The 72,089-nt window shown below is 43.3% G+C and overlaps 1 protein-coding gene and 1 long non-coding RNA gene across 3 annotated transcripts; one reads left to right on the top strand and one right to left on the bottom strand.

Annotated features, from left to right (window-relative positions):
• Nucleotides 1–5,738: 5,738 nt before the first annotated feature.
• Nucleotides 5,739–37,545, bottom strand: PLAC1 (placenta enriched 1). The gene is made up of 2 exons (XM_036840901.1): nt 37,445–37,545; nt 5,739–6,435 (listed from the first exon to the last, which is right to left on the bottom strand). The coding sequence occupies exon 2, from the start codon at nt 6,375–6,377 to the stop codon at nt 5,739–5,741; it is 639 nt and encodes a 212-aa protein (XP_036696796.1). The 5' UTR covers nt 6,378–6,435; nt 37,445–37,545.
• A 13,239-nt stretch (nt 37,546–50,784) lies between these two features.
• Nucleotides 50,785–54,298, top strand: LOC118888962. Of its 2 annotated transcripts, none has more exons than XR_005018388.1 (3): nt 50,785–51,023; nt 52,763–52,923; nt 53,718–54,298. It is a non-coding gene; the product is annotated as an uncharacterized LOC118888962 (long non-coding RNA). The 2 variants fall into 2 exon arrangements; XR_005018389.1 differs by lacking the exon at nt 50,785–51,023 and adding an exon at nt 52,425–52,623.
• The last annotated feature ends 17,791 nt before the right edge of the window (nt 54,299–72,089 follow it).

Raw genomic sequence — 72,089 nt, forward strand, 5'->3', positions numbered from 1 at the left:
AACACTTTTCACCAGTCAGTCAGTCCTGTAATTTGCAGCTGGTAGGACTTCTTTTCCCCAGAGAAGGAAAATCGAGCAGACAGAGGCAAGGGTATGGCAGTGACATAGCATTCATTTTTCCAACCAGTCCGTGTCCTGCCACTGATTGTATTTACACAGATAAATTGAAGAATGTCGCATTTGTGGAGTTTGCCAGTATGATCAGATGGAAGGTCATCACTAGGATGGTCCCCAGTGATCCCACCTCCTGGCGCTCCCACCCTTGTGTAATCCCCTCTCCTCGCGTGGGAGCTCTACCTCCAGACTCGCTTCTCTAACAAATAGAACATGGCAGAAGTGGTGAGATGTCACTTCTGAGTCTGGGATACAAAAAGCCTGTGGCTTCTAACTTGGACTCTGTCCCTCCCCTCCTTCCCTTCCCCCCTCCCCTCTTCCTATCTTCATCGTCATCACCATCTTCCTTACCATGAGGACACTCAGGCAGCCTATGGAGAGGCCCACAGAGAGGAACTGAGGCCTCCTGCTGACAGCCCCTTGAGTGAGCCTAGAAGCGGGGTCTCCAACCCCAGCTGGGTCTTGAGACGACAACTTGATGGCACCTCCTCAGAGACCCCAAGCCAGAGGCACCCGGCAACATCGTGCCCAGGTTCCCGACCCACGGAAACCATCAGAGAATAACTGGTTGTTGTTTTCGGGTAATTTTATTTTATTTTATTTTTTTTGGCCATACCGCGTGACACGCGGGATCTTAGTTCCCTGACCAGGGATCAAACCCCCCGCAGTAGAAGCACAGAGTCTTAACCACTGGACCACCAGGGAAGTCCTGTTTGGGGGCTAATTTGTTGTTCAGCAATAGATAGCTAATACAGAAAGTCTTGTAATTGTATAACCAACGTAAATTTATAAGCTGAAATCTGACCAAATCATTTGTTTTCTTCTGAAAAAGTTGTAGAAAATCGCAAGACTGAAAGCCCTCCCCCTCTGTCTCTGTCTCTCTCCCTCTCTTTCTTTTTTGGGAATAAACAACTATAATTACAATTTAAACAGGATATCATAGAGATCAATCATAGGGATTAATACTAATTAGATTTAAAGAAAAGAGAAAAAGAATTAAAGGATGTTACTGTGTAGGTTAGCCTTCCCTTTATAATAAACACTTGTTCCTTGATAATGTATTTCTTATAAACATAGTGTGTGTGCCTGTGTGTGTGAGAGAGAGAGAGAGAACACGCTGTGTTTAGTTTAATGGTTGACCAGGCTTTCATTATTGGTGGAGAAATGGAGGGATGGGGGTACTTACATGTATCTCCAAAATGGGCTATTGGTGAAAACTAGGGATAAAAGGCTTTTTGCCCTTGACATTTATATATACTTTACACAGTTTTTTTAAACCTGGTTTGCTGTTTTCAGGGTATAGGAATAAAAATTTTAATGTTACTTTGAGTCTCCTTTTATCAGTGAAAAATCACATTACGGCTCTAATTTTTAAATATTTGACAAGCAGTTATCATAACAAATGGTTTCAGACATTTTTGGCTTTCCCAGAGATTGAAAGAAAGGTGAAAATGCTCGTTTCTTTTGAGGGCAATAAAGCATTTCTTATTATCACAAATATAATTGACACTATGTGGTAGATTTTTATAAACCACGTCACTTTAAAAATGGCATGAACATTACCACAATAAAGGGGGAAAATACTCTTTCAGAGTGGCATTCCAAAAGGTAAATAAATTAACCAACTCAAAATATAGTTTTCTCTTAAAGCATTTTTATCTTCCCATCTTTTGAATGGTTCCTATGCTTATGAACTCCCAGGCCCTTTCTCAGTACCAATCAGTCGACTGGCTTGAGCACCTACGGAATACCTTCACCAAGTACTATATAAGAGAAAGGCAACACAGAGGAACAAACAAATAGGAGAGGGTCTCCCATGCTCAGGAAGCACACGATCAAGTGGAGAAGATCCAACATGGAAGTGAAATGGTTGAAGTACACTTTTACTGAGTAATGACACGTCCAAGTCAAGTGCGGATTACTCTGGAATTCTGAAAAAAATTTTTGCCTAACTATACTGAGACGTTTACCCAGGCAAAATATGATTCTCGACCACAATATTGCTTTGCATCTTTGTTCTTGCTGATTCCTTTGCCTAGAATGCCCTTGCCCTTCATCTTCATCTGATGAAATTCTCTCTCTTATTTAAGGTCTAGTTCAAAGGCCCCCAATTCCATGATGCCTAGGCCTACTCCATCTTGACTTATCTGTTGCACTGGAAAATCTAGCCCACCCAGCTCTCCCCCCACTAGAATCCCACGAGTCATACTTCTTCCATCTCTTGATCGCTTCTCTTCTGTCTCCTTTGATGTCTCTTCTTTTTTTCATAAGCGTGCCTTGAAGATTGAATGTTAGGGAATTTTGATTCTCTGGTTCTAATTGCCTGGATTCGTGTCATCTTTCCAAGGCTTTATCTCCCAGTAATTGTCTCTTACACCCCTTCCTTGAGCTCCAGCTCAAGGAAGTTCAATTTCTTAAGCTAATTCCTGGACATATTCACTTGGATGACACTATCAGCTCCAACTCAACATGTCCAACCTGGACTCATCTTCACCCCTATCCTCTACCCTCATTGCAGTTTCCTTACTTAAAGCCAGAACTGACCATGTGTTCTGAGCTTCTAGGGCTCTAAATGGTGACAACTTCTTTGATTCAATCTCTTCTTTTTCACCTATATCCCGTCAGACAGATCAGGACTTAGCTCCAGTCTCGTGCCCTCCATGAAGCCTGTCCTCTCTGCTCTAGGGTCTGGAGTCTTTCACACTCCAAATTTGCTTGCACGACTCAGTTTATCTCTTGACCAGGAATGGGGTTTCTATAGACATTTAACAATTTTATAGGCTAAAATGAATGAAGTCTTGTTGTTCTTCACTTGAAATCATTCTCATTTTCATCTCTTCCTACACTTCTATGCCTTCCCCCATCTGCTCTTCTCATCTCCTCTCACCTAGCTTAGAGCACTAACCCCCTAGGTGTCCTCCCATCAACAGTGCACTTCCACGCCCTGTGCCAGTACTTACGCTCACAGAGGATGCCCTTCTTCCTCTTCTCTGCTTAGCCAGCTCCTCCTCATCTTCTAAGAGTGAGATCACTGCCCCCCTCTACCAGGAAATCTTCCTGGATCTTCCAACCCAAATGGAAGCTTCTCTTCTCTGGGAGGGAGTGTTGAGTGTAGGGGAGGAAAGTGCATTTTGGAGCTAGTCCAACCTGGGTTTGAATCCCAGTGATGTTACGTATTAACTGTCTGGCCTCAATTTCTCTGAGCCTCAGGTTCCTCATCTATAAAACAGAGAAAATAATTTCTATCTTGCAGAGCTGTTGTGAGAATTAAATAAAGTCATGTATGTAATGTGTCTGGCACGTGGTAACAACTATCATTACCATGTAGGTTTTGAGTCTCCTTTAAGGCTGATACGTTGCACAACCCCAGGGTGGTGTCTCCATGAATACTGCCCCTTGCAGTTGTCAAGTGCACAACTTGCACGTGGTAGTCCAGGTCTATTATGTCTAGTATTGATTGTTTGCTAAGTTATTTATATGTGTTTTAGTGTTTAATAATCCATAAGCTTCTGAAGAGAAGATGGGGAAGGGCAGTGCTCGTTCTCTTGTACAGTCTTGTTTACTGCTACTTCTCTAGCCCCATCTCTCACCACTGTCAACTGCCCCCCACCCCAATTGTATTGGATTAAACTACTTGTGGTTTCTCTGATGGCCGCAGCCCCAGTCCTCAGGTCTCTGAACAGACCCATTCTCTGGGCTAGAATAGCCTCTAGCTCCCTAGGCTTGTTTACTTGTCTCTTCCTGATTAGACCATGTTAGTCTTGTTCACCATTGCATGCTCAGCATCTAACATAATGCCTGGAACATAGGATGAGTGCAATAAATGTTTGTTGAATGAATACATTGTTTTCAGGGATTATTACCTAGTTTTCCTCAAGAAGGGGCATGAGATTTTTAAATGAACAGCTGTGCTTCTTCAACTATCATGACTGCAATAGACTGGATGTTTGTGCCCCTCCCCCCAATTTCTATGTTGAAATCCTAACCGCCCAATGTGGTAGTATTAGGAGGTGTGGCCCTTGGGAGGTGATTAGGTCATGAAGGTGGAGCCCTCATGAATGGGATCAGTGCCCTTATAAAAGAGGCCCCAGAGACCTCTTTTGCTTTCTATCCATCATGTGAGGACACATGTAGTCTACAACCTGGAAGAGGGCTCTCACCATAACCTGACCATACTGGCTCCCTGATCTCGAATTTCTAGCTCCCAGAATCATGAGAAATAAATTTCTGTTGTTTATAAGCCACCTAGTCTCTGGTACTTTGTTATAGCAGCCCAAACAGACTAAGACAATGACTAAATTACTAATGTCTACTGTAATCCTTTGTGTATATTATCATGTACATTGTGCTAACATTGTCTGCTTCTTAATAAATGTGTGACCTTGGGCAAGTTTCTTAATCATTCTGTGACTCAGTTTCCTTATTTGTAAAATGGATATAGTAAGAGTATTTCTCTCAGGGCTGTAGTGAGGATTCAATGAGATGCGTCTACTATTTGGAATGGTCTCCCTCAGATCATCCCAGGGCTGGCTCCTTTTTCACATTCAAGATGCAGTTCAAATGGCAAATTCTCAGCAGCTTTCCCTGACCACTCTGACTCCTTCTCCAATTTCTCTCATATCGCTTTGTTTTAAGTTCGTCGTGGCATTCGTCGCTGTCTGATTTTCTCTTTGTGTACTTATTTATTTGTTTACTAGCTGTGTGACCTTGATTTCTCTGAGCCTCAGTTTCTATTCACTGCCATATCCTCAATACCTAGAATATAGTAGCGCCCAGTGAATATTTGTTGAATGAACTGACTTACCTTCCCTTTCCGAGTCTTTGAGAACAGTAATGGATAGCTAGACTTGGGTGAAAATTTTCTGATCACATAAGTCGGGGGAGAAAACTCTTTTCAGAGTGCTATCAGTCTGTGGCTAAGTATAAGATCTAGCCCCTGGCCTCAGGAGCTTACCATCTAGTTGGTGGGATGTGAGTTGAGTGATTCCTAGAACCACTGGTGGATTATAAATCACTAGTGCAAATTCTGCCTTCCGTGGACAAAAAGTGATACAGAAAAGTGATGGATCAAACTAAGAAGTTATGTGGCTAAGTGCTAAGTTGAGTGGTGTAGAGTCTCAGGGATATGGGTAGACAGATGGAGGGATTCAGCTGGGGGACCTTAAAGGAGAGAGAAGTCATCCTAAAGAAGGGACCAGACACTAATGTTTGTAAAGCACTTAGAAGAGTGTCTGGCCCATAGTAAAAGCTATGTGTGTGTTTATGAAATAAAAACGCCCAACTGATATTTTTATGCCATCAGGATTTTATTTTTTCTCTTAATAAAGATACAGGACTTCCCTGGCAGTCCAGTGGTTAAGACTTCGAGCTTCCACTGCAGGGGGCGCGGGTTCGATCCCTGGTCGGGGAACTAAGATCCCACATGCCGGGTGGCATGGCCAAAAATGGGGGGGGGAAAAAAAGATACAAAAATAGAAAAAAACTTTGTTCATGAAATTACCACGGGCTGCTCTTTCTCAAAAGCACGCATAAGAGGGCCACAAGAGCACTTATTTGTCTGATATTAGTAAATATTATATACCAATTTTAGAAAGAGCATCAACTGGAGACCCCAAACCTAGGGATCACATGGACGCAATCTGATCATCCAGGCGAAGAGACCAGTTCTCAGAAGTATTAACAAAGGAAGAAAACTGCACGGGATGGGCCTCCTGAGCCTCTGCTTGGTGATATGGGCCCCGGGTCTGCCCTTCTTCGTTGAAGACACAAGGCGGACAGTCACAGCTGGGCCTTCGGCTGGACTGTGACGAGGTGAACACCTCGTAGCACGTCTCACCATCCCGGGTTGTGATGGCTCCCTCGCTGGCTGCTTTCCTGGCGCAGGGCATCGTGGGCCACGCGGAACGTTGCGGGGCAGTGCAGGACACTGGGATCACGTACTTAGACGACGTATGCTTGGAAGCATAGTGCAGCTCGGTGTTGTAGAGAACCATGTCCTGAGAGACAGCCTTGGCCCTGATGCCACATTCCGTCACACGGTAGGTGAACTGGTAGGCATGGGGCTGAACATGGTTGGCAGGGCAACCCAGTCCCAAGTGCAACTCATGAAAGTGCACATATACGTCATTGTTCAACATGAAGGGGTGTACGGTGACTATGAACCAGTCTATGGAGCACAGAACAGTCATCGGATTTTGTCCGGAACAGGCCGAAAACACAGAGGTGAGGAAGACTAGCCCTCCTATCAACTTGAAAACTTTCATCCCGGTAGCGGATCAGGTAATGACTCTCAGGAAACAGGAAGCTGTCTGGTGAGGAGTTCTAGAGCACAAAGAAACACAAAAGGAAAATCGTCTTATTTCCTATTGAAAGTTCAAACACGATCATTTTCTAAAAACAAAAGACCATTCCTAAAGCATTTAAAAAAAAAAAGAAGCTAAGAGAGTAGAACTTAAATGTTCTCACTAAAAAGAAAAAAGGTAAACACGAGAAGTGAGGGATGTGTTAATTAACTTGATGGGGGAAATTTTTTCACAATGTAAACGTATGTCAAATCAGCACGTTGTATACTTTAAATCCCTTCCAATTTTACTTGTCAATTATACCTCAATAAAACTGAAGAAAAAAAAAGAATAAAAAGCAAAGGAAAAGATCCCTGTGAGAGAGAACTGAATTTTGATGTCATTGTTGGAATTCATGTGTTTCTAGATGACTACAATCGCTTCTTTAAGTGACGTTACCATATTGTTTTGGTATAAAACACAAATCCCTCACATACAGAATGAGAGTCTACGCCGATAGGAGTAGCATTCCTTTGTGTGCAACCCCAGCCAAAAAGAAAACAAAACAGTTTTCATGCCAAACATTAAATAAGGTGACAGGAGATAACAGTTTAATTCAAGCTGACAGCACTTTCCTCCTGAAGGCCCCAGTGTCCTCCCATAGACCATACTAATGAACTCTTCTCTATTGCCTTCTTTTTTTGGTTAGCAACAGATTTAATTAAATGAAAACCTAACAAGAAATTGTGGTTTATTCCCAACATCCAAATATTGAAATTTTGCCAACTGGCTCACTTAAAATGATCAAATGAATGCTTCATAAATGCCAGCGGTAGCATCATAAGCCATTATGACCAACAGCCATTACGACCTTGCAAAATAGCGAAATTGCAGAGTGACAGGCAGAGCAGTATGAGAAGAAAAGAGTCATGCTAAGAACAAGCGTCTAAAACAGTTTCAGAAGAGGTACGCACAAAGGAAGAAGGAACAGGGATATCATCAACTATTGTTCTCAGTTTTCATTTTAAAAGTGAAAATGAAATAAATCAAATAGAAAAGTGCCTAAAAATTCAAAGGAAATGTCTATGCAGGGTTTTACTCTTGTTCCCTGCTGAATTAAGTAATCCTTGCGTAAATGAATTCATTCTTTGACTAATATTTATTGAGCATCTACTATGTGCCCAGCACTGTGCTAAATAAAAAGCATCCCAAGACAGTTCTTTCCTCCCCTCTTCCTCAGTTGCAAAAATGTAGCTCTTTCTCTTCCTTTGATACTGATGAATTTGCTGCATTCTTTCATGGAAACCATGGCGGAGGAACCCACTAGCCAGGTGCAGTGGCCTGGATGAAGTGCTTTGTTTTCACATCAGACCTTGATCTGGTTGGTACCCCTGTCTCTCCCTCTCTCCTTACTGACTCTTCATTCTCTTGGGGATGGTGAGGTGTAAAGAGAAGCCTAAGAGGTCTACCCGGCTCCTTCCTTGCCTCTTTGTTCTGAAATGGCTCTCTTAGGACTGCTTTTTTGTTTTTCACGAAAAAAAAAAAAAAAAAAACAAAAAAATAACAGAAAAACAGCAGCAGCAGCAACAAACCGAAAAACCCAGCCCTCTTACCCCTCCAAAAAACCAAACAAACAAAATATGACGATGACGACAACAACAACAAAAACCGAGTTAATTCGGATGCCAGCTGGTCTTGGATAATGACTCAACAGTTAAATAAACAAGCCACTTGCTCTGGAATGATGCATATTTGCTGAGGTTCCTTCTGGAAGCTGAGATCATCACTCCATCACTGCTGCACTACTGCCTTGGTCTCAGGAAGACCACCCTGCCCTGAGCTTGCTTTAGGAGTGCCTTTCTCTCCCTCTCTCTCCCTCTTTCCTCCTTCCTTCACATGACCTCACAGCCTGGACCTATTTGCCCTGAACAAAAACCCCCCCTTTAGGTAGTTCCTGGAATAGGTCAGGGAAACAATCCTTCCACTCCAATTTTGTTGTTCAAACCCCAGAACTGACACCAAGCTTAAGGGTGTGCTCCTGTGCAGGGAGTTAGCCATCTACTTCCTCTGTATCCCTCGGGCATCTTTCCTATTGTCCCTCTTCCTCCTTCTCATGGTTAATCCAAAGAGAATTATAAAAAGCCCAAATTCTCTGAGAAACATTACAGTTGTCACCCAACGAATCATTTTAGACTACCTCACTCCCACCCCCAAAGCCACTTTTTGAATTACACTGCACTGAATCAGTCTTGAAGGAAGGGCTTTAGTAACATCACTGAGTTTGGGGGTTTATTTAGCACAAATCTCCAAACTCAGACAGTACAGAATCGGTTTCCTCTGATTTTCTTGTAGTCAGGGAGAGATTGCCACAAGATTGGAGCAATAATTGTGTGTGACAACATACCTTTGAGCTCAGATAAAACTGAAAAATGAAGTCAGTGGGACCCATGTTTAAGACTGCATCTCTAAGGTGAGAGGGAGGAGCTGGGAGATCAGGGGAGAGCAGAATGCACTTGCTAATGAGCTTGCTAACTCCTAGCTCAACGCCACTCTTGGGGAGTTGCTCCCTTTTGCTGAGCACAGGTCGTCAGAACTGGGCAGCCTCCCTTCCCTGCTGCCTGGCAATTCCCAGGGAAAGGTAGAGGGTGTGTGTGGGTGTGTGTGTGTGGGTGTGTGTTGAGGGATGGTTATAAGTCATTCACAACACAGTGTAAATTCATCAAATCAGTTGGCTTTGCTAACATCCAGCTGTGATGTGTTGGCAGAATAGGACCTTGGACTTGGATGGGGAGGGAGAGGGTTGGCTCTGAGAAAGAGGGCTGAGGGGCTAGAGATGGGAAGGGGGCGCCAGAAGAGAGGGCTGTGCAGTTTGCGCCAAACTGGAGGTATTTTTAGCCATAGTTGGGGCTGAGCCCAGCATCCCGGGAGCTGAGGGAGTTGAGGACTGGGGAAGAAATAACTGCAGAGAAGGGAGCGCTCACCCTGGGACTACTGTCGGGCTTCCCAGAGGCAGCTGGGCTGTTAGAAAGCAGGTCCCAGGGTTTGCATTACCATAGCCCCATTTTGGTTTGATTGCAAATTATCCTTGCGAAGCTCATAACTTCGATGCCTTTGTATAGCCAAGCAGGGCTCAGCTCTTGGTACCTACAGTCCTGAACTGAGCTATAGGGAAGCCGGCGAAACCAGAGCTGCTAATGACACCTGGATGCAAAACGTTTGCTTTCCTTGCAGCTACAGAGTACAGTAGCTTTCTGTTTTTCTAAATGTGGTTTATGCATATACATTTTCCATTAGTTTTTTAAAAAGTTTTCCTCCTTCCCCTTAAAAAAAAAATTCCCTAATAAGCCTAATTCTTAATACATCCTTTACGTTTAAAAAAAAAAACATGAAATGTTTCATTATGGGAATATGAACTCTATTTCTTAATGTCTTACAAGAAAGAGATTGAATATTGGTCTAAACACAGAGCATTTTTAATCTCAGGAAAAAAAAAAGATACTTTTTAAGAGAGAAGTAAATTAGTTTTGTGATGTTGGTGAGTGAATTGAGACGCGTAACACAAATCTCCTTGAAAGCAGACAGATTGTTGCCTCCTCATCCCCTCTGATGTCGTTAGAGACACATACGAACTCTTTGCGTGGGGAATGGGGAGGGGATTAGCTAAACATTTCCACATCTGGTTTGAGAACAGTTTGGAAAAAGAATTCACTCTATAGACTCCTGGAAGCTTTTGGGGTCGACAGTTATTTATTTTTAAAATTCAGTATACTCATGACAGCATAGCTATCATTTGTATATTGTTTTCCCAGAATCTTGTTGTCAAAACAAAAGGAAACAGAGGGGAAAAGGAAACTCCAAAGCAGTACGCAATTATCTCAGGGAAATATAACTGTCAGGGCATTGATTTGCAGCAAAGTTTGTTCACTCTCTTGCAGCTGATTTGAAGAAAAATGAATCTGAGTTGGAATAAAGATTCCTTTACAAAATAAGAACAGAAGAAAGAATCCTAACACTCTGTGGACCCTTTAGTTTAGAAATTCAAATAGTCACATGTTGACTTTGCCCAGCCAACTATCTCAAGGTTTGGGAGCCTTTTAAAATCGAGGCCCAGTTTTAAAGAATTAGTTGGTTCGCTGCTCTCAAAGAAAGTGAGGATTGTGATTATACTAATGATGTCGAAGGGACATTAAAGTGAGTTAGAAAATTAAATTACTGCTTTTGTAGAATTTACATTCATTCTAAAGAAATCTGGGCCCGGTTTCGTTTTCCAACATAGTGAAACACGGTGTTAAAGTAACCACACGTTATTCATCGTTTGGCGAGGAAGAAGAATTATGAACTGCTAATGCTTAACAAAGTCCATTCTCTCAACTGAGGAAAACACCTTGACTCAACCCTAGGAAAGATTTCATTCAAATTAAACTAAAAAGCAATCATTAAAAGTGTTTTTTTCTGTTTTTTTTTTCCTGCTTTTCAGTAGAAAAATTGTAGGAAGAAACTGTAGAAAAATTGGGAGATATAGAAAAGAAAAAAGAAGAAAACATTCTTCAATCTCAGAACAATCACTATTAAATTTTTGGTTTATATACTTTTAGTTTTGCGGGGGAGGGGAAAAAGTCTATATACATATATATGATCCAAAGTCATTTCAGGAAAAAAAAAAAGGGTAAGGCCTTTTGAAAGCTGTTTTTAATTTTTGACATTGAATTTGAAAGCAATCAAAGCATTATTTTTGTTTGGGCCATCTGGTTTTGTTCTTATAATCTGTTAAGCTATCAAGCATAGTTTAAATGTCATGGTTCATCTCCTGCACAAATAAAGGTTGCGAAATAAATAAGAATCCAAGCTCCTTGTAAGAGAGAGAAGTTTTCGCTGGGTCATTAATTTGGTTACTAAAAGGTGAAGAGTCTGATGTGAAATCAAACCATAATCAGGCTACGCAACAAGGGTAAACCATACCCTGACTGAACATAAGTATTTCCAAATAAATACAGAAAGCTGTACTTTAGTGGAAATGGCAAATATCAGGTCATGGGAACTCCTTCCCTTTCGTGCAGAGAAGCTGAATTAGTTTAATTTTTAAAGTTGAACGAAGGGATGTATTTCATAATTTCCATAAAATGTAAGGAAAATCCCCAATGTGTGCCCCTAATCCAGTTTATGTTTTAATTTAATAATTTATTTGAGTTTGATTTTTCAGAAAACGACACCCTTTGCCACAAAGCCCCAGAGTCCCTCCTCATTTTAAAAGACAAGGTAAGTTTGTGTCTGTGCAGAGCTCGCAAATCTGCAGCAGCGCAGCCGCCTTTTTAACCCATTAGTCGTCTCCAGAGGGCTGCCCAAACCAGAGAAAGGCCCCTTCGCCCGAGATGCTTTCCGGGTGTTACCATCAGAAGGCAGAGGACTGAATCAGACACTCCTTCAAGGGCTTCACCACCTCTTTGACACACCTGTGTCAATAAATGAGGGCTCAAGACGGCTTTCGAAAATGGTCAGGCATATTCTTCTCTCCCTTTCAAAATTGGGATTTGGGGGTACAGGTTTTCTTAAAGTGAGGTGCATGTATACAGCCCCAGCTGAAGGATGGCTTAAGTCCAAATCAAGCCACAGTTGACTTTACAGCCTGTTTGGCTGATTTTTACCTGACTTGACCAATCTGTGGCTCTCCCAAGCCCAAAGCTACCTTGTGTATGCCCCACCCAGAATGTGGCCACTTGGTGCGTGGGTGTACACCCTGAGTGAGGCCATTCACCATATCTTGGCTCCTGAGGGGGAGAAAAGGTTTAGAAAAGGTTCCTTTGATAGGAAGGCTGTTGGTCGTTGTTAGGGAACTTACAATTTGGGAGGCTTGCCTGCATATTGCAATAGGTAAAGAGGCATTGTTCTGAGGCCAGGACATTGTGGGAAGAGCAAATCGTTCTCTCTCTCTCTCTCTCTCTCTCACACACACACACACACACACAGATGGACAGATGGACGAGTAGATAGACACACACACTAAGAAGAAAGGAAAGTCCAAATCTATTTCCTGCTGTTGCCCTGATCCTTACTATTTTTCCCCATCCCTTAATCCTTGGACTGTAAATTCCTCAGGGAGCTGAGTCTTGATCTACCATAGTGTCTGGTACATGGTAAGTACTCAGTAAATATTTATTGAATAAAAGGATGAAGGAACCACTAGAAATTGCCACCTTCCACTGTTCTTGTCCAGTCCCTAAGGGCCTGAGTCTAGTTACTGGCTAAATCTCTCCTCCACTCCTTCCCCAAACTCCCAGTTGAAGGCCTGCGGTAGCAGTGAAAATTTTCTTGGTAGAAAGTGTAGGGCCCCTGTCAAGAGTCCTGCCCACTTACCCACCTGCCTGCCTACTGACCTCACTGATGCCAAGGGCTGTATGTTGGCCCAGCCCAATGGTACCCACTGCCCTTTCAATTAGCTCCTAGCCAGTCACCCCAAATGGAGCCAGCCCTCCTTGCGCTAACTCCCCAACCCTGGTCACTATCCTCCTTCCTTCTATCAAGCAACCAAGCACAACCAGTGTCAGCACACCTGGATTTAGCGGTAGATTCACAGGCTACCCCAACTCTGATGGTCTCAGGTAACTGAACGAAGTCAACCTCTAGACAGCAGACAAGGTGCCACTCTCCTCTGGTCTGGCTTTACATGGGAGGAGAGAAGAAATTCTTAAGCCCACGCAGCCCAAGTCCAGGCAACTGAGAGACACAGCATCATGAGAACCGGAAGTCTCAGGTCCACAAGGTACTGAAGAGTCATGGGTGCCTAGAAGGGGCTTGCTGGAATCACTGGCTTGAGTGAGGCAAATGGATACAGCCCCCTGAAGTCGCCCTGGATTCCCTTAGCTACAAGGAGGAACCAGATCGCGGGCTGGATGTCTGTTCCTCCTCAGAGCACATCTACACGTCCACTACCAGTTCCAAGCACAGAGGCACAGATCAGAAAACGCCAGAGGTTCCTGGGAAATCGGAGGCAAGATGGGTTAAGTCTCCCCCAGTGCAAATTGACCCTTGGCTCACCCTGGGCCAGGCTTGCCCAATCCACTCTGCCAACTCCAGACTGAGAGAGATCCAGGCCAACTTCAGGTTTTGTTTCAGCATCCCCCAGCCTGAGTGCTCCCCAAAGTGCTTCTAAGTTGACCCCATCTCCACGTATGCTATTGTATTTCACTGGCAGATATCACTCTCCATTTCTGCCATCTGTACCTTTTATATAACAAAAGTTTGACTTTGGGTGTGATAGGTCCTTATCTTAGCAATATCAAAATACTTGGGGCAGAGCATTGGCTTGGTACCTTCTCCATGCAATTAGTATTTTGTTAAAATAGATACATAATAGGTTGAACATGAGTTCATCATCTGCCTATTATAATGTATATATGTTTAAAAGTAAGTATATAGCATATAAATAATGTTAAAAATAAATATAAAAGGCTGACCTATTATTATATCTGATAATATATACATATGTGATATATAATACTATTAAAATATATATTAACAACAAAAAGAGGAGGGCCTCTCCTCCCTGGCAATCTATCTTCCCCTTAACAAAGAATAAAGGACTCTTTTCTGAAATTGTATTCAAGGGTCGAGCCTCTAATCCAATATGACTGATGCCCTTACTAAAAGGAGAAATTTGGACACAGAGGGAAGACAATGTGAAGTCACAGGGAGAAGACAACCATGTGACTGGAGTGATGCATTTACAAGCCAAAGAACGCTAAGGATTTTCAGCAAACACCAGAAACTAGAAGAGGCAAAGAAGGATCCTCTCCTAGAGCCGTCAGGGAGAGAGCATGTCTCTGCTGACACTTTGATCTTGGACTTCTAGCTTCCAGAACTGTGAGAGAATACATTTCTGTTATTCTCAGAATAACCACCCAGTTTGTGGTCCTTTGTACAGCAGCCCTAGGAAACTAATAAATATGTTTTTCCAACAACTTGAACAGACACACATGCCTCCTTCCCGAGATAAGAGCTTGAAACGATGAATGTTCTGACTGTCTTGCTACAACATTAAATCCATTTGGGATTAGGAAGATGATGACTAACCAGGAATGGAGACAGGAAGTTAGAAAGAAAGAAGCCTGTCTAAAGGGGTGCTGGTGCTGGTACTGGACGCCTGCAGGAGAATGGAGTTAGGGAGGGAGATTATAACGTAACATTTGGAAGATTTTCCTAACTTTAAAAGTTGTCCAAAAATGAACGGAGAAGTCCGGTGTAGAACTAAGCGTCTTGGGTTCTCTGCAGGCCTTCCGGTAGCGTCTGGGTGGTCACTTGTCAGGATGGCTGGAGAGGGAATTCCTGTCCTATGTGGGAGGCTACATTAGAGAGTCTTGAAGGCTCTGATTATCAGTGAATGCTGTGTGTGTGTTCCCATGCATGTGTTCATAATATATTATCACAATTCATAATGTGGTCATAATTGTGTATCATAATGTGGTCATAATGAGCGCATATATTATGAACACAGGCAGGAGAGAACACACACACACACACACACACACACGCACACACACACCCCATGCAGCTATGTATATAGGTCTTCCTGACATATACGAGACAACACAATACTGCCTCACAGGGACCTGAGCCCTAAGCCAGGTTTTTGTTGTGATTGGCGCTTACTGATATTCATGGCAATGACAAGGGCAAGGTGCCAGGGGAGAAGGGGGGGTGAATCACAATATAGACATAAATACTCAGAATGGGGCTTACCGTCCAGCTGTAAGTGATTGGGGGCTGACACGGCCTTTCCAAGCAGCATGATCTCTGAAAGCCCCGCACTAGGGATCCTCTTTACAAACCTCCTGCACTGAATGCAAAGGCTGGGGCTCTGCTCCTGGGAACTAGCACCACAGCTATAGGGCAAGTGCTCAAAAGTGTAAATATTCTCTATTTAACCTAGAAAGGGCTGGTAGGAACAACTTTTCTTCTCTGTTTATGCTTCTTTGCCACGTTCTAAGCAATTGCAGAATCCCAGGATTTTTGAAAGTTTGTTTCAACATATATGAGTCACGTATGGCAATAAATCTCAAATTTTTTCTTTAATTTGGATATCTATTCTTTGTATAGAGACACCCCTCCCATAGAGTGTGTTCTCTCCTGTTATCTCCCTTGATCCTTTCAGCAATCCTGTAAGGTCCTCAAAGACAGACATCACATGTTAAAGCTGTGGAAATGGGGGCCCAGAAGGGTGGAGAGACTTTGGGCCTCAGGCCTTCCCAGCAGTCTGCCTGGCTTCTCTTCCCCCTTTACACCAGATACAAAATTGTAAGATATTATGGTGAGCAAATCATTGTGGAAAGGAAGGGAAAGCCCTGAAGTGGTTTGACCTATGGACTAGAGGGGGCAGAATTGACTCTCAAACTCAGCCAAGGGAGCTGAGCAAACCAAAAGTACAGAGGGGCTCTGGGAGCAGCTTCCCACAGCTGCAAAAAGCCGAGAGTAGCTCTAAGGTGGCAAATGGCAGTGAGGGGCAGGGACGGAACCTTCCAGAATAGCCCAAGATTTGAAAAAGACAAGAGGAAGGACGGAGTATTCACGGGCTGGAGAGGGCAGACCCAGTTAGACAGCAGCTGAGCGTGTCATTTGTGCTTCTCCTGTCACTTTTTAAAGTTTTCTTTCTACTCCTAAGTTATGGGAACCAAGACAGAAACCGACTCCACCCATTAGACAAGGCTGCCCATCAGAGGCAGCTGCCTGGTGTAGAAACTGAAATTCCTCTTAAGAAGGAAGGAAGGAAACAAACATTTATTGAGACGTTGGGCTAAGCGGCTTTACTTGCAGCATCTCACTGAATCCTCACAGCGACCCTGTGTGGGAGGTACTCGTAGTAATAGCCACGTTTTACAGAAGAAGAAACTGAGTATCAGATAGGTTAGGAAACTCACTGAAGACACAAAGCTAGTAAGCGGCAAAGATAGGATTGGAAGCATCTGCCGTGCTCATGGAGCTTCCATAGTTTTCTTTCTAGTATCTGCCAACGCTAGGAAAGTAACACAGGGAAGGTGTTTAACAAAGAGGACATTAAAAAAAGAGGCACAGATTGTTTATGGGGATCAGAGTCTAGGACGATGGGAAGGTAAGGAAATTAATAGCTTTTTAAGCAGGAAGAATGGAGAAAAAAAGGCAGTAAGTGAGAGACAGAAATTCAGATGCACTCAGAGAAGATAATTCTAGATCACTCATCACTCCTTGTATCTTAGACTTCTTAAGAGCAAGCAGTCATTCCTGATTTCGATGGAATACGTTTATTCCATGAGCTGCAGGCTGACCCAGAGCATAGTGCACCTCAGGACATGCTGTGTACTCAGGCCTTCCCCATCTGTTTTGACAAGGGAAGTGTGTATGGTTTCTGTACAAAGCCACCAAATATGGCAACCTCAAAAGGGACCACATATTCTCAAACTGTTACATTTGTTACAGAAGTGGAGAATCACATGTTCCTAATTCCACCCCAAGGACAGAGATTGTGTCTCTTTCTGATTTCATCATGTCTTTAAAAGGAATGCTGGGCTTCTTTTACCAGGCCTGGATGTTTGTGAAGCTCCACGCAGGGCTTGGATGGGAGGGGGGAGGGAGCAGACATCCGAAAAGGACTTCACATTAGTTCCATGTTCTAAACAACTATTGCTGGGCCGCCCCGGTGCCCTGACAAAGTTGGGTTTTCACAAACATTTCAGTACTCACTTTAAAAGAAGTCCACGTGGTGAGTATAAAGAAATCAGCGGGGCTGGGGTGCCCTTGGTCCCTGGTCAAAGCCACTAGCTCGGGACGCTGGAGAAAGGAACTGAGCTGGTTTCCCCCAATAATACCATCTGGCATGCCCTCAGACCCCTCATGAAGAATCTTATAGTGTTTGAGCCATGCACTGGCTCATAATAAGAGTTGAACAACTGTGGCCCTCACCTGTTAGAAATCAAGACTGGGTTATGAAATCCAGCAGGGCTGACCCATCAGAAGGGCCTGACCATTTTGTGTGGAAGGCGAACCTCTCCTAAACCCGGGGATTAGCGTGTTCACATTGGGACAGTCACTGAAGCAGGTGCTCATTCTCCGGGGGGCTCAGAGTCATTTTTTCTGACTGCCTAGAGGTAGAGGCTGAAATAGAATAAGTCCTCAAAGGGCATGACCTCGTACAGGGGACTGGGAGATAAGGGAGACAATCCTTGTTCTTTGCTTCCTTGGAAAATGGAAAGAGAAACTCTCGGCCCAAAATGGCAGCTGCCCTGGCGTTTGTGCTACAGAACGAGGGGGAAGGAGCTGATTAAAGAAATATGAAGGATTGTCCTTCTCAAGGGATATGGTCATTTGGGACACATCCCTCACTAGGAATGTATGTTTAAATTCTGAGTCTCTAACTAAGCAACACTTTCAAAAGGGCCACCTTATCATTGTTTATAAAATAAACTGATTTTCAGGAAGGAGGATTTTTCCCTTCCTTTGAGAGATCTTGCTGGTGGGAGATTGTCAACCTGGGAGGCAGTTTTTTTTCAAAAAATCAAGTTTTAAGTAGCATTTGTTATTTCTAAATACAAGAATTTATGGTTTTACTTTGTCTTCTTAAGATTCCACAAGCCTATAAAGGTGACTAAAAATTTGGTGCCAGTAATCTTCTGGTTATGACTCCCCCGATATGGACACGTCCTTGGGATTTCTAGGCTAATTGGATATTGGGGATAATAAGTGGTCTTGGGGAGGAGATTACGGAGGAGACAGTGACTTAGCTCATCTTACAGGACAGAAATGGGTGAGGTTTATATGGAGACACTTATATGGACAGAAAAAGGGTGAGAAGAAAGTCTGAGGAAAGACTCTTCAAAATAAGACCATGGAGGGCTTAAGGCAGGATAGTCTAGTGGCTGAGTGGCTTTGATGTGTCAGAGAGACCTGGAATAAAACTGTACTCTGTTTTTACGTGCTGCGTAACCCTGGGCATGTCACTTTCTAAGCATTGCTTTCCTCATTTATAAAATAAGGAAAGTAACAACAACAACAATAATAATACTTCGTAGGGTTGTGAGGATTAAATGAGACCATGAATGTAAAACTGTTTAGTATAGTTCCTGACATGTAAGTGCTCAGTAAATGGTAGCTATTATTAAAATCATTATTCTTTTTTTTTTTTTGGCCGCACCGTGCAGGGATCTTAGTTCCCTGAGCAGGGATCGAACCGGCATCCACAGCAGTGAAAGCCTTGAGTCTTAACCACTGGACTGCCAGGGAATTCCCTAAAATCATGATTCTTGAATACAGCAACTCAAACTGTGCAGAAACTCAATTAAACAGGGCTCATAGCACCTTTTAGAAGCTCCTAATCTATGTTCATACTGATGTCTAAACCACATTCTGAGTTTTTTAAATGCCTGGGCATTGGAGATAGACCTAAGCTTGAACTGGGGCTCTGTCGCTTCCTAGCTGGGTGACTCTGGGCAAGTCACTTCCCCCTCCTGGCCTCAGTTTCCTCATAAAAAAAAAACAGGGCCAGGTATAGTAACTACCTCTTGGGTTGGAGGGTTGAATGAGGTATGAGAAATGGCACATCCAGGGCACGGCACAGAGCAAGTGCCCGATAAATGGGACCTATAGGCTAGGCTTGGGCAGACAGCCTGGCTGCGGGCTCCTTTCCCCTCCCACCTCCCTCCATCCCCACCTCCCTCCACCCCCTTGTGAGTCCCAACTAGACTCCCATCAATCTGCCACTCTCCCCGGGGGGTTGCCGGAAATTCCTGGCGCGGATGTCTCCTACAGGGATGAATTTTGGATATTCCTCCATCCACCCTGTTACCACTGAATTATGGGGAGAGAGAGAAGGAGAGAAGACCCATTGAGAGGGAGAGGAGAAAACAAGCGTCTTCTGTATACTCCTGCCCTGGCTAGCACAGGCTTATGCCTGAAATAGGTGTTCGGTAAATACTGGAGGAATGTATGTACAAATGAATGAAAAAAGAGAGGCGGCGGGCAGGCATCCGGGAAGGCAGAGACAGAAATGAGAGTCGTGGCAAGCTTTTTCTGACGATGCACCCGCAACAGTTCTCTATCACGGGGCCTCCCCAGGCCGGAGACCATGGCCAGCCCCAATCCTCTCCTTCTTGGTGCACACGTTATGTGCAACACCTGTCACGCCCCCTCCAAGACACCCAGACAGAAGCTTGGGGGTGGATCGGGGCTCCCCACTTTGGGTTCAGAGCACCTGAATCTCTCAGCTGTGGGCAGAAAACAGCTTCATTCCAATGCTGGTCTCAGGAAGCTCCTCCAGGGATGTCCAGATAGAATCCCATCCATCATTTTGAGATTCCCTTCTTGTCCTGAGGCTGAGCAGGTGGGGGGCCAGATGACAGATCCCCTAGCCACTTCCGATTCTCATTTCACACATGCAAGCAATATGACTACCAGGTTTTGCCGTGAGCGATGTGCAAATGAGTGAGGACACCTGTACACACAGGTGGATCAACGCGAGCGCGGAACATGAGTGCCGAACCGTGGAAGGCACTGAGGCGGAGGATTATGCTTTTTACAGGCAACGCCTTAAAACCTCCTGTGCCATGGTTTCTCAGTGCCTTTCATAAGCTCAACTTCTGTTCTGACATGTGTTTCAAATAAGGTTTCCCTCCATAAAAATACCACTTAGGGACACACATGCAGGAATGTGCATTTGGCTTTTCCTGGGTGTGAAATATTTTATTTGATGTGCTGATTTTCAAACTACATTGCTGGAAAATTAATATACACTTAATTGCCTGGGTGACAACCTCTCACCACAGAAGCAACAGTGGTTCAGATCCTGAATCCTTGATTCTTGACCTCTTGCTCCCTGTGAGTCCCAACCTCAATGTCACACCCAGTCTCCTATCGCCCACACATTCTGCCAATGACCCATAAAAACAGGCCCAACATCTCAAACAAAACAAAAAACAAAAAACAAAAAAAACCCCGCCACCAACTGGAAAAAGAGTGTGAAGATTCTACCCTACATGATGTGATTGAAAATTAAAAAAATGTTTTAAAGAGAACCATTAAGCCAGGCCTTTCTAACCCATGAAACTTTTGATTGGTTCCACATTCACATCATCTCTGGCTCAGTTTGGTTCTTGGGGCCTGACTCAGCAAGCTTTTGTATTATCTCATTCCAAACATGCTGAGGGTGAGGGGTATCACTAAGTTGCCCTTTTATCGTTAAAAAAAAAAAAAAAGTATTGGTGAAAACCAGAACTGACTTCCAATGTGGGCAATTCCAGAGAATGGGGCAGCATATGAGCCCCAGGAAGTGTGTGGAGGGGACCCCGAGGTGGAGGTAATTTTGGCCTGATGGCAGCTGGCCGGGCAGCTGGGAGAGAGCAGCTGCAGGGGGGGACTGCTTCCACGGAGGGTAGATTTCAAGTTGGACTTCTGTGCAGAACTGTTCAAGTTGACCTGACTCTGGGTCAAATTCTATCCCTTGGTGTATGTTACTGGCTTATGCTTTGACATGAGATGCACGGCAGTGGGGAAGTGAGCCAGGGCCGTAACAAGGACCCTTGCCTACTTCCGGAGTCGCAGCGTTATTGGGGAGATTTCAGGACCCAAAGGTGGCAATTCTTATCTGACCTCTTTCCCCTCAACGCGATGTTTGGATGGAACTTAGTGTTGAGAATGTACCGTCAACAGGGCTCTCATTTAAAGTTTAAAATGTCCTTTCATAACTGTTGGAAAGGAGGTTTGTATACATAGAGAGTATCTAGGATTTGCCCATTTCTGTAAAAAAAAAAAATCCTTCCTGACTGTAAATCCTGCACTCTGTAAATAATTTTTGGGTCCAAGAAGACCAACGACTCACATTTTCATACCCCACTGCCCGCCCTGCTTCTGGAGCCCACAGGAGGCGGGGAGGCATCTGCCAGGGAGGGGATGACAAATGGATGCGAACAGACGTATTTATTTGGTAAACAACTCATTATCTTCTAAATTTTAAAATTCACCGTAAGCAAATATAAGCGCAGGCTCCCTTTGAAAAAATGTACAGCGTTTCCCTTAAAGCGATTCGGTAACTGCAGGAAGGCGAGAGCGACGTTCCACCCAGGTGTGCAGGACGGCAGACCTGAGTTTGGGAACAAAGTCTCAGCTGTTCAACCTGAGGGGCCACGAAGCAAGCTTTGAGTTGGGCTGGAAAGGCAGAGTGGCAGGGCAAGGAGAGAGACACCAGCTGCCAGGCCCCTTCTTTCCAGTAGAATCCAAGGTCATCTGACCACTGGCTCTGTCTCCGTTTCTCTCTCCTCCTCAGCACCCCTAACATTTACTCAGCGCTACCGATATGCCCGGCACCACACTTAGGGCTTTCTGAGCCTTCCCAAGTTTCCTTTCTCTCTCACTTCATTCATGTGCTACTTACGATGGCCTCTGCCTGGCACGCCAGCTTATTTAGGAGACCAGCTAGGTTTCGAGGTGGCAGGCGGGGTGGGGAAGGGGACAGACATTAGCATCAATGTGGTTGTCCTTCCCTTTCCCCTTCTTAACCTCCAGGCTAGAAAAAGAAGCAAGTTTCATGCAGAGTAAATCAACTGCCAACACATTTCTTGGTTTTATGAACTGGTACCGTTTTCCCCTGCTTAAAAAATGGGGCCAAGCCTAGAAAAAAGCCCAATGTATGAGGTTCTGGTACTTGTATCCTCAGAGAACTTTGAATAAGGTTCATATACAAAAAGTATGCTCCTAGGAAAGTGTTGTAAAATGCACTTGAGCAGATTTTCATGGATTATGATTGGATTAGCCATTCCCAGTTTGAGCTGTTTTGCTGAAGACGACTCTCATTGGAAAACTCGGTAATATTTGTATCTTGCCTGTTTTTTTCTATAACTATCTCCCCCGTTCTGTGTGTACTGGAATTAGACCCTCTTTGCAGTGAAGACCGAGGTGATCTCAGGAGCCTGTGGGTGTTTGGTGATTGCCAGTTGCTGGTGGGTAAAGGACCACTCCTGAAACCAAACAAGAGCGGAGTGGACATGGGCCTGGGCCAGGTGTTGGGGGAGGCCATTGTGAGAAAATGGTCTGACTAGAGTATGATGGGCAAGGGGAGAATACTCAGGACGCAGAAAGCTCAGGTTGGAGAAAGGGAGGAGAAACTCGGGATGAATTCAATGAAGACCAGTAGAAAGCAGAAGGGCACCTTGGGAAAAAGTTGACTTACTCGGGGGCCCAGGGAACCAAGATAATTCCAGCCCTGCAGGCGTGGGAACGAGGGAGGGTTGAGCAACCGCTCTGGTGTCAAGTGGCCATGAGGAGCGCAGTATTCATTGTAACTTGGGAATTGCATGTGGAACTCAGCCAGCAGGGACCTTGTTTCCCCTAAGGGGCTGGGGGTTGGGGGGAGCCTGGGTGGCCTGGGGCTGGGTCATGGTATATTGAGAAGAAAAGGCAAGCTTATGTGTTAAAGGCTAAACAGGTTGGACTTGTCCCTGAAATGTACTGACATGGAACATCTGCACCCCCTTCCAATTCCTCCCACTGGAAAAATCTGGCTTCCTTGCTGACTGGTGGGGAGGGGGGTCCCATGTGAGTGACAGGGAATGGAAAACATGGAGAAGCATGGGAAACAGTATTTGGGCTCTAAGGTCAGAGTCTAAAGGAGACTCTTTTCTCAAATCTTTTGTGCTCGCTCAACTGAACTCAGTTATTCCTGTGGGGGAAATAAATAAAGGTAATAGAAACCATAATTTTTGATCCCTGCCTGTCCTTATTTAGCCTGGGCAGGCACTCTAACCTAGCACATGGTTCCATCAACCCCTGGGCTCTACTGGGTGATTTGGAGGGATCCTTGGTGGGTGGAAAGAAACCCCCTAGAGATGGACACATTTTCATACATAGCACACACAGGGCCTGGATTCCATGAAAAGAATGTACAATGGGCCCCCCAAACTCAATGGGTAGGAAGCCAGTGCTTTATTACCATTAGCCCATGGACTTGAACAAGTGCTCTTTATCCCAGAGTATCTCCATATCCATTCAGTCTTATCCAATGTGATAAGTGGGATAAGTAATGTTTTTCCTATTTTCATAATAGAGAAAATAAATATAAATCAAAATTTATTTTCCTCAATATGATTTTCAGTAACTATGTTTAATTCAGTCAGGATCTTGCTACCTTCCCCCTTCCATTCATCCAACAAATATCTACCGAGCACCTTCTCTGGACCAACAGTGTGTTAGATGCTTGGCAATATACGAAAGTGAACTAAGACAGGGTTCCTACCTTCATAGAGTTTACAGTCCCAAGTGGGAGACATGTTAAATAAATAAACTCATGCATCATTATTTAACATTCAATAGTTAATCTCAAAAACGTGTAGCTAAAATTGTGATAAAAATGATACCAAGGTCAGATTCAAGTGCTGTGAGAGTGTATAACACAAGGATCTAACCTAGTCTTGGGGTCTGGCTTAAGGCCTCCCTGAAGAAGGTCCATTTCCACACCAGTTCTCAGACTCTGAACTGGGGCTGCAGATGGGGAGATAGTGAGCACATGTCAACAGAATGGCCAAGACCAAAGCTACAGAACTGCAGCACAGGTCAGCACAAGCCTCTCCCTGCAACTCTTATCAGGTTTATCTTCCTCTCTTCCCTGCTACTCTTTCCCCTACGCTGCCACCAGCCATCACCTTCTCCCCTCATCTGAGTACAGCTCAGGTGGGTCTCTATCTTTCATCTTTGAAAATGAGTCAATAGAGGCCGGAATCCCATAGCATGAAAAGCCCGACATCTGGGATATGTGTGTGTGTGCTCAAGTGTGTGTGTCTTGTAGATGTGGGATAGTAATGATAATATTTAAGAAACATTGCTTTAGAGACTGCCACTCCTCATACACTGCCACAAAATTGAAATCACCTGTGGTGCTTTTTGTCAATTTGTCTTTCGAATCCTAGGGAACTGAACCTAGAATGTTTGCAATTAGGGGTGGTGGGGTAGGGGGACTGGGGAGCGAGGGGTGGAGATCTTGGTGCAAACAATTTTTGCCACTCAGGATAATACCCTTGAGGTCCATCCAAGCTGTTGTCCCTTCCTTTTCATCACACCCACAGTTTGTTTCACTATTCACCTATAGAGGGACGTTTTGGTTGTTTTCGATTTGGGGCTATTGCAAGTAAAGCTGCTATAAACATTCATGTACAAAATACATTCATGTACAAAGTACATTCATGTACTTTGTAGGGGACATTAGTTTTCATTTCTCTGGGATAAATACCCAGGAGTGATTGCTGGGTCCTATGGTAAATGCATGTTTAGTTTTATAAGAAACTGCCAAACTGTTTTCCAGAGTGGCCGCAGCATTTCATATTCCCACCCGCAATGTCTGCGAGTTCTGGTTTTTCCACATTCTCGCCAGCGTTTGGTATTGTCACTATTTTTTATTTCAACTGTTCTAATAGGTGTGTAGTAACATCTCATTGTGGTCTAAGTTTGCATTTCCCTAATGGTTAATGATGGTGAACATCCTTTTGTGTATTTACCATCTGTATTTCCTCCTTGGTGAAATGTACCTTTATGTCCTTTACCCATTTTCTGATTGGATTGTCTGTTTTCTTAACTGTTTTAAAAAAGTTCTTCATATATCCTTGATGTGAGTCGTTTGGCAGATGTGTGGTTTGCAAATATTTTCTCCCACTTTGTAGGTTGTCTTTTCATCCTCTTAACAGCGCCTTGCATAGAGCAAAAGTTTAACATTTTGATCAGGTTCAATTTATCGATTTTTCCTTTTCTGTATTGTGCTTTTGGTGTCAAGCCTAAGAACTTTTTCCCTAGTCCTAGGTCCTGAAGATTTTCTCCTATTTTTAAAATTTTTATAGTTTTAAGTCCATGATCCATTTTTAAAAAAATTTTTTTTAATTTATTATTTATTTATTATGTTTATTTTTGGCTGTGTTGGGTCTTCGTTTCTGTGTGAGGGCTTTCTCCAGTTGCGGCGAGTGGGGGCCACTCTTCATCGCGGTGCACGGGCCTCTCACTATCGCGGCCTCTCTTGTTGCGGAGCACAGGCTCCAGACGCTCAGGCTCAGTAGTTGTGGCTCACGGGCCCAGTTGCTCTGAGGCACGTGGGATCTTCCCAGACCAGGGCTCGAACCCGTGTCCCTTGCATTGGCAGGCAGATTCTCAACCACTGCGCCACCAGGGAAGCCCCATGATCCATTCTGACTTAATTTTTGTATAAGTTATGAGACTTTGGATGAGGTTTGTGATGATTAATTTTATGTGTCAACTTGGCTAGGCCATGGTGCCCAGATATTTGATGAAACACAGCTGAATGTTGCTGTGAAGGTATTTTTTATTTTTAGAGAAGATTAACATTTAATTCAGTAGACTTTAAGGCAGATTACCCTCCATAATATAGGTGGGCCTCATGCAATCAGTTGAAGGCCTTAAGAGAAAGATTAACCTCCTCCAAGGAAGAGGGAGTTTTCTAGAAGACTACCTTCAGATTAGAGTTGCAATATCAACCCTTCCCTGGGTCTCCAGCCTGCTGGCCTGACTTGTAGATTTGGACTTGCCAGCATCCACAATCACGTGAGCCAATTTCTTAAAATAAACATCTCTCTTTCTCTCTGTATATATTTAAAATACAAATGGAATTCAAAGAAGGAAAGGTGGATAGCCTTTTCAATAAATGGTGCTGGAGAAATTGGATATATGTATACATACACACACACACACACACACACACACATATATATACATATATATATACACACACATTCTTTCTATATACACACTGTCTCTCTACACACACACACTCTATTGGTTATGTTTCTTTGAAGAATTCTAATACAAGGTTCTTTTTTTGCCTATGGATGTCCAATTTCTCCGGCACCATTTGTTGAAAAGGCCATCTTTCCTTCATTGAATTGCATTTATACTTTAAAAAAATCAGTTGAGTATATTTATGTGAGTGTATTCTGGAGTCTATTCAGTTCTATTGGTCTATCTGCCTATCCTTCTGCCAATACCACAGTCTTTTTTTTTTCTTTTTTGGCCGCACCGCGTGGCATGCAGAACTTCCCTGACCAGGGATCAAACCCGTGCCCCCTGCACTGGAAGCGCAGAGTCTTAACCACTGGACCACCAGGGAAGTCCTTTTATTTTTTTCTTTCTTTCTTTTTTTTTCTTTTCCCACAGTCTTGATTAGTGTAGATACATAGTAAGGCCAACTGATTCCTCCCACTTTATTATTTTTCAAAACTGTTTTAGCTATTCTAGTTCCTTTGACTTTGTGTATAAAGTTTAGATAAAATTCTACAAAAGTCTTGCTGGGACTTTGATTAGGAACTATCAACCTGTATAACAATTTAAAGAGTATTGACATCCTTACTATGTTGTGTCTTCATAACCAGGAACATGGTATGTCTTTCCATTTATTTAGATCTTCTTTGACTTTTTTTTTAAAAAAAAAATTTTTTTTGGCCATGCTGTGCAGCTTGTGGGATCTTAGTTCCCTGACTAGGGATCAAACCTGGGCCCTTGGCAGTGAAAGCATGGAGTCCTAACCACTGGACTGCCAGGGAATTCCCCTCTTCTTTGATTTCTTTCATTAGCATTTTGTAGTTTTCAGCATACAAGTTTTATGCATATTTTGTTAGATATACATCTAAGTCTTTTTTTTGAGCAATTATAAATGGTATTGTATTTTTGATTTTGGTGCCCATGTATTCATTGTTAGTATATAGAAATACAATAGATTTTTTATGCTTATTCTGTGACCTTGCTGAACTCACTTATTAGTTTTAAGAGTTTAAAAAATAGATTCCTAAAATATGACACAAAGGAACTTATCTACAAAACAGACTCACAGACATAGAGAACAGACTTGTGGTTGCCAAGGGGAAGGAGGGAGGGGGAGGGATGGATTGGGAGTTTGGGATTAGCAGATGCAAACTATTATATAGAGAATGAATAAACAACAAGGTCCTACTGTATAGCACAGGGAACTATATTCAGTATCCTGTGATAAGTGGAAAAGAATATGAAAAATAATGCATATATATGTATAACTGAATCACTTTGCTGTACAGCAGAAATTAACACAGCATTGTAAATCAACTATACTTGAATAAAATGAATTAAAAAAATAAACATAGATTCCTTGGGATTATCTATCTAGATCATCATGCCATCTGCAAATAGAAAAAGTGTCATTTCTTCCTTTCTGATCTATATGTTTTTTCTTTTCTGTCTTTATTCTACTGACTAGAACTTCTAGCACTATGATGAATAAGAATGGTGGAAATGGACATCCTTGCCTTCTACCTGATCTCAGGGTGAAAGCATTCAGTTTTTCACCCTTAAATATAATATTAGTTGTAGAGTTTTTTGGTAGATACCCTTTAGCAAGTTAAGGAAGTTTCCTTCTATTCCTTGCTTGCTGAGAGATTTTGTCATGAATGGATGTTGAATTTTGTCAAATACCTTTTCTGTATCAATTGATATGCTAATGTGATTTTTTTCCTTCAGCCTGTTAATATGGTGGGTTACATTGGTTGGTTTTTAATACTGAACCAGACTTGTATACTTGGAATGAACCCCACTTGGTCATGGTGTATAATTCTTTTATATTGCTGAATTCTACTTGCTAATATTTCATTAAGGACTTTTGCATCTATATTTATGAGGAATATTGGTCTGTAGTTTTCTTGTACTGTCTCTATCTGGCTTTGGTATCAGGGTAATACGAGCTTCATAAAATGAATGGGGAAATGTTCCTGCTACTTCCATTTTCTGGAAGGGATTATGTAGAATTGGTGTTACTTTTTCTTTAAGTATTTGGTAAAATTATCCAGTAAAACCATCTGGAACTAGAGATTTCTTTTTTGGGAGTTTTAAAATTATGGAGTTAATTTCCTTAATGGTTATAGGGCTGTGAACTCCATTTATATTGGGTGAGTTGTGGTAGTTTGTGTTTTTCAAGGAATTGGTCGATTTCATCTAAATTTTTAAATTTATGTGTTTCGAGTAGTTCATGGTATTCCCTTATTATCCTTTTGATATCTGCAGGATCTGTAGTGATATCTCCTGTTTTGTTCCTGATATTGGTAATTTGCTTCCTCCCTTTTTCTTTTGTCTGTCTTGCTAGAGATCTGTCAAGTCTATGGATCTTTACAAAAGAACAGCTTTTGTTTCATTGATTTTCTTTATTGTTTTCCTCTTTTCAATTTCATTGATTTCTGCTCGTTATGATTTCCTTCCTTCTGCTTGCTTTGTGTTTATTCTGCTCTTCTTTTTCTAGGTTCTTTATGTGGGAGCTTAGATGACTGATTCAAGACATTTCCTCTTTTCTAATGTATGTAACTTAGTGTGATAAATTTCCCCCTCAGCATGGCTTTTGCTGTGTCTCACAAATTTTTAAATGTTGTATTTTAATTTTCAATTTAGCTCAATGTATTTTTTAATTTCTCTTGAGAGTTCCTCTTTGATGTATGGATTATTTAGAAGTATGTTGTTTAGTTTCCAAGTGTTTGGAAAATTTCCTGTTATCTTTCTGTTATGGATTTCTAATTTGATTCCATTATGGCTAGAGAACACACTGTGTATGGTTTTAATTCTTCTAACTTTGTTGAGGTTTGTTTTATGGCTCAGAATACGGTCTATCTTGGCATATGTGCCTTGGGTGCTTGAAAAGAATTTGTATTCTGCTGGTGTTGGGCGGAGTCTTCTGTAAATGTTGAATAGATCCTGTTGGTTGATGGTGATGTTGAGTTCTTCTATATCTTTGCTGGGTTCTATCAATTGTTGAAGGAAGGGTATTGAAATCTCCAACTATACTTGTGGATTTGTCTATTTCTCCCTTCAGTTCTATTAGTTTCTGCTTCACATGTTTTGCTTCAAAAACAGCTCAGTTGTTTGGCCCATACACATTTAGGATTGCTATGTCTTTTTGGTGGATTGACCCTTTTATCATTATGTTACTATCATATATCATAATGTCCCTCTCTGCCTCTGGTAATTTTCTTTGCTCTGAAGCTTATCTGATATTAATATAGACACTCATGCTTTCTTTTTATTAATGTTTGCATGATATATCTCTTTACATCCTTTTACTTTCAACCTCCCTATATCACTATATTTGAAGTGAGTGTCTTGTAGAATGCATATAATTGGGTCATATTTTTCTTATCCACTCCACCAATCTTTGTCTTCTAATTGATGTGCTTAGACCACTTACATTTAATGTAATTTTCAATAAATTAGGATCTAAGTCTGCCATTTTATTTTTTGCTTTCTGCTTTTCAGTCCTTAGCTTTCTTTTTCCTGCCTTCCTGTGGGTTACTTGAATATTTTTCAGAAGATCATTTTGATATATTTGTCATGGTTTTGAGTGTATATCTTTGCACAGATTTTAGTGGTTCCTTTAGGTATTATATTTATATATATACATAACTTATCATACTCAGTGATGGTGTTATTTTACCATTTCAGGTGAAGTAGAAACCTTGCCTCCATTTATGTCCATTTACCTTCCTCAGTTTATAATATTATTACAGTATCTTAAATATTTCCTCTACATACATCTAGAACCATATCAGATAGTGTTATAATTTTTGCTTCAGCCATCAAACATAATTTTGAAGAGTTAAGAGGGGAAGGAAAGTCTACTAGATTTATTAATGGTTTTGTTTATTGTGTTCTTTCTTCCTGATGTTCCAAGGTTTCTTCTTTTATTATTTCCTTTCTGTCTGGAGAAATTCTTCTAGCTATTCTTTTAGGATAAGTGTGATGGTGACAAATTCTCTTACTTTTTCTTCATCTGAGAACTTCTTGATTTCCCTTTCATTCCTGATGGATATTTTTGAGGGATACAGGATTCTGGTTTGGCAGTTCTTTTCTTTTAGCGCTTAAAAAATGTGCCAATTCCTTATTCAAAACATTGTTTCCCTGTACGTAATATCTTCTCTCTTCTGTCTGCTTTCAAGATTTTTTTCTTTGTCTTTAGTTTTCAGAAGTTTGACTATGATGGGTCTTAGTGTGAATTTCTTTGGGTCTACCCTGTTTGGGTTCTTTCAGCTCTTTGAATATGTAGGTTTATATCTTTACCCAAATTTGGAAACTTTAAGCCATTATTTTTTCAAATCCTTTTCAGCCCCATTCTCTTTCTTCCCTTTTCCTGAGACTCCAGTGATATGAATGTTATATCTTTTGTTATAGTCCCACAGGTCCCTGAGACTCTTTTCATTTTTTGTATTTCTCTCTGTGTAATTTCTGTTGTTATATCTTCAAGTTCATTAAGCCTTTCATTTGTCCCCTCTACTCTGTTGAGCTCATCCACTGAGATTTTCAGTTCTAAAATTTCCATTTAGTTCTTAGTTGTATATTCTTATTTGTTTGCTGAGCTGTTATATTTCTTTGCTGAGACTTTCTATTCTTTTCCTTTGTTTGAAGCATGTTTGTAATTGCTCATTGAAGCATTTTTATGACAGCTACTTCAAAATCTTTGTCAGATAATTCTCACATCTCTGTTATCCTGGTTTGGGCATCTATTGATTCTTTTTTTCATTCAATTTAAGATTTTCCTGGGTCTTGGTATGATGAATGATTTTCAGTTGAATACTGTTCATTTTGGGTATCATGTAATGAGACTCTGGATCTTATTTAAACCTTCTGTTTTAGCTGTTTGTTTTTTTTTTTTTTTCTGTCACTGCTCTGGCAGGGGAAAGAGGGTTGCTGCCTTGTTACTGCCAGATTGGGGTAGAAGGTCAGGCTCCCCATTCGTCATTTGTTGGCATGGGTGGGTGTGGGAGTCACAGTGTTTCCTGTGGTGTTTGGCTACAGTAGAACAGTACTAGTCTAAAAGTGTTCTACCTTGCTAGGCTGCCCCTTTCCTGGTCCTTTGGCTAGAGAGAGCAGGACTTTTTTTGTTTGTTTGCTCCCATTTGGTGTTCTCTGAACTGCTGGTGTTTCCAGCAGCTAGTCTGGAATCTATGAAGCAAAAAGAAAATCCAGGGAACTCACCACCATGTCATTCTTTGGTTGCTGAGGTCCTTAGCCACTCCACCCTTTTCTCTCCACCTTTCTTGGTCTTCTTATATCTGTTTATATATATAATGTCCAGGGTTTTTAACTGTACTTAGTGAGAGAAATAGGGAAGAGTACATCTACTCCAGCTTCCTGGAGGTGGAAAACACCATTTGACTTTTTGGACCCCACATCTCGTATTAGTTAAATCTCTTCACTTATCTCGGAAGGTATGGTGTTAAAAAGTCACAGTTTGATATGCTGTCTTCATTGAGTGAGTGGATCATACTCATGTAGCCTGTATGATAGTGAGGCAGAACTATAGATTAAAGCATCCCCAGAGTTCTCCAGCTGCTGAGCTGGTGACAGATTCCTTAAATCTGTTCTGCTCTTGAACAAACAAGTCTTCAGTATGTGCCCAGAGCTGCAATGGGTGTTTAAGAGGCTACGGCAAAGGCTGTAGCCTCCACTCTCAGGGTGTTTAATATCTAGGTGAGGAGACAAGACAAATGAATTCTCCATCTTAGGACCTGACATATAGTAGACACTCAATACATATTTGTTGCCAGGATGAATGCTGCTGAACAAATGCTAATTGCCCCTGAATGACAGGTGCTAAACTAACTGTGTGCTGCACACTAGAATTGCTGTATGAAGTCAGAAGAGAGGCAGCAGTGTGGGCTGGAGTAGCCAAGAAGGGATTTCTTAAGGAGGTAGAGGTTGGTTTTGTCTTGTAGGTTGGGTAGGATCTGGAGGTATTTTTTATTGAGGTATAATTGACATATAACATTATATTAATTTCAGGTGTACAGCATAATGATTCGATATTCATATATATTGTGAAACGATCACCACAATAAGTCTAGTTGACGTCTGTCACCATACATAGTTACAAATGTTTCTTTCTTGTGATGAGAATTTTTAAGATCTACTTTTTAGCAACTTGCAAATATACAATACAGCATTATTAACTGTGGTGGCCATGCTGTACATCACATCCCCATGACTTATTTATTTTATAACTGGAAGTTTGTACCTTTTTGAAGGTATTTTTAAAGGAAAAATTGACAGGACTTGTTAACAGATTGTTTATGTGGGGGAGGGGGTGTGAAAGAGAGCAAAAAGCCAGACTTTGGTTCAGATCCTGGGTCACTGGGAGCCAAGGGGAAGATTATGTGTTTGATTTTGGACTTGATTAGCTTGAACTGTTAGCAAAACATCCAAGCACAATTGCACGGTAAGTACTTGGACTCTCTGAAGCTGAGGGGCTAGGTAATATTAGAAAAACCCATCTTTTCACCTGAGAGTCTCCAGAAGATGTGGAGCCTAGCTCCAGCTCTGCAGTCAACAAACTATGTGATCTAAGGCAATTCATAATCCCTCCCTGGGCTTTGATTTCTTCATCTGTAAAATGGGGTGCATTGCTAGATGGTTTTTAATGAGGTAACACTGGATCAGCACCCGGCAGAGTATCTGGTATTTGGAAGGAATGCTATACTTGTTGGAATACTTCCCTTCCAGCTGTAAAGTTCTAGGATTCTGAGATTTCTTTGAAATGTTAATAGTCCTTACTGTAGCTGCCTTCTATGACTGAGTTTTTACTTAGTAGTTTTTTTCCCAGAAGAGCCCACCAGTTTATATTGTGTGAAGGTCAGAATGTAAGGAGGGAAGGTTATACATGTTGTGTCTCAATCATTTCAGACTTCCTAAGTTTTTCTGTGTTTTGCAGTTTTCACGCTTGAATCAGAAAAGCCTCCATTTTGGCTGACTCCAGCCCTCCACTCTGGGGAGTACAGTGGGCAGGTAGCCATTAGTACACAGGAAGGGAGGGCTTTGTGGTATCTTAAAGCCATTGGATTTTATTTATTTCCAGTTTACTCAACATTTTTTCCACAGATCTGGACAGTTTTAAAATGGGTGGGGATGGGGAGAGAGAAGGATGAAACCTAACGAGGCCTAGAGAAAAGGATGAACACATTTGCCTTGCAATATCAAACTGAGGTTCTTAACAGTTAAACCTGAAAAAACTTGTAGCTTCATTTTGTCTTTCTGAAAACTAAACACTGCCGTGACTTTCCACGTGGCATCTGAAGAGCTGACTTTGGTTTGAGAAATCGATCCACATATTGTGACTAGGATAGTAGTTCTTTTTTTAAAAAATTTTTTAAAAATTTATTTTTGGCTGCATTGGGTCTTTGTTGCTGTGCGCGGGCTTTCTCTAGTTGCGGCGAGGGGTGACTACTCTTTGTTGCGGTGCACGGGCTTCTCATTGCGGTGGCTTCTCTTGTTGTGGAGCACGGGCTCTAGGCACGCGGGCTTCAGTAGTTGTGGCATGCGGGCTCAGTAGTTATGGTGCACAGGCTTAGTTGCTCCGCGGCATGTGGGATCTTCCCGGACCAGGGCTCGAACCCGTGTCCCCTGCATTGGCAGGTGGATTCTTAACCACTGTGCCACCAGGGAAGTCCCTAGGATAGTATTTCTTTCTTTCAAATTAAAAAGATATTTTTCAAATTGTAAAGTAATACAAACTCATTGTAGAGAATTTGGAAATTACAAAAATTAGAATATAAAAATAACTCATAATTCTACCATTAGAGAAAACCATTGTTATTATTTGTATGTATTTCCCTTCAGTCTTCTTTCTTTTGCACACACACACATGAGATCATACTGTATGTTCATTTGTATCCTCCCTTTCCCCACTTAATTTAGGTTGTGAGCATTTCCCCATGTTATTAAATACTCTCTTAAACATGATTTTAAATAAATACATAGCATTTCATAGTGTTAAATGTTACTGCATACGATTTTATAATATAGACTTTTAAGTTGATTTCACTTTTTCTCCATTTTAAATGATGCTACAATGAGTTTCCTAGTATTTATATCTTTTGTGCATTTCTATTATTTTTTAAGGATAAGTCCTTAGAGAATTACTGGGTGAAAGGACAAGAACATTGTTAAGGCTTTGGCACATTTTGCCAAATCTTCCTGTGGGAAAGTTGTGCCAATTCTCATGCCCAGTTGTGTTTGAGAACGCCTGACTCACTGCATTAATACAGAATAGTTCACCATCATGTGTACATGACACTATTTTGGACCATTTCCATTCAAAAGGCATTTACTGAGCACCTACTATGTGTAGGGTACTATGCTAGGTATGAGTTATGCAGTGTAAGTGCTAGGTAGATAACACACATACAAAGATGGTTAAAAATGCAAGTAAATATAACCACATATAAATCTCTATGGCCAGAGCTGATATCATTCAGCCTTTAAATGGCTACTTTTTGAGGAAAGACACTGTGCCAGAAAATTTTCAAACATAATTTTGATCTCATAAATGCTTTAAAAAAAGAAATGCACTAATATGAATCTTGCAAATGACAGGGGCTCAGTTGTAATCATTTACACTGTATTTCCTGATGTAAATTAGGGTCAGAATGGAGAGGAATATTACAAATCCACATCTTTTAAAAAAGCAAAAATCCATTTGGGTAAAAGGACAATTTCTGCTTTTGTCAGTTCCCTTTAGAAAGTTAACCTGTTAGTTATCAGAGAAGGGGGACACAGAACACACAGAAAGCTAACCTCCTTCTGGCAGCTGGGGATAATTTGTCAGTCTCCTTTGAAATGTGGCTTTGTGCTCACTGGTAAAGGCAGCTGGAACAGAAAAAGCATGACAGACAAAAGCTGAAATCCACATGAAGAAAGGTCTTTTTCCCCAAAATTACTGCCTGAGTTAGCAACGGTCAGAACAGAAAGTACATGTATATCTTCCCAGCAACAAGCACGTCTGGAGCTAGAGAAAGCACCCATGCTACAGGAGCCATTTAGAATAGCAGTAGCCCTGAATGGGGCTGCTGGGTAGCATTTAAACAAGCCCGCTCACCCCCATGAAAAATTACACCCTCAAACTCAATCCACTTAAAACGGAGACAAAATGAATGAAAGTATCATGTTTTGAAATCCAGTCAAAAGCATTTACTATTCTGAAAAGGAAGACCTAGTTAATATATAGTGGATGCTATCTAGAGAAATAGAAATAGAGGTTTAAGCATATGATTTCAAATTAAAAGGTAACCAGTGGAATTCACTGAAAATAATACTATCAAACTGGAAACAACCCAAATGTCTTTCAACTGGTGAATGGGTAAACTGGTACATCCAAGCAATGGAATACTACTCAGCAATAAAAAAAAATGAACTACGGAGACATGAATCTCAAAATAATTATACTGAGTGAAAGAAGCAGTGTCAAAAGATCACATATTCTCTGGTTCCATTTCTATAACATTCTGGAAAAGGCAAAAGTATAGGAACATAAAACAGATCAGTGGTTATTGGGGTTTGGGAGTGAAGGGCAGGGTTGATTACAAAGGGCAGCATAAGGAAGTTTTGGGGGGTGATGGAATTGTTCTATGTCTTGATTGTGATGGTGGTTATATGACTTTATGTATTTGTCTAAACTCATAGGACTGTATACCCAAAATAGTAAATTATACTATATGCTATTTTAAAAGGTGAATTTCAAAACCTCATAAAGATAATACTATCAAACATGGGGAGGCGGAGGAAAGAGAGGAGGTTGGGAGTAATGTTAAGTGAGCTAAATCCTCAGTTTTTATAGCAGGGAGTCAATAGATAAGGTCCAAAATGGATAAATCAAGGAATAGGAGTAGAGGCATACTTAGAGACCTTGAAGTAACCACCAGATATGAATTGAAAACAGAATCTGTTAAAAATGGTTGCTTCTGAGGAGTGGGACTAGGGCTGGGGCAGAAAACTGTTTTTTTTTTTTAATTACAAGTGCTCCTGTATTATTTGGTATTTTAAAACCATGCCCATGCATTACTTTGATTTAAAAATAAATGTAGTGGGAAATGTACTGCCCTGGGAATCACGAAACCTTATCTCTAACCTTCATTCTGTCCAAACTGAGCAACTCCCTTCTCCTCTCTGGGTCTCGGTTTCTATATCTGTAAGATAAAGGGGTTGGACTAGATGAGCTTTAAGATCCCTTTCAGACCTAAAAGAATTTATCAAATCAGATGACTTGCATATCTACAACAATTCTTTGTTGAACCCAAAGCTAAGACACAGACATTAAAAAATTTTAAACCTGGAAGGGACTCAGTCATCAAATTAAGCAGTCTCTTTTTAACCACTGAAGAAAGCAAGACACAGATTGGTTAAAAGACTCACTTGGGGGCTTCCCTGGTGGCGCAGTGGTTGAGACTCTGCCTGCCAATGCAGGGGACACGGGTTCGAGCCCTGGTCTGGGAAGATCCCACATGCCGCGGAGCAACTGGGCCCGTGAGCCACAACTACTGAGCCTGCGCGTCTGGAGCCTGTGCTCCGCAACAGGAGAGGCCGCGATAGTGAGAGGCCCGTGCGCCGCGGTGAAGAGTGGCCCCCGCTTGCCGCAACTAGAGAAAGCCCTCACACGGAAACGAAGACCCAACACAGCCATAAATAAATAAATTAATTAATTAAAAAAAAAAAGACTCACTTGGAATGACAGTTAATTGGTAACAGAGCTAGGACTGGAGCTTAGGTCTCTGCCTGGCTCTTGCCATCACACCACCCAGCTTCTACCAGGTCTAATGGAATCATTTCCGGGCACCAAAGCTGACAAAAATTCCCAGGGATGACACCAGGCATGAAACTCATATGCACGCTTACATGGTTTCACTGGTCTGGGAAATGAGTCAGAATTTTGGAAGTGGTCCCTGACATACGCATGGATGATGCAGTACCACAGGCATCCCGAAGTTGGTCAGGCTAGGTTAGGGCCCAGTTTGGGGCCTCCATTTCCTAATAACCGGTGGATCAACTGCCTTTGACAGCTCCTGCCAGCCTACTGACTTTCCTTTTTGTGTGATAGGAATCCCACCACTCAGAAATACCGCCATTTTCATTCTGATTTAAAACAATTTTTTTCTCACCGGTCTTTTATCTCTACAGCCTCTAAGGTGCATGACATGTTTCACTGAAATCTGTCAAGTATGATAGATATGTCCACTTGGAAACTTTTATCAGCCATCATCAAATTAGAATGGTACCTTGGTATGGTTTAGCAATCCTCCTAGAAAGAGAGTTGAACCAGACCCCTGACTTTGACCACACCGTCTTCCTAGGAAAGACCTTCCACGTTGGCTAGCAAACAAGCTGAAAGCGTGTGCATTTTGCCAAGTGTCCCTGCCCCCCTTGCCTGGGCCTGCAGGCTCACTTGCCCCTCATCGCACAAGGTCTGAGATTTAGAGAATAAGGACACCATTATGTGGGGCTATCATTCTTCCTCAGTGGAAACAACACTGCCCTTTGTAAGCTCCCAGCGAACTTCAAAGGGTGTGGCTATCTTTCTGTGCTCCCAGGGAAGCCTCCTCGGGAAACACTGCTCACACTGCCCTTCTAGTACTAGAATCTTCTCAGCTGATAGTGAGTTAAAGCAGGAATTTTTAGGCAGCTCTCCCCCGCCCCGACCCCTGCCTGTTGGTGCTTTGTCTACCTTAGAAACAAGATTGTAGTTTTTAATCCTCCCCCCTTGGAAAACACTTGTTTGCCAACTTTTGTGCCCCCCCCATCAGTGCTCCCACTCAAGCCTGGCTGTCTGCCCAGTTCTGAATCCTGCCTTACCTACTGCCTGGCGTTTACTTCACAACAGCTGGCCCAGGGATCTCAAGTACTTAGCCTCAGCTGCCAGCTTTGGGAAGGAGAGGCCCTGTAGTTGAGCCTGTGACAAAGACAGCATTTGTTCCCACACCAGCATTCTCAATGTCAACAGCAGTGACAGGCTCCAAAGGGGATCATGCCCAGTTACTGCCCTCTTGATGAGAGCTCCACAAGCCCAGGGATGTTCATACATCCAGCTCCCATATCTACCTTGACTCTCCCCACAATGCTGTGAGGTGACTAAAAACCAGTAATAAAATTCTCATTTTACAGTGCGGAAAGGCAAACATCTGGACACTAGGGGATTTGCCCAAGGGAATGATGATCGTAGTGTTAAAATAAAAATCAGGGGGCTTCCCTGGTGGCACAGTGGTTTAGAATCTGCCTGCCAGTGCAGGGGACACGGGTTCGAGCCCTGATCTGGGAAGATCCCACATGCCGCAGAGCAACTAAGCCCGTGTGCCACAACTACTGAGCCTGCGCTCTAGGCCCGCGAGCCACAACTACTGAGCCCGTGTGCCACAACTACTGAGCCCACACACCTAGAGCCTGTGCTCTGCAACAAGAGAAGCCACCGCAAAGAGAAGCCCGCGCACCACAACAAAGGGTAGCCCCTGCTCACCGCAACTAGAGAAAGCCCACGTGCAGCAATGAAGACCCAATGCAGCCAAAAAATAAAATAAATTAATTAAAAAAAAATCAGGATACTTGGGTCTGACAAACACTGGCTTCTGTGATTTGCCGATTTGTTTATGTGAAAAGTGCTATAACCTGGCTTGCTCATCATTGAGTGACAGTGGTGGTGCCACCCAAAGTGATGGATGATGGAATGGAGGTTGACGTGAAGGTAGGGGTGGTTCATGCCCTGTGGGGGCATGGCAAAGAGAGACTCTACCCAAGACCATCTCTCCCAGGGGGCTGCATGGCATTCCTGTCTTCCTTCCACCAACAAATGTTGACTGTACCAGGCACTGGAGTGACAAAGGTGACTCAGATATGCCCTTGTCTTCAAGGTGTTCATAGTTGGATGAGGTTATCACTAGTCTTAGTGGTGACTGGGGCTACAACAAGCAGTCCAGCTTCAGACTTGAGGAAGTTCACGCTCATCCTTGAGCTGGCCAGTAGAAAATGGCGTTTGTGTGGGTTTTCTAACCGTAGTGATGGGTGCACACTGAATAACTTACTTTGATTCTCCTCCTGAGAAGGGGATCCATTTTGCCACTAATCTGGCCAGACTATTTATAATGTTTTAAAATATAGCTTCACTGCTGCATAGCACAGGGATATCAGCTCGATGCTTTGTGATGACCTAGAGGGGTGGGATAAGGAGGATGGGAGGGAGGCTCAAGAGGGAGGGGATATGGGGATATATGTATACTTATAGCTGATTTACTTTGCTGTACAACAGAAACTAACACAACATTGTAAAGCAATTATACTCCAATAAAGATATAAAAAAATAATATATAGCTTCAAATGATTGTATTTTGGTTGTTGGGTTTTTCTTTTCAATAATAAAAGTGGTGCCACTCTGTGATTCCTCAATAAGTTAAACACTGTATTGCAATATGACCCAGCAACTCTATTTCTTGGTATATACCCAAGAGAATGGAAACAGGTGTTCAAACAAAAACTTGTATATGAATGTTCATAGTAACACTATTCACAATAGCCAAAAGGTAGAAACGACCCAAATGCCCATCACCTGATGAATGGGTAAGCAAAATATGGTATATCCATACAATGGGATATTATTCATCTATAAAAGGGAATGAAGTACTGATACATGCTACAATGTGGATGGGCCTCAAAAACATTATGCTAAGTGAAAGAAGCCAGACATAAAAGAACAAGTACTGGATGACCCCAGTTATATGAAATATCCAGAATATGCAAATCCACAGAGGCAGAAAGCAGATTAGTAGTTACATAGGGCTGAGGGGAAAGGAAAAATGGGGAGTAACTACTTAATGGGTAGAGGATTTCCTTTTGGGGGGATGAAAATATCCTGGGACTAGACAGCGGTGATGGCTGCACATTGTAAATGTGCTTTATGGCACCAAATTGTATAAAGTGGTCAAAATGGTAAATTTTGTTGTGTGTATTTTACCACAATAAAAAAGATATGGTGCCATTCTTCCTGCTGGCAGTGTTGCTGTCATCCCTTACCGTGCCTGTTGCAACATGTGCATGCACACACACACACGAAAATGCACGCATTTTGCCTGGATAACTCCTACTTATCGATTATTATGACTCATCTTCCTCAGGGAAGCCATCTTGCCATCTCTAGTCAGGTCATGATCACCTTATTTCCATTCACAGCCCCCTGTACTTCTCCTTCACTAGCACTGCATAACAACTGGAGTTTAATCATGTATAAATGTATTTGTTCACTGCCTGACTGTAAGCTACATGAAGGCAGGGATCATGTCTGCCTTGGTCACTGTCTAAAAGTGTTCTTGGCACATAATAGACACTCAGTAATAATTTGTGGATTTTCTTAAAAAGAATGAACACAATATATTTTCTAATGCTATTCTGAGAGCCTTCTGAGAAGCATAAGCCATTCTCCTCTAACACTTTCAAAATGTAAGCAATCAGTTGAAAGAAATGGTCAGTGGAGAGAGAGAGAGAGAGCAAGCTCTCTGGTGTCTCTACTTATAAGGGCACTAATCCCATCATGAGGACCTCACCCTCATGACCTCATACAAAACTGATTATCTCCCCAAGGTCCCATCTCGAAATACCATCACATTGGCGGTTAGGGCTTCAACATATGGATTTGGAGGGGACACAATTCAGTCCATAGCAGCCAGTATGCATTAAGTAGACACTGTGCATTGATGGGAAGGGTCATATTGGTGGGCAAGATATTAATGTTGATGTTTTCACTATATCTCATCCCGCCTCGACCCGTCAATGGTGCCTGTTCACCTTTGGCTCCTGTACCTCCTAAAATCTCTTCTCTGCCATGGTTTTCTGTGGGTTCCAGTATCATCTCAAAGCTTCTAGGAAGCTTTTTTATTATTATAATAATAGCCAATAATCCTTGCCTCATGTAAACACAACTTATATGACATTATCCATGTTCAGATGTTTGACACGTTTAAAGCACTCAGTAAATGTTAATTATTACTCTTTTATGATAAAAGTATTCCATGCATCCATTAATATCATGTTCTTGAATAATATTTAGGCATATAGGAAAGTTGTTACAAAATATTAAGTGAAAGAAGGAGATTGCAAAGAATATGTACAGTACCATCCCATTTTTATTAAAAAAGCTCATATATGTATAAGACAGATATTATTGTATAGTAATTTAGAGCTCAGTAACTGAAGGTAGGCCTATTTTTTAATCTGTGCACTGTTACTTATTAGCTGTGTGACCTAGAGAAAGTTACTTAACTTCTCTGAATCTCAGTTTCTTTAATCTGTAAAATGGAGAAGATACATATATATATATATATATATATATATATATATGTATCTTCTCTCTATTTTTTGTAATGATATGCTTGCATATCTAGAAAACCCAAGAAATGTGAATGAATTGCAATTTTACATCAGACTTTATGAGAGTTCAGTACAGTAGTTAAATGTACAGTGAACATGTAGAAATCAAAAAACTTTCTTATATGCCAGCAATAATCAGTTAGAAACTATGAAAAAAATACACCAGTCACAAGAGAGGTGTAGGTCAGTGCAAAGAGCTGGGCGTCCCCTCTGTCTAACTCTAGGACACCCGTGCCTAGAAGCAGTGCCATGGTGCCACAGTTTCCCAGGCCTATTAGCCCCTGGCCTTGGCTTTCTCCTTCTCGGGGCTCACGTCCAGTTCAGGGACTGGCTGTTGAGCTCCATGCGGTCCCGTCAACTTCTTCGTTCTCTCGTTCTCTCCCCAGTAGAGATAAAATTGCTCCCATAGCAGATTAGTCTGCACAAATTGTTTCCAGCCTCCCCTGTAGGCAACTTTGTATGTTTTTCTTCACAAAGCCGTTTTTGCTTCTTGAACCACATTTTAATTCCCTTAAAGAGTATTTGCTTGAAATTTGCAGGGAGAAGAATGCTGAGCAGTTTTCCCAGGGAACGTTTGCATGGTCATTAAAATTATGGGTTCAAATCCCGGCTCTCCACTTACTAGCTGCCTTACCTTAGTGAAATCCTTTTGCCTCTCTTTCTATCACTTTCCTCCTCTGCAAAATCAGGGATAACAATGATCTTCACTTTTAGGGATGTTGTGAAGCTTATATAAGTTTATGTATGTAAAGGGTTTAGGACAGTGTCAGGCACATGGGAAGCTCTCAATATATAGGAGCTGCTGTCACCACTAAACAGGAATAGTTTGCCCTCAACAAATATCAAAGGTTTCACCCTTGTAAGCTACAAACTGCTTGCAGCAATTAAACAGGGTTTCCCCACCCCTAGCTTCCATTCAAGAAAGTTTCAAAAATATCAGTCTTAGTTTTAGCCTGGGTCCCTCAACTGCCTAGGACCCCTCAGGGTACACAAGCTCAGATAATAAACTAAGGACTTACCACCTAGATGGACAGACAGAAGTCACCACAGGAAACAACCAGTTTCAGTGAGAACCAGTGAAGAGTTCTCAGACACAAGCATATAAGGAAATATATCTATATAGGAACATACATAAGGAAATACGTGATCTCCACACAATCCTCCCTAAGCCCTGGAGCCACAGGGCTCTATTCATCCAGCGAAGGCAATTCAAACACAACAAAGTCATTTTTATACTCCTTTAAAGTTTGTAAAAACAAGATTCTCTTCTTCCCCTGAGCGTGAGTGTGTGGTACCTTCGCTCTGCCCTACCCCGCGGAAGAGCTGAACCCGCGCTGAATCCAGCCGCTGTTGGCAGCCTTGATCAAGTGCATGGCCCCCGCCCCCTGGGGGTTTCTGGGGCCGAGCCAGGCTTGGCCTCTCAGGCACACGCGGCAGGTAGAAGCGGTGCTTCAGAGCTCCAGCCAACGTGATACTCAGAAGGGTCTCCCACTCACCACCCCTCACCGGGCGTCCAGAACAGGAGTGAAGAACCACTTCACAGCCCTGGGTTTTCTCCCCCAAGGAAAATGCTCGAATCTGAGAAAGAAATTCTCAGGGCAACCCAGGGAACTGAGTCCTGAGCGCTCTTTGCAGACCTCGCTTCTGTACCTTTCATGCTGAAATGTCAAAAAAACCGGTTCACCGCCGGACTAGGGTCTTGACCAATCTGCGCAGGCTGACAGAGGCGGTTTTCCATCAGAAAAGCTTCACAAGACCTGTTACATCAAGTAGAAGCCCGGGCAGAGGCTGAGGAGGGGGATTGTCCAGGTGTTTTGTCATCCCACCCTCCAAAGCCTCCCAGGACACAGGGCGCTACCCTGCACATAACTTAAGGGAGTTCCTTTCCTTTCCCTTTTCTTTTCTTTTCTTCTTTCTTTCTTTCTTTCTTTCGATATTGTGCAATTTAGTTAACTTCTCTAAAAGCCTCATTTTCCTCATCTATGAAATGGGGGGAATAGTAAAAAATACCTCAAAAGACTGTTGTGAAGATTAAACAGGATAATTGTTTTAGTGATATGTCTTTTTTATTTTAAGTTGTTTAGTAATATGTCATACTTAGCAAGCCCTCAATACATGTTGACTATTATTATTATTACTGGTTACTCCTCATATAGTTCATCTTACTAAATTACTATAGCTTTTAGTATTATTTTCAGAAGGTGTAAGTTTTATATGGTTCCCATGTATCACAAGGAAGGACAACTGGGAACATTTGGCTGTTTTTATTTTTCTCCCTCCTTTTTACTTTTTTAAGCTATTTAAACAAATCTTTTCGATATAATTTCTGACTCTGTTCATCCTCAATTCAAAAAAGCCTAAGTATTCTAATCTGAAAGCATTCTAAACTTCGGGGAGGGTCTAAGTCAAGGCACTCTCTGCACGTTCTTTGGGAAAGAATCATTTCTCAACATGAAGAATCACCTCTCGGTTTCTCTCCTTTGCAAGTGATTTTGCCTGGTTGTCTTTTTTTTTTTTTTTTTTAACATCTTTATTGGAGTATAATTGCTTTACAATGTTGTGTTAGTTTCTGCTGTATAACAAAGTGAATCAGCTATAGGTATACATATATCCCCATATCTCTTCCCTCTTGCCTGTCCCTCCCACCCTCCCTACCCCACCCCTCTAGGTGGTCACAAAGCACAGAGCTGATCTCCCTGTGCTATGCGGCTGCTTCCCACTAGCTAGCTGTTTTACATTTGGTAGTGTATATATGTCCATGCCACTCTCTCACTTAGTCCCAGCTTACCCTTCCCCCTCCCCATATCCTCAAGTCCATTCTCTACGTCTACGTCTTTATTCCTGTCCTGCCCCTAGGTTCATCAGTACCATTTTAATTTTTTTTAATACATCTTTATTGGAGTATAATTGCTTTACAATGGTGTGTCAGTTTCTGTTTTATAACAAAGTGAATCAGTTATACATACACATATATCCCCATATCTCTTCCCTTTTGCATCTCCCTTCCTCCCACCCTCCCTATCCCACCCCTCTAGGTGGTCACAAACATCCAGCCGATCTCCCTGTGCTATGCGGCTGCTTCCCACTAGCTGTCTATTTTGCATTTGGTAGTGTATATATGTCCATGCTACTATCTTAAAGCTGGACGGCCACGTGCTCCTGTATGAAGGAGGCATCACTCATGCTAGAGAAATGTAAAGACCCCAGATCAGTTTGCTCCATACAGAGAGGAAAGTCTCTGTGCTCCTCTAGGCAAAGGTTCCAGAGACCGGCACGCTCTCTTGCATCGTTCTCCTTTCTGGGTTTCCATGGCCTCATCGCAGCCCAGACTCTGACCATTTAAGTCTGGATTCTCATTCCCGGCTCCCATTCTTAACCTTTTTGTGGGTGGAGCCCTTTGAGAATCTGAGAAAACTGTAGACCTTCTTCTCAGAAAAATGTATAAATGCAAATACACATTTTTGCAGATAGTTTTCAGAAAAATTCACCTAGTTTTCTGTATCTCATTCAAGAACTACAGACCCCAAGTTAAAAACTCCTGCTTTAAGCAAACATAATTTTATGTTTTAAAAAGTGATAAATTCAGAAACAATGATTCCCTTAAATCACAAACCAACCTAGGGCACATAAACCAGGATTTGCTTTGTGAAAATTTTGTTTTCATATAATGTTTTAGGAACATGTCTAATTGCCTGCATGAGGTGCATTTGCAATCAACATCTCTGTGTTCCCCTAGAAATGCAGTTAGAAATATCAGTGGCACAGATGGCCATCATCAGAACTGGCCAGAACTCAGAGCTAGAAACCACACATAGAGTGGTAGTAAGTTTTTTTGTCACTGGAAGGTGGGCAGCTACTCAGTAGACAGAAATGTCTTCATCAGATGGGGATTGGACTCTATGACCTGAACAGCCCCATTCAGCATATGAGTCAAAGGTTCTAAGACCCACGTAAACCTGGAGAAGTCTCAGACCACAAGTCCATCCCCGCTCAGCTGCTGATGGCTTTGTGAGAGGCCAGGTACCTGATGGGGACAGACTAAGTACATATTGGCTCGCTCACCTGAGGCCACAGTCAACCTCCCTGCACTGGCCCATGTTGTTCCAAATAGCAACCGTTAGTTCCCTGCCAACCAGAGGCCCTATTGTTCTTTTACAAAAATATCAGATAATCCCAGCCCAAGTCATTCCAAGGCCATTTCCCCCTGGCTTCTTGTGTTTTGAGTAGACAAGGTCTTACTATAATCTTGAATATCATTGTTAGTCATGGACTGATATTTCTTCTTCTGCATCCACCTCCAGTGTTTGAACCCTCATACAAAGGGTGCTTAGTTGCAAGGCAAAGATCTGATGCATTGATCTGGTAGCACTTTCTCCTTTAAAAACCTTTTTCTTTGAAAATAAGGGGTTGTACAGTATGTTCGAAGGAGCACTGGATTGAGAGCCCTAGTTCCTTCATATCTTGCCTCCCTGCCTCTCTGAGCCTCACGTCCCTCTATCAGACACACAACAATTCTTACCCTGCTTCTCTCACAGACGTCTTGTAAGATTCAACTAAGATAGGGTGTATATAAATACTTCGTTAACTGTAAAGTGTTAGACAAGCAGAAGAATTCATAACCATTATTTCATTTAAGTGTCAAACCAACTCCATGGGCTACACAGATCCTTATTGTTCTGTCATGCTTTCCTTCGCTCTCTTGCGCTCTCCCTCCCTCTCTTTCATTCACTAAACCTTTAGAGGCCGTATTATTACCAGGCACTATATGTAGCTTAAATAAGTGCTTACAGAATCAGAAACGGGCTTAGAAAAGTGAAATAACACTTCCAAGCTCACACTGCTAGGTGGCAAGGAACTGGGACGCCCTCTCTCTTCCCCCTCCCCCTCCCCTCCCCCTCCCCCCTCCCCTCCCCCTCCCTTCCCCCTCCCCCCTCCCCCAAGACCAGATTCCTTCCGTTACTTCATATTGGCGGTCCCAGAACATCCCTCCCTCCACTGGAATAAGAAATTGTTACTCACTTCTGAAAAATAAATCCTCAACCTTCTTTGAGACCTGTAAGGCAGTTGGTCCTGTTTCCTCCTTGTGCCTGGGTGGGTGGGATGGGGAGGGGATGGGGAGAGGGTGAGGCAGGCCCCTTGGACTTGACTCCTCTATGTCGGAACTGTTGGCTAGGTATATGGCTTCCGGAAGATGGCTGAGTACCTTCACGCTCCCTCTTTCCCCGCCCCCCTTTTCTAATTTGCAAGTTGTAAAAACGTGTCGCCCCCCCCAAATGCACCAGGTGCCTCCAACTTTCTAATTGAGCAAGGCAGCCTCCTTCCCAGCCAAGAGCCTTGAAATATTTATCCACATTTTAGTTTCACTGAATTAATGCCTTAAGCTGGTGAGCAATCCAACTGGAGGTCAACGTTCGTTTCCTAAAGTTGTCCAGTGTCTGTGTGGTATTCAGACCTGAAAATGATGACTCGACTCCGGACTGCAAACTCCCCAGAGTGCGCCCTGGAGATGGAAGCCAGCCCACATTGCTTTCTGATCAGTCAGCATAAATGATCCTCTCGTTCGAGTTCAAGGTGGGCTCAGAACTGAAGCTGCCTTGAGATAAAGCAGATCAGCCCCATTCACCCCTGGGGGAAGGCCTCTGAGCAGGGGAAAGGCCCCTCCGGTCAGGGGAGACATCCGCTCCCCTTGGCTTTGGGCTGTACCAGTTGGCAGATGAAGCTCTGTGCAAATGCTGGCCAGACCAAAATGGTGCCGAGACAGCCACGGTGCTGTTTAGCAGAAAAGAAAGGAAACATCTGCAAGCCCTGCCTTGGTGCTGAGCAGGGACAGCCTGCGGCTTTTTCTCATGGGCCCACGGTGGGCCAGCTCCTGACTGATCAGAATGGTTCCCTGAAACAAATGCATTTGAAAGATATTTTTCATCCCCCATGCCCCTCCACAGGAAATTCTTGTGTTTAGTCATCCTTACTACATGGGCTGAGTCAGCAAGCTCTGCTTTAACCACAGCTGCTTTCAAATGGTAAGCTAAGAAGACCAGTTAGTCAGCTGAGGAGGCTTGGCTGAAACACTTTGACAGCCGGAGCTCCAAAATCAGATGGATACATTGGAGGACTTGCAAGTTGGGCACTGCTCAATGCCTTTGAGTCCTTCTGGGTGGGCCTCAATTACTCTTTAGTATGTTGGTGCTCCAGAGCATTCCAGAACTAGGAGGGACAATAGTTTGAGTGGCTTAAGAGAGCAGTATGGTGCAGTGGCCTAAGCTTTCAGCCTAGGATTTAAATCCTGGGTCTGCTAATAATTAGCTATCTGACTATAGGGCAATTGTCCCCTCTCCCTGGGTCTTAGCATTCTCACCCTTAAAATCAAGGCTTGGATAAAATGACCTCTAAGGGCTCTTCCTGCTCGAATGGTCTATGAGACAATCTAGGACAGTTGGCCAGCCATTCTTTCCCCAATTTACCAGGGAAAGACACTACATAACCTGTTTTGGGAATCTGGCCCAGTATTTTATCCTTCTGTGGTAAAAATCTCTTCCCTGGGTCCAACCACCATCTGTTTTCTCTTGTTTGGGCCTCTGTAGGCATGGAATACCCCCAGGGAACATTCTTTTCTAAAGATCCTTTGTCAACTCCAAGAGCCTTCAAGTCAGAGTTCTGTTAAGTCCTCCGCAACCAGGGGAGACAACTGCTTTGGTTTAAATGACCACACTTTCCCTCTCATGGGATAGTTTCCCACCCTTTTGGTCATTATCACCGACTTGGGAACCTAGAGAGACTAAGACTGGGGTAGACTAACTCTCCAGTAGGCAGTTAGCTCTGTTGAAGGAAGTCACCTCATCCAGACCAGACACCTCACACAAGTTGACCTAGACCACAGAGACACATGACACACGAGAAAGGACAGCTCTGTGTTATGTGACCCTCACCACTCCTGGATCCATACCTGGACATGGACAGCCAGTGATGAAAATGGCTGACATTTACTGAACACTTAATATGTATGCGTTGGACATTGTTCTAAGCACTTTAACGTGTTTATCTGATCTCATTTAATCCTCACAACAGTATGATGATTAATCATATTTTACAGATTAGGAAACTGCGCCACATAGAGGTTAGTTAACTGAATCGAGGTTAAATAGCTAGTAAACGGGAGAGCTGCTATTCTAACCCAGGACGGCTGGCTCGGAGGTGGGACCAGCACAATCGGAGAACTGAGCTGGTACCCATGTTTCTGGCTCCCGTGAGGACTGCTTGCCCCGCCTGCCTCACGCGCCTGCATCCCTTGTCAGGAGCAGGGGCCTGCCCTCGTTTCCATGGCATTCTGTGCCCCTTCTACAGAGAAAAAAGCTTTCTCAGGCACAGCTGCCAAATGTTGACTTTACGACACTGGAAATGGGTCGTGTTTTCCTCTTAAAAGAGTAACATAGGGAAAGAACACTATATAAAATGGGTTTCCCCAAACTAAAGAAAGTGTTGGAAAATGGCCACGTTGCTCTGTGCTGGTAAGTCCATGAGATTTGTCAAATGTCAGAGTTTGGGGAGAACTTACAGCTTGTCTAGTCAAAGTCCTTCATGTTACAGATGGGGAAGCTGAAGATGAGAAAGTGGGATTAGGTACACGGGGGACTGAGGGTTAGAGGGAGCTTCGAAGGTTGGGAAAGGAACAGAAATGACAGAGTTGGCCTAATTTATAATTTCCCTTCCTTTCCCTACAAGGAAATCGGAAGGAGGGATTCACCCACACCAGAGCCTCTTCTTCCCGTGCACTGCCCCAGCTCCTGGCATAACAGGGGTGCCATGCGGTGGGCTTCACGTGCAGTGAGACACAAAGCCACTGCCACATTCAGATGGCCGTGGTCCATGGCTGAACAGCAATGGCCCTGTTACCTGTCTTAACACCAGACCTGCTTACAAAATGGATCCCACAGTGACAATCACAAACGGCTTTGGGGAAAACCACTTCTGTTGAAAAAGCAGCTGATCAAAAAGTTTGGACTGATGACTGTGATCCAAGGATACCTCTCAAAGCCTATTATAATGAGAGCTCAATGGAACCATCTTACTTTTCCTTATTGAATGTGCAGACATTATTGAAATATTTTTCAAGCCAAAAGGCTTGTGAAGTATTATTTTAAAATAAATTTTATGACCGTATAAAATTTCACTGATCCTGACACAGGAGTCAATGTAGAAAAACAGAAAGGACCTGAGGCTTAGTCTTTGGTTAAAGCCGCCCAGGAATTGGCCCAAGGGAATGGTATCTTAATGGCTGTTTTCAAAGAAACAGTAGATCTTCTTCCATTCCCCAGTGTTAACCCACAAGGTACTTTCCAGTCTCTTCCTCCTAAACTCAAAAAAGAAAAAAGCACCAGAGTTTAAAAATAAAAGGTACAGAATTGGAGATTTGGCCTAATTTGCCTGCTACTGAGTTTTACATACAATAAAACCTTATGAAGTGTCCTGTCTCCTAGGTGCAGCTATAGCTAGGCTGGGACAGACGGTTGAGAGACCCACATCATGTGTTGGGGTGTAGTCTATTACAGCCTACTGACTTTCCCACATGGTAAAGTTGGCCGCACACAACTTTACCTTATGAATAACCAAATGAACTCCCCTTCATTTTATAGGGTGGCTAAAGCCTGATTACCTTTCACCATCAGCCAACCTCTTAATTCCTCCCAGGTTGCAGCTGGGCTCCAGGAACATGGAGGAAGTTTGGTGTGGGAGGGAAGACAGAGGTTGGGAGAGGGACAGGGGCACATATATATGCGTGCATGGCACACACAGTCACGTGTGAAGATTTCTTATAGGTAGTCAGTACTTCGAAGCTAGAAAAAAAAAAAAACCCCAGCCTTTGTAGTGTTAGGGGATGACATTTCCTTACAAAAATCAATGATTTGGTCATTACCATTTCATGGTTGCTGGCAGCCGTCCTCCTCTGCTTTCTAACAATTTCCATTTTAGGCACTGACAGGCCCTTCAAAGTGATTCAGCCAAATATCCACCCAAAGTTGCGTATTTGGCAGTTTCATACTTGAGAAATCTGGGGCCTCTGGGCAAAAATGTCAGGAAGGGCTCCCTCCTTCTTTGTCAGTTGCGAAACAAACAGATCACCATAAACAGTCACCGGGGGCTCCTTGGGCAGCCGCGCCGAAGGGAGGGGGAGGAGCGGAAGTTGTTGGCAGGGGCTGCTTCCCCGGCTCTCGCTCCCCGTGGCTGCTTGCACTTTTCCTGAAGGCCAGAGCTGCCTCCGTCGTTAACCCCCAGCAAGGTGAGGCACAGCTCTCTGGCAAGCAGGCATCCGCCGCTAATGGCAGGCAATGAGCAGAGACGGAAATCCCTGGGACGTGATTCTCTGAGGCTGGGAAGGCTAGGAATCCTTTGGAAGCTCACTGTCTGGACCTCCAAGCAGGCTGTCACCATGGATCCTCGCTGGGCGACTTCCAGGTTGGTCTTTGCAGCCCACCTGGGCCCCGGAGCCACCACAAGGCTTAGAGCACTTCGGTTTGCCCAGTGGGGGGCATCTCCCAGGTAGCCTCCTGCCTGCCCAGCAGCTCTAAGAATCTGATTCCCCAAAGTCCTTTCACATGTCTCCCTCGGCCTTAAAGGCTGTCCCCCGGCTCTTTAAGTGACTGCCCCCCCCCCCCCCCACAACTCAGGACTCACTCTAAATGTTAGGCTACCTTGGCGAGGCCGTCCTGACTCCTCAGCCTGGGCCCCCACTGAATTTTCTCTTTCCCAGAACCTATTTTTCTCCTGCTCAAAGCACTCATTACCATTCATAACCATGTCTTTATTTGTGTGTTGGCTTGCTTATTACTCATCTCTCCTCTGACACAGTAAGCTCCATGAAGGCTGGGGCCACCTTTATTTTGTTCAACAATGTACTCCCAAATGCCTATCATAGTGCCTGGCACATAGTAGATGCTCAATAAATATTTCTTGAGTGGATGAATAAAATGCTGGTATTCTGCTTACTAGTCCATTCTGTGGAAATTTAAAAAGCACTCCTATTGTCTCCATGCATAGGTCTCTCCCTAAAAGCGTCTTGCATTTGACTGTTGCAGCTTGTGTATCTGGGGGGAGAGAGCTAGCTAGCACCCAGCTACTTCCTTTCCCTGTCCACTTCCTCCTTCTTCATTGGGCCATGGTGCCCACCATCAGGCAGCTTTTTGGTTAGTGCTGGGGATTTGCCAAAAGGAACTGACTTTAATAGCAGTGTATCAAAATGTTACCTGGGGGGCCAGACTATGATGATACTTGATAATAATCCTCGAGTTCACCTTCCCTTCCCTTTGGGTGCTACTTTTAAGAAGTTATTTAGATTCCCTGTCTGAAAACAATGGCCAATATTCTCGAAGCTACAAATAAAGTCAAGTTGCTATGATGTCTGAAAACTTCTCTCCTTTCAGTTTGCCAGCCTGCCTTCTGGGAGCCTCTTGCAAGGCTGTCTGCTCTATTAAATAAATAGCCACAGCCATCCTGTTCCTCACGCCGGCTTAGTTCCTCTTCCTTTGAAATTAAGTAATGAAGAGAGATGAGTTACCAGATCTCCAGCATTTGAAAATGGTTCCCAAAGGGTTACCATGCCTTCTGTTCCCTTTCTTCCTGTCACTAGCTGCGACAACACGGGCGTTCACGTGGTTTAGAAAGGTATGGAAGGCCCTGTGCTCTTTGATTATACTATTGAATGGCAACCAATCCGTTTATTTCTGCTATATCATTCCCTAACACTACCAAGGAAGGTTTTCCCTCATCCCTAGTTTAAAATATTAATCATCTCAACTCTGAAAATCTTTTCAAAAAAGTCTATCACCATTTCAAATGTGTTTCTTTTGGCCTGGAAATTCTATCGCTTGGAATTGATCCCGCATATATACCAGGATGCAAAGATGTACGTACATCCAGAGTGTTCACCGAAACTGCTTGTAATAGTGGTGCTCCCACAAAATGGAACCCTGAGCAGTCACAAAAAGGGTACGACAGATCTACATGTATGGTCACAGAAAGATCTCCATGATGTCCTAAAGGAAACAAGCAAAGTTCGGTACAGTCGGATCCCATATGTCTTTAGAGTCTGTCCCTCCTCCTCCCAGTGATTTCACTGAGCCCTTCCTTGCTTTTCCTCCCCTTTCATTGGTTCAGCCTTCTAACTGGTTCCCTAATCCCAGGGTTTCTCTTTCCAGTTCATCTTTCCCACCAACTGGAATGAACATTCTAGAACATCATTTCTGTCAGATCTCTACTGCCAGAGGGAGGGAGAGTCCCAAGCAACCAAGCCATCGCAATGACAGAGGCAGGGTGGTGGAGTGTTTCCATGCTCTGGAATGGAGACCTGGATTTGAAGGTAGGTTCCACCACTGACTAGCTGTGTGACTTAGGGCAAATGAATTAACCTCTCTGAGTCTCAGCTTCCTCATCCGAAAAGTAGTCACAGGGTGGTTGTGAGGAAGAAATGAGAAAAGCATGTGAAGAGCTCAGCATGGTGCCTGGCACATAGTAAGCACTCAATAAATGGTAGTGTTATTATTATTATTAAACCAGGAATTGGTTTATTTGAAGTTCTTTGAGAAATGCTTTGTAACTTTATAACACCTTTTGGGTGAAGAAGGTTTGTACATTTCCTTCACTTTTACTGGGTATCTAGTACCCATTGTGTACAGTAAGGCTGCCTTTGTTTGTCTATTTTTCCTGGTATGCACTACGAAAGCTGCCTCTCTTGTACTCCAGAATCTGGAGGACGTGTCTAAGTCCCTTGGATCCATGGCCTTCTGGAGTTTCTCTATAAACTTTGATCATATGACATCCTGTCTATGCCTTCATCTTCCCCGACTATTTTGCTCTAATCTTTCCTGCCTGCCCATGTAGGGCAGCCTCCCAGTGACTTCGGCCTTTTCCTGGCTTCATTAAGTCTTTCTTTATGGCTGCCTGTTTTGTGTTTCTCTTCTTTGGGATCAGGTGACTATTTTACTCCACTAATTCTTTAAAACCAAAAGGGCTGTTAGCTGGTGCTGTGGAATGAAAGGGCATGCCAGTTCTGTTGTTGTTTTTTTTTTTTCTGGTAGAATCCTAATTTTATGCCATTATTGTGAAAAGGCAATCATGTTTTTATATTCCATTTTGAATTCCTTCTCTTTCAAGTGGGCTCCCAGAGCGGAGTCACGTCTCAGCTCTGCCTGGGGGCCAATTCACTGTGTGACCTTGGGCGCATCAAAGAGACTCCTGTACCTGTCTCCTTGCCAGCAAGATGAGGGTGTTGGATCCGGGTTCCTAGCGTGTCTGCCAGCTCGGATGTTAAGTTCTTCTATGGTGTGGATGGGGTCCTGGAGGCAGTGACTACGGCTGAAGTTCTCTCATTATCCCCATGCCAGCGACTGGGACAGTTTCGTATATTTCTAAGCGCCCATCTTTCAAAAATTCTTCTATTGTATATGAAACGTCAAAAAAATTGGTTTTTCCTTTTCTCTGGGGCTCACCCCAGCAGCAAGCCGTAAGCCCCACTTACGCTGATAAGAACCGAACACGCTGACCTCTGGTCAGATCTGATGGCAAAGGACGTTTCTCTCATCACCACCTCTGTTCCCAGGATCGCCATCCTCCCACGCTTACATCCCTTGATACCTTCCAGGCAAATGCTGAATGGTTGATTATTTGCCCAGATGATTTTAGCATGCCCTCACTTGGATTTTGCCTCCAAAGTCTTTTTATTGAGAATTTTAATATTAAACATACACTAAGTCTCAAGCTTGATTTTAACTGATCCCACATGAAGGAATGATTTTCAACTCATAACACATGAGGAACATCTGTTCTGCTTATTTGAATTCAGGCAGTACCGTTATTATTATTATAGAAGCTGACTGTCAAGTATCAATATTTGTCTCTTTTAGTTCCATTGGACTTTCCGGAGTGCCACTCCCATTGGTGGAGCTTTGAAACATACATCCTGGAGTCTAGAAAACAGTGGGACAACGCCCATTTTCCTTTCCCTTTTCCCCAACTTTGGCTGCCAAGCTTGGGTCAGGCCCTGGCTATCTCTTGCATACATGGTTGGGCGTGAGAGTCCCTGTCAGATGCAACCAGAGTCCTGTTCAAAAGTCCAGACATCAGGTGCACAGCCTTCAAGGCTGCCCCACGAAGGCCACCCCAGACCTTTGTTTGAAACAATCAGATCTTCAGTCCCCAGGGGGAATTTGGCTGAGCTGAGTTACATCCCTCTGGAGCCTCTAGATGGGTCATGAAGGAGAAAATCTTCAGAAAAAAACCTTTGGAAAAGGTTCTCATCTTTGATGTTAGGACGCTCTGGTGTCTGACAATCAGTTAGTATTTGTTTCTAACAATCAAATACCAAAGCGTGTGTATGATTTACTTAAGAAAATAAACTCAAGCAGATTCAAGGGGTTCTTTATAAATAACTGTCAGTAATATTCCCATATGCTCTCATGAGTAGGAGGGAAAGGGGTGGGGTTATAGTCAGTGCTCTGGGAACTAAAGAAAACTCTGGGTATGCCCAAGGGCATGTGAACACTAAGGGCACTCATGCCAGGCTCCTATCCCTGGCAGCACGGGGGGTATTTTAACAAGGGCCTCATGAGGTTATTCCCCTGCCTATGGGGTCTTAGAGGCAGGCAAGACGGGGCAGGCAGCACCTACCACAAAGGCAGTAGGTTGGCTCTAACTAAGCAGATTGGCTCAAAGTCAGGCTAAATATGTGATAAATAAGGGGAGGGCTTAAGTTGGAATCTTAACTACTAGTGTGACCTTGCCTAAGTCACTCAATTTCTTCGAGCCCCAGACTACTCACCTTTAAAATGGGACATTACTATTACCTGCTCGAGAGAGTTGTGAGGATTAAACGGGACGGTGTAAATAAATCACCCAGCACGTGTCTTGGGTGAGCTAAGCACTGCATGCCAAAAACATAGCAGCTGCTGCTACCTGGCGTGCATCTGAGGCCGAAGCCTCATGCCTATTACAACAACTAGCACGTGTAGGTACTAAAAAAAAGTGCTGGCTTGACAAAAAAAGGCCACGTATTGTCTGAGTCCACTTATATGAAATATCCAGATTACGTAAATCCCTAGAGACAGAAAGTAGATTAGCGGTTTCCAGGAACTGGTGATCGGGGGATGGGGAATGACTGCTTAATAGGTATGGGGTCTCCTTTGTGGGTAATGAAAATGTTCCAGAACTAGACAGAGGTGATGATTGCACAACGTCGTGAACGTACTCAATGCCACTGACTCGTGCACTTTAAAATGGTTAAAATGGTTAAGTTTTGTGTTATTTGTATTTTACCACAAAAAATTCGCTGGCTTGGATTTAGCACTTTCTTCTCTTTTGTGGGTCTCTAATTCGCAGACAGCCCTGAGACAGTGCACACATACGGAGGCTGATAATCGCTATCTGCTTCCACCCCAGGGCGGGCTGGAGGCACTGGCTATGAGGCATGCACGCTCTAGGCCGACGCCCCGCAAAACACCTGGGCCCTCGCACTCATGTCATGCGAGCTGGTTGGTGGCTCTCTTGGCCTTGCCCCTGACCTGAGCCCGTGTAGGAGGAGTGAGAACAGTAGGAAAGGTGCCAGCAAGAACCAGATGATTAGGCTGAGGCCCAGCAGAAATAGTGGTGTCCAGCTCCAAGCCTACTGTTTCTCAGTCCCGGTGGGAGCCACTGACAGCCCTGCTCTCGGGAAAGGCCACTGTCCACGCTGCTGCAGGGAGCCCAGTGGGGCTCATGTGATTATTAAACCCGTGCTGTACCCTCCTTCCTTGAGCAATCACCCAACACTCCAAATGCCTAGATCCTTGAGCTACTACCAGGAATGTCCCTGGAGTGAATTCATTTTGGGGGCATTGAGGGACGGGTTCCAATCTGGGGTCTAGAGGGTGACCGGTTGCATTTGAGATTTGTTACCCAATAAAAATCTCTGCTAAGGCCCAGGACTGAAATAACTCAGCTGGGTTCTGGACTCAGCAGGGATCATTCATTAGCTAACACTTCTCATCTGTGATAGTTACAGACAGGTTTTTTCATGCCCCCCGAAATGGGCTTCAATGTTGCAGCTGGCAGACAGCTGTGGCCTCACAGTGTTTACATTACCCAGACTAATGCAGTCTGTGCAGGAGACACAGAATGAATCTGATTTAGCTTTTGGAAAATGGGATTTCGAAAAGTTCCGTGGTTTTTCTCTCGCCCCTCCCTTCCCGGACTGCAGAAAGACTGAGGTGGAACGAAACAGGCACGGCTAGGAAAGGAGGACTCCTGTTTCTCAGGCTGATGCTTTTCTTTGTTTGGGACTTCTTTATTTGACACCTCCAGGTGGCGGGTGCTGAGCTGAGACCATGGGATTAAGATGACCAAACGTCAGGTCATCACTCTGCAGCCTGGTCTTACTGGGCCAGCACGAGCTCACTGGGGACTTAGCACAGCATGCACAGAGACAGCTGGGCAAAGTCCCCTCAGCAATGGGCTAGTCCCTTTCGCTCTAGATGTGAAAAGAACTGAAGGGCCAGGGTCCCCATACAGAGCTGGGTCCATGACCAATTGCCCACAAAATGGAAGCAGGGGCTGGTTAATCCTACTAGGGTCTGTAGGACCTACCACACCACTTCCTGAGGAACCTACTCAAGTTCAACAGTCATTTTATTTTACTTCCTCAAGTCATTGTTAAATAAGTTTCCCAAATCGTGTGCATTCTTTCTTCAAAATGCATCTGACATCCTCCCTTCTCCTCAGTCACCATTGCTACTGCTTGGGGTCAGGGCCATATTTCCTCATATCTGTACGAGGGCAACATCTTTCTAAACTGATCTCCTCTCCCCGGGCTTCTCTTCCTGATGGCTCTTCCAAATATCTAACCTTGTATCCCATCACATACCGTCCTGTCCCAACTCATCCCATCAAGAAACATTTCCTGAGTGCCGGCCACGGGTTAAACCCTTTGCTATGCATTAGAGATATACACATCAACCAGATATATAAACTCTTCCCACAAGAAAATCAGTTTGAAGGGGAGAACTCCAAGGGAGCAGAGAATTACAGGAAAGTGTGAAAAGTGTTATGACAGGGCCCAGGGGATTGTGGGAGCCCAGAGGAGCACACCGAACCCGGTGTTGAGGGGAGGGTGAAGAGAAGCTTCCCCTGACCTGGTTTTCATCTGGCTGCTTGCCTCCTCAAACCCCTCCATTGCTTTCATGATCTGTCTCCAACTTTCTTTTTTCAATCAAATATCCCATGACTCTCTTAAAAGAAATCTCTATTCCAGAAAGACTGGTCCTCTTGCCTGTTATTCAACATATATAAACTCCGCTACCTCTTCAACTTTGCCCTTGCCCTTGGCCATTATCTGTCTTATTTGGGGCTGGATGGCTCCTGTTGGACAGGCAACACGTCTTCCCCCTCTCCTCCAGCACCAGCACAGTGCCTGGCACACAGTGTCTGACGACTGATGACCTACTCAGCACGTTTTCTTTTCACTATGGTACTGATCTGACTCACACAAGCAGGATAAATGATTTGGCCTCTATAAAACAGGGCTATCAGAAAAATCTGCGAATGCAGATGAAGGGGTTTGGAAAACTACTGATAAGTTTAGGTCACACTGTCCCCAGCTTTGTCTTGACCTCCTGGAAAGAGGATGTTGTCGATAATCAAGTGGAGATTAGCAGTTTCAAGAGCTTCAGTAGGCGTAGAGTTGGATATATTTTCCAATTCCGATTTAAATATTTAGCCTGATTTGTTTTGGGCTTTATTTTGTTTTGTTTTGTTTTGTTTTGTTTTGTTTTGGTCCCGGGCCTGTTGGTTAGGGCTAATTTGTACAGCTGCTTTTTCGTTTGGTTTCTTCCAAGAAAGCGAGAGGAAATAAGGTTGCCAGAAAATTTGCAGTTACCAAGGTTTTCCTAAGATGAATATTATTTTTCTCTTCTAATACTGCCAAATACAGTATAAAGAGAAGCATGTGATTATTCCACAAATTTAGTTGCACCAGGGGTCAGATCCTGTGCTCTATCCACATCCTGATGTTGAGAGACCTATACTGCACATTTCCTGACTGGCTCTTTGGTCAACCGTATTTCCATAGTTGTACCATATTTCCAAAATTGTAAATTCACCCTGATTTTGAGCTTGGATTCTCAGACCTGACTCCTCTTGGATTTCAGCAGGAAGGGCCAAAGGGGCTGCTTTGGGTAGGGCAGGGGCAAGAGAGGCAATGGAGAAGCTGGGGCCATGGAGAAAGAACACTGGAGAGGGAGTGAGGAGTGTCGAGCTCTGGTTCCTGCTCTGCCACTGACTAAATGTGTGGGCTGGGAAGTCACTTCCCCTTTCTGAGCATCTCCACAGGGAGGGCTGGAGTGGATAAGCTCCAAGTCCTTTCCTGTCCAATAATTTTGGACCCTGTGACTTTGTGATAGATGGTTCTATAAAGGCTAATAAGAAAATGTCTAGGCCTTGTGGGTGTTAACAAGGCTTCTCCGCCTTGGTCTGCCCTTAGGAGACATTTGCCCAAGCTGGTGCTTGGGCAACCTGAGAAGACTGAGAAGAATGGCCTGGAAGAGGGCACCCATGTTCTTACTAAAGGAACACCAAGTCTGGCCTGGATAGCTGGTACTGAGTCCCACTTAGGCCTGGAGGCTACTTTTTAAAACAGCTTTATTGAGATATGATTCACATATCATACAATTTATCCATTTAAAATGTATAGTTCAGTAGTTTTTAGTATAGTCACAGAATTGTTCAACTGTAACTACAGTCACTTTTAGAACATTTTCAAAAGCCCCTGATGAAAGAAACCCTGTCCCTTTAGCTGTCACTCTCCATCCCAAACTCCCTACCCTTCCCAGTCCTAGGCAACCACTAATGTTTATGTTTCTATGGATTAGCCTGTTCTGGATATTTCATAGACATGGAAACATATGATGTAGTCTTTTGTGTCTGGCTTCTTTCACTTAGCAGAATGTCTTCAAGGTTCATCTGTGTTGTAGCATGTGTCAGTCCTTCATGAGTTTTATGGCTGAATAATATTCCATTGGAAGGATATACCACATTTTGTTTATCCATTCATCAGTTGATGGACATTTGAGTGCTTTCCACTTCTTCGTTATTATGCAAAGTGCTGCTATGAACCTTCAGGCACACGTTTTTGTGTGGACATTTGTTTTCAATTCTCTTGGGTATGTACTTAGGAGTAGAACTGTTGGGTCATATGGTGACTCTGTGTTTAATTGCTTGAGAACTCCCGGACCATTTTGCAAAGTGGCTGCACCATTTTACTATCCCACCAGCAGTGTACGAGGGCTCCAATTTCTGGAGGCTACTTGTTAATCCTGTCCCATTGGTAGAGAATACTTTCCAACATTGACAGCTTGGAGAAGCCATGTCCCTGGAATAGTTTGACCATGTAATGTTAAGCTTTCAAGGGGACAATTTTTATAAGCAAGTCACCTCCATTTTGTTATATGGCGGTTGGATCCTGGGAGAAGATGACTTGGGGAAAGCCACTGTTGGCCTTTGAAATCTACAGTAATTCAGTGGAAACATTTCCAAGATATCTGATAGAATGACTTGTAATAAGACGCCATGGGTTTGTAGTGGGCTTATATCAATTTTAACCCTTTTAAGGTTACTTTCTGTCAGCATTCGATCATTTCTGGGGTAGAGGGAGTTGAGGGAGTTTTGGTATATCTGCCTACTCAGTTTCAGTGTCAACGTGTCCTGCCTGGGAATTGGGGCAGGAACAAAATAAGTCAGAAAGGAACCCAGTGCTTTAGGTGGGATGAAGGGATGAAGATATGTACTGGTGTGCCCAGGATGGTGCCAGTTTACACCTGCTATCCCAGTATTATTAATAACACTGTGCTTCACCCTCAAAAGTGTCCCAGTTTGGACGATATGTATGTCACCTCAGTTTTAGACTGCAAACATGTAATGCCCAGAATCACACTCAGAGCTATAAAGGCTACAGAGTTTCACATCCTGATGAGCTTATATCTCACTGTGATAAAGAAAGGATGTCTCAAACTTGCTGAGACAGAGTGAGCAAAGACTGTACACAATGGAAAACAAATGCTGATGAGATTCAAAGTGTAGGAAAGTGCGTTTTGGAGGAGGGGTGGGATATAGTGTGGGGATGGAAGTTAACACAGCGGACGTTTCCATGAATGAGGTGAAGCTTAAGGAGAACCTTGAATGAGGTATAGGATTTGAGCACTCCAGGTTCCCTGACAGACCAAGGTCCTGAATAGCCTTCATCCTTGTTCTAATTAAAAGGCACCGTGCTCCCTTGTGCTTGGGCAGACAATTCACATGACCTCCCAGCTCATTTGGCAGCACTTGGGAGAAATCTGGCCTTGCAATCAGACTAAATGATGTGTTACCCTACACTTAATCTCCACCATCCATCAAAATCCAGAGGCCTTGGCCTCAGCCCTCGACAAGAGGCCCACAGTACCTGGGTAGGATTTCATCCAGGGAATGAATGCAAAGCCCCTAATTCTCCATCCATCTCAGCCCTCTGTAAACAGTTAAAGACTGCAGCCAACAGCAGAAGAACTGCCAACCCAAATGAAAGCAGTGAGTCAGCAAAATAAAGACAGATGGCAATGGATTAACTGTAGCATAGGCAGCAAGAAGCAGACCCCTCTTAGTTCTGCCTGGATAGCCTCCCCTCAATTTCGGGCGACCTAGTACTCACACAGAGTCCCTCATGACTTATGCTGGGGGGTGAGAGAAGCATTTGCTGCACACACGGTGCACGTAGCCATAGCAGTCTAGGCGAATGCTGTTTCAATCCACCGTCTCCAGGTGGTCCAGGCATGGGGAGGGGGACAGAGAGGACGGGGCAGATGGGAAGAAGACATTGATTATGCTCTCCCTCAAGCTCTTCCACCTCCCTTGTCACAGGGCCATTTCCTTAGCTGGCCTCATTTCCAAGTCTTCCACTCTGTTGCCCCTTAACCATACTTCCTGCACCACATATTCCAGTTTGTGGCAACACCATCATCATCACCATAACTGGCCCTGGTCTTGCCCATCAGTTTAGTCAAGCTCAAAGTTTGGAGATGATAAAAGGTTGAAATTATGTCTAAAAATAATGTTTGCGATTGTATGTGAATTTCTCTGATCCATGTATATGATGATGAACCCCTAGCACTGTGCTTCCTAGAACACAGGAAGTGCTCAATAAATATTTGTCGAGTGAAAGAATGGACGAATGAAAGCTCTGACACAAAACGTAGCCTAAAGACCAAAAACAAGATAGGGCCTCCCTGAAGTGAGATCCCTTATGTAAATATCTTTATTTATTCAATCAAGCAATCAGTCAATCAATAAGCATTTCCTAGCACACCCCTGCCCGGCTACCCAATACTTTGTGCTCACCCATCACCTTGGCTACAGCAACATTTTCTTAAGACTTTCTTCAAAAGGCCATCTTCTTAAACTGACCTATATCTTCATGCTGGCTTTTCGTATTCCTAAAACCTTTGATATTTGGGGTTCCTTGGAAGAGCTCCCAACAAATAACTGCCTTTCTATGAACAGTTCTTTGAGAAGTGGAATATGCTTAAGAATAATTCCAGACAATTCTTGGATATGGACAGGAATGGAAATAGGAATAAACACTTGACCTAGCTGAGTAGGAAAGGAACAAGAATAGGAGCGTGCTGGAGCGGGGGGTGGGAAAGGAAATAGTTCTCACTCTATACCCACCTCGTCTACCACTTCCCACCACTACCCTCTCTGCCTGGAATCAGAATTGTGACTTTTCTAGCCTGACTTTTCTTAATATTATTATTTAAAAAAATAATTCCTTGAAGTGAAGTTCACATAACATTAGCCATTTAAAACTGAACAGGGGGCTTCCCTGGTGGCGCAGTGGTTGAGAATCTGCCTGCTAATGCAGAGGACACGGGTTCGAGCCCTGGTCTGGGAAGATTCCACATGCCACGGAGCAACTAGGCCCGTGAGCCACAACTACTGAGCCTGCGCGTCTGGAGCCTGTGCTCCACAACAAGAGAGGCCGTGATAGTGAGAGGCCCGCGCACCGCGATGAAGAGTGGCCCCCGCTTGCCGCAACTAGAGAAAGCCCTCGCACAGAAACGAAGACCCAACACAGCCCAAAATAAACAATATATATAAAAAAATAAATTAAACAAACAAACAAACAAAAAAACCAAAAAACTGAACAGGGACTTCCCTGGTGGTCCAGTGGTTAAGACTCTGCATTTCCAATGCAGGGGGCACGGGTTCGATCCCTGGTAGGGGAACTAAGATCCTGGTGTGGGCAAAAGATTAAAAAAAAAAACAAAACCCTGAACATTTCAGTGGCATTTAGTACATTCACGTGTTGTGCAACCTCACCTCTATAGAGTTCCCGAGCATTTCCGTCACTCCAGGGTAAAACCCCTTACCCATTAAGCAGATTCTCCCCATTTCCTCCCTCCATCTAGCCCCTGGCAACCACCAATCTGTGTCCTGTCTCTATGCATTTACCTATTCTGCACATTTCATATGAATGGGATCATATAATATGTGGTTATTTTGTCCAGCTTCCTTCACTTAGCATAACGTTTTCAAGGTTCATCCAAGTTGTAGCACGTGTCAGTGCTTCATCCCTTTTTATGGCTGAATAACATTCTATTGTATGGATACACCACACTTCTAAAATTCATTCATCCATCGATGGGCTTTGGGCTTTTTCCACCTTTTGGCTATCATGAGTAGGGCTGCTATGAACATGTGTGTACAGGTACTAGTTTGAACCCCTGTTTCCAATTCTTTTCGTTGTACACCTAGGAGTGCAGTTGTGGGGTCATATGGTAACTTTGTTACTAAGAAGGTAATGTTTAACTTTTTGAGGAGCCACCAAACTGTTTTCCTACTCTATTATTTTAATACCTTCAAGGATGAGTAAACACAACAATAAAAGTGACCAGTGCAAAGTCACCAGCATCTGTGAAGCTGACCTAGGTATCTCTGGGCTTTTGGCCCATGAGTCTGGGGGCTGCCAGGATTCTGAAGCACTGGCACTCGTGTTGACACCTAACCCTCTTTCCTTTCAGCTTTCCCCCTCCCCTTCTTTCCTTCCTTCACTCATTTAACAAATATTACTTGAGTGCCTTCCATCTTTTAAGTAGCGTGCTAGATATTGGGGGTACAGAGATGAATGACATGCAGTTCCTGTCTTTGAGGCCACTGAAAATTCTGAGGAGATAGGGCATGTTCAAGTCAAGGTGCCAGATATCATAGCCAGGAGAGTTCCAAATGCAGACACAGTGTCCCACATAGACACCAGCCTAGAAGCTCCTCAAGGGCAGTAGCTGTGTCCTGTTCTTTGCTCTATCCCTAGAACCTAGCACAGTGCCTGGAACACATGTGCTGTCAGCAGAGTAACCTCAGAAAGGTCTGAAGTAGGCTGCCTGGCAACATCTGCCCATCGCCTTTTCCCAGCACCCCTGGGGCCCACGTCGTGCCCTAAGGGCCATCTCTCTTCCATGAGTTCTGTCTGAGGCAGGTGGCACAGAGTGGGTGTACTTTGGGTCCTGCTGTCTCTGACTTCCCTTCAATTTCGGAATGAGTTCTCTTTCAAAAGTGTTTTTATACTTTTAGTTTCATGATCCCTTCTTCAAAGAGGAACCCAGATTATGCGAGGAAGTGAGACCATCTTTCCCAGGGAGTAAATTCGTGGTGAGCAGGCACACCCTCGGTCACCACTTTGATTTTTGTTTCTAGAAATTGTCTTCTATCGGACTGTAGCTTAGGGTGGCGGTGGGGACTGAGAGGTGGGCAGGAGCTGGCCCTCATGCTCATGGTGTTCCATGATTTTGGTATGCTTCTTTTTCAGTTCGGCCTATGTTCTGCTTTCCTTGGATCTGAGTGCTAACCACAGAAGTTTCCAGAAGAAAACCTAGGGCAGCAATGCATAGATGTTGCCAATTTCATAAACTATTACTTCAGTTCATATTCTTGAAACACCTCCTGGACACAAGTAATAAAAAAAAAAACCTGCAGGGTCAATGGTGAATAAAAGGAGGGAATCGAGGGGAAAGATGAAAATAGAGGGAAAGGTATTTCAGACTAGATTGGAAACAAGAGAAATGGAAGTGTGGGATGAGGTTCCCCCACCCTCACTGCAGAGAAAGAAAGGGCCCCCGTGCAGGAAAGCTGCTTTTAAATGGAAAAGCCCTGGGGCAGCCTGTAGACCTTTAACTGCAGTTAGCCTCAACTCCTTTAATGGCTAACTCTTGGCCTTGTCTCCTCTGGGGTTAAACCTTCTATATCCAGGCTAGAGTGCAGGGCTGAAAGGGGACGGGGGAAGGACTCCTTCCCAGGGGATGACCATTGGAATTACACATTTGAAGGGTTCTGATTCTTTTAAAAATCAAGAAAGGAAGTTCTACTAAGGTTAATTGTTTTCCCTTTTGTTAAGACCTAAAGGGGTGGGTGAAATAGGTAAAGGGGATAAAAAGGTACAAACCTCTAGATATAAAATAAATAAGCCATGGGGAGGTAATACATAGCATAAGGAATATGGTCAATAACATTCTAATAATTTTGTATGGGGACAGATGGTTACTAGACTTATTGTGGTGATCATTTCCGAATGTATGCAAATGTCAAATCACTATGCAGTGCATCTGAAACTAACACAACATTGTACATCAACTATATTTCAATCAAAACAAACAAAAAGACCCCAAACCTCAGGCAACAGACTGATGGGAGCCCCTCTGTTAGATCTGCCTGCTGGCTCATGGGGTGATACCTCTAATAAAATTTCCATTTGAATTCCTACCGGAAAGGCCAAGTATTATGTTAGGCACTTGGAGGTACAATTATGAACAAGACACGGTCCCTGCCCTCAAGGAATTTACAGTCTAATAGGGGAGAGAGACAAGCAGACGGCTAATTATAACATAGAATGATGAGTGCTGGAAGTTTCTGGGGGAGGACAGAGGATGAGCATTTAAATCATGCTGGAGGGTCAGGGAAGGCTTCCTGAAAGACATGATGCATAAATTGAAGAATGAGTAGGAGTTAGCCAAGTGAAAGGGAAGGAGGAAAGGATATTCCAGACAGATGGGCTTTGCAGAAACAAGGCTTGCTAATAGAGATTAAAGCAAAAATTTATAAAATACACAATCACAAAAAATGGAAAGCTGATCTATACAAACAAAAGCTGGCTCGTTGGAAACACCATTAAAATAGGCATAGTTAGCAAGTTTGCTAAAAAAAAATAATAATAATAAACCACTCAGGAGTAAAAAGAGGTAGAGGGAGAGGGAAAGAGAGAAAAAAGAGAACTACATTTAGAATGTATTAAAAAGTGTAGGAAAATTTAAATATTCTTAGTAATTGTGTAAGTCCTGGTATATGTATAAAGTTATAAATAATTGGTATTTTGTATTATTATTTATACCAATAAATTTGGAACCTAGATGAACGGACAGTTTTCTAGGGGAATATAAATGACCAAACTTGGCTTGAGAAGAAAGTGAAAATCTGACTACACCAATAAACTAGAGAAGAAATCGAAATAGAATAAAAAATGCATACACCTCAGCCCTCTTGACACACACACAAAGATTTTAAAGGTAAAACGTACAAAAACTTTAAGGGACATCCTTTTATCAAACAAAGTGCTTCAGAGCACTGAAAAAGAGGAAAAGCTTCCAAACTATCATTATACCAATATCAAATTTATGAAGACAGAAAAATAACACTATAAAAAAGCCCTAAATAAATTATTAGTAAATCAAATCCTGTACTTTCGGAAAAGAAGAATATAACAGAAGCAAGTAGGGTTTAATCCCAGAAATGCAAGGCTGGTTCACCAACAGAAACGAAATCAATGTAATTAATTATATTTGCATATTAAAGGAAAAAACCATATGATCATTTCAATAGATACAGCACAAGTATTTGACAAACTCAGCACCCGTTGGCTCTTAGAAAGCTCTAGGAAAACTAGAAATAAAAGAAAACTTTAATTTGATGAAGAGTATCTTTCAGAAACCTACAGAAAACTCCATACTTAAAGAGGTAATGAACATAGCAGAGTTGTTCAAAACACAGTCTCTGAAGCTAGAGAGTGGAGGTTTGAATCTCTGTTCTGCTGCTTGCTGTGTGACCTGGGGTAAGTTACTTAACTTCTCTGTGCTTCAGTTTCCTCATCTGTAAAATGGAAATAATAATAATAATATCTATCTCATAACTTTGTAGGAGGATTAAATAATTTGTAAAGCTTTCATAATGTGTTTGGCACATAGAAGCACTCCATAAGTGTTTGCTAAGAAACTTTGAAACATTAGATGTTTTCTCTCACAGTCAGGAACAAGACAGGAAAATCTAGTACTGTTGTTACTCTACTATTCAACATTTTACTGATGTCTAAGCCAATGTAATAGAACAAGAAAATTAATTAATATAACCAAAAAGGAAGGAAAAAAACTCTCAATATTTGCAGATAATAATCTAACCAGGAATGAAGACTGCCTGTGTTCAGAGAGGAAGTGAAAGAAGAAAGGAAGTGGGAGAAGTGGGTGAAGGGGTCAAAAGGTAAAAAAATAATTATACCCTCTAAACATTTGGGTACCACTATTTTCTTCTAGACATTTCTACTTGGATGTCTCACCATCATCTCAAATTGAACATCGAATCCATTACCTTTCCTCTTGACTCCCATTTTTCTGTCAGTGACACCACCACTTTCCAAGTCATCTAGACTCAAAACTTTGGAACCCTTTTGGTCTCTTCCTTCTCTTTCATTTCCCATATTCAATTACCTACTCTATCCACTTAACCCCTTCCCAATGTTTTCAAATATTTTGTATTTTCACTCTCATGTCTCTAGTCCAAGCCAATATCAACTCATACCTGAAATAGTAGATATCCCTTAGTCCCCCTCCAAGTCACTCTATCCACTATCCTCAAATCACTCTCTTGCTTCAAAGTCTCCGGTGGCTTCTCACTTCCTATCATATCCAGTCTACCTCCTCTGCTTGGTGGTCAAGGCTTTTCACCATCTAGCTGCACCCAACCTAACAGTTTATTTTTTCCCGCTCCTTTAATATGTACCCTCTGCTTTAGTAAGACCATTACCTTCAACATCCTCACACACCTCCTTTCCTTTTTAATTCAGTGACTTTGTTTAATTCTGTACCTTGTATTGCTCTCTCTCCACGAGTATCTCCCAATCACCCTTTCTTCAATGGTCAGTTTAAATAGTGCCTTAATGATGTCATTTGTTAAACACTTAACTATGTGCCAGGTACTGTGTTCATTTAATCTCAGCAACTTAATGTGATAGGTATTTATTAATTTCATCCCATTTTATGGATAGGGTATAGTGATTTATTCAAAGTTTCCATTGCTAGTAATGGTGGATCTGGAATGAAGCCGTGTTTATTGCCCAACCCCAGAGTTCGTGCTTTTAACCACCTTCCTCTTTTCTGACTCTGGGATGCATCAATCCTCCCTGACCTTCACTGTTCTGCCTGCTATGCACTGTTGTCTAGTGCGTACAAGTTTAGCTCCCAGCAAAACTGTAAGCTCCTGGAAGCCAGGGCCCACATCTCATACTTCTCTGTGCCCCTACAATCAGCATTTGATTAATTGGTAAAAGCTGATCAAATACAGCTAGTGTCCAGTCTTCAAGAAAGGTTTGAGTAGCTTGAGGATAACACAAGCCTGCCCCATTCAAAAGCCTGTGTTTTAACTCCGGAAAGGGAGGGGAGGCGTAGAATTACTAAATTTTTTGAGATTGCCCCCTGCTCCATCCTGCCACCCCTGATGGTCAGGCCTCTCTCTGCATAGCTTAGGTCAATGTTGCAGGATGGATCTTCCCTTTACATAAGGATTAGACCAGGCCAGCTTTTGTTAGCACGGGAAAATGGAGCCAAGTCTGTCAAGTTACAATTGTGCAAAATCTGACTTCCGGGCATCTTCCAGAAGTGAGCCCAGGGAAAACTAAGAGTTGTCCTACCTACCTCACAGGGTCCTGGGGAGAATCAAGTGACATGATGGATATGAGCCCACTTTGGAAACTAGCAAGGAAAGCAGCTTGCTTCTTCAGCCTGGAGAAGAGCAAGCAGACATCTTTGGTGATACTAAGGCCATGGCCAGGTGAAGGTTGGGGGCTCTTCAGAAATTCTTGGACTCACCATTTTCCAAAGGTCGCAAGCCTTGCTTTCCGGCAATTCTTGGGAAAATTCACTTTATCATGAGACTCCTTCAGTTACATGTAGAATTTATCCTTGACTTCCCTTTTCCTTTTTGTAATTACACTTACTCAGCTAGTCTGCAATACCCTGGGGGCTTCTGAAAGATAAGCTAACTTTCCCTCCTTTTGGTGCATTGAAGAGACAGCATTTTGCTGGTGGTTTACATTTAGCTTTCAAACCTCTCTCCAAGGTCAAGAGCAAGTGATGAGGAGAAAGCACACTCAGGTTGCTGTCTTCTGTGGATGATCTGTACATGATAGTAGCCATTGGATGTTACTAAATAAATAAGGAACACCTCTCTGCTTCCCCTGGAGAGACCAAATTCCCCCGGAATTCAAGTGTTGGAAGCCTTAAGAGAATTTAGGAGTCCAGGTTGGAATAAAGTGCGAGGTAAAAGAAGAGACTTTTGTAAGAGACAAAGTTTGGGTTCAAAAGATTCTGATTCTGAAAGTGAAGGACTCTGGGGGGAGCCAGGGGTGAGTGAGCTCAGCTTGGCCAGAGAAGAGGAGAAAGTGCCGACTGTGCAGGGACCGTAGCCAAAGGGCTCTGGACGCAGAATAGACCGGTCTTGCAGAGGTAGCCAAAGGTATTCTGACCAGGGAATTGAGCAAGATTTATCACCTAAGTTGGCCTAGACTGGACAGAGCTTGGCTTTGAGTCTGTTTTATGTGTTGGGCATGCATTCATCCTTCCCTTCAGCCTGAACCTTCAGATAGAGAGCCATGACCCTCAGGGAAATGGGGACAAGGGGAGGTTGTCAGGAGTGGGGACAGAACCTGAGAAGCCAAGCTATGGAAGTACCCCCGAGCCTCTGAAGGCAGCCTCGTAGGCAGGAAATAGCAGCCCTCACGCCCCTCCCAAGCTCCTGGGCCACTGGCTATCCTCTCCGATTTGAACTGTGCGTGCCCAGCAGACTTGGCAGCTGCCAGGGAGGTCAGCACTGTTCCCCATTTCGTGGACTCCTAGGTCCCAGCTTCCATGCACCGTATGCCATTGCTCCCCCTTTGGTTCTAGAACATTAATCCCAATGAGCTGAGCTGCTGCGTTGAGCTGTGGGAACACTGTGGGCCTGTGTGTGTGTGTGCGTGCGTGCGTGCGTGTGTGTGTGTGTGTGTTGAGGGGTTCCCGAGTGGCCCCAGCCTCAGCCCCACTGACTGCAGGCTTCAGAGGGTGCCTGTGCCCGTGAACTTTGCTCGACTGTGACTGCTGGACGGCGAGAGATGAGAGTAGGCTCCCGCTGATTCTGTCCCACACTCCCCGTTATGATAGGCAGTGAAGCAAATCATTTGGGCAATTGCCTGACCTTAATGGGATAGAAAGGGCTCCTCTCTTGCCTGCAAGGAACATCCAAGTATGTGCTTACTGTTTAGTTTTCCTGGAAAAATAATTTCTCTGGCAAGCTAAGGAGGGTGAATTTGCCTTTAGAAAAGAATTGTGTCACATCCGTAACCCCTGTGGCCCCTCATGCATTTCCACGGCTGAAAGACTTGCGCTCAGCGGAAGAGCAACCAAAACATCTGCTGAGAAAAGTTTTTAGTTTTTACTTAAAGAAAACTGTGTTGTATAAAGAAAAATTGAAATACACAATCGGGTAGCAATTGGTAACCCAGCAGTCCACTGAAATGCAGAGCTTTTGGAAGGAGAATGCAAAATATAAAATAGGTCGATTTAAGGATACTCCTCCTTCTTGGAATTCTGCCCTTTATACATCCATCCCTTTGTATTTGAAAGACCTTTAGAAGCTTCTGGAGTCATGTGTTGAAGAGTAAAATATGCCCGGGAGGGATCTCACTTGAAACCAGATCAGGTGATAACAGCTCTCTCGGTAGTGGAGTTGGGGAGCCTTGGGATGGGACAGAAGGATATCTGGGAACAGCAGGAGGAGGAAGCCTGGGTGACAAGAAGGGACCAGGAGAGGAAAGAGGAGATGGGGCTTGGCTAACTCTGGATATCCTAGATGGAAAGAGCCTCGTAGACCATCTACACCAGTGTCTTTAAAGAAATTTTTTTAAAACATTGGAACCCTTTGTTCAAACACAGAACAAAAAATGAATACAAGCGGGGCTGCTCCGGTTAAAGTGGGGCTGAGGTCCCTGGGGCTCTGTTTACTTGGCTTCTCTTTCTATTGCTGAAGCTAAAAGAATAGGGAGGTAGCACCACACCCCGCTGGATAGCGAGAACCGATTGTTCAACAAAAATTTGGGGAGTTGGCTTGTTAAATATGGTCATTATTAAAAATTAAATTATATACATTGGCAATTAAGTTATATTCAAGATAAAGCTAACAAATACTCAATACTCATCACTTCCAAATGATTTTGCTACACTTCACTAGTTATCTATGCTCTTGATTTACATCTGTTGTGTCTGTGTGGTGGAAACACCCTACAGCAGTGCACTGATGGAACCTCTTCCTGACTCCTTTTTAAAAATTAAAACAATTTTTTAAATTTTTGGCTGCATTGTGGGGCATGCGGGATCTTAGTTCCCGGACCAAGGATCGAGCCCGTGCCCCCTGAAGTAGAAGTGTGGAGTCTTAAACACTGGACCCCCAGGGACGTCCCTCTTCCCAACTCCTTGTTCTGTGACATCATGTTGAGAGCTTGAAATTGGCCACGGTGGGAGTGTTTACACCATGGAAATCAGCAAACGCTATAAATCAGCATCCTTCTCTCCCACCAACCGAGAGGGCCCATTGTTAAACATTTACCAGCGGACCACAGACTACACTGTAAGCCCTCACTTCTCCAGAAGCTATCCTTCCAGCAACCTCAACCGTGACGAGTACGGCTTAGAACTCAGGAGGAGAAGAGGAAATGCAGCTGAGTGATGGTATCACAAAACACAGACCCTTCACTCTGTGGAAGAGACAAGCCACTACACGGTCCCAGCCCGTGCAAATATGTGTTACAAAATGTGGCAGGGCTTCCCTGGTGGCGCAGTGGTTGAGAGTCTGCCTGCCAATGCAGGGGACACGGGTTCGAGCCCTGGTCTGGGAGGATCCCACATGCCGCGGAGCAACTAAGCCCATGAGCCACAACTACTGAGCCTGCGCGTCTGGAGCCTGTGCTCCGCAACAAGAGAGGCCGCGATAGTGAGAGGCCCGCGCACCGCGATGAAGAGGGGCCCCCGCTCGCCGCAACTAGAGAAAGCCCTCGCACAGAAACGAAGACCCAACACAGCCATAAATAAATAAATAAATAAATAAAATTTAAAAAAAAATGTGGCAGATGAGAAGCAACCTGGTGACAACGGCATGGACTGACAACTGACACTGGGAGGGCCCAGTGTC

This window comes from Balaenoptera musculus, chromosome X (assembly GCF_009873245.2).
Source record: "Balaenoptera musculus isolate JJ_BM4_2016_0621 chromosome X, mBalMus1.pri.v3, whole genome shotgun sequence".
NCBI classification, from domain to species: Eukaryota; Metazoa; Chordata; class Mammalia; order Artiodactyla; family Balaenopteridae; genus Balaenoptera; species Balaenoptera musculus.

Excerpts from the sequence above, each read along its gene's own strand:
- PLAC1 (XM_036840901.1), bottom strand. The coding sequence starts at position 6,377 with ATGAAAGTTTTCAAGTTGATAGGAGGGCTAGTCTTCCTCACCTCTGTG.